The sequence below is a fragment of the Elaeis guineensis genome, chromosome 7 (genome assembly GCF_000442705.2).
Source record: "Elaeis guineensis isolate ETL-2024a chromosome 7, EG11, whole genome shotgun sequence".
In the NCBI taxonomy this organism is placed as follows: Eukaryota; Viridiplantae; Streptophyta; class Magnoliopsida; order Arecales; family Arecaceae; genus Elaeis; species Elaeis guineensis.
Genome location: NC_025999.2, coordinates 52,283,122 through 52,355,210, shown reverse-complemented (window position 1 = coordinate 52,355,210; position 72,089 = coordinate 52,283,122). Strand labels below are relative to the sequence as shown.

The following is a 72,089-nucleotide window of genomic DNA, read 5'->3' as shown; positions in this document are numbered from 1 at the left end:
CATACATCGTTGACCTTCATGGACTCCATTTCGGATTTCATGGCTTCAAGTCATTTCTCGAAATCAGGTCTCTGCATTGCATCCATATAGGTGATCGGATCCTTCATATTCTCATCAAGTTCGATGGGATCACCGTCTCAGACCAAGAAACCATAGTATCTGTCGGCTGACGTGGTACTCTACGGATCACCTTAATGGTGCAGGTACATTGGGCTCCGATCTGATCTAATCAATCGACTCAGGTTCAGCTATTGGTGTCGTCCTTCTACCTGTTGAACTTCATCAAGTTCAACCTTAGAGGCAACGGTTCCTTCACCAAGGAACTCTTTTTCTAAAAAGATTGCCTTAAGGCTGACGAACACCTTTTGTTCATCAGCATGGTAGAAAAAATATCCTTTTGTCTCTTTGGGGTACCCTATGAATGAGCATTTGTCAGACCTAGGTCCAAGTTTGTCTGTGACTAATCGTTTGACATAGGCGGGCACCCCAGACCCTAAGGTGTGAAAGTGCTGGCTTACGTCCCGTCATATCTCATATGGAGTCTTAATTACAGACTTACTTGGAACCTATTTAACAGATAACAGGCCGATTCGAGTGCATATCCCCAGAAGGATATCGGCAAGCTAGCAAAACCCATCATGGATCGGATCATGTCTAACAGAGTCTGATTCCTCCTTTCAGACACACCATTATGCTGTGGTTTCCTGGAGGAGTCCATTGGGAGAGAATCCCATTCTCTCCTAGATATGTGAGAAACTCACTAGAAAGATATTCTCCTCCTCGATCAGATCGAAGAGTTTTAATACTCTTCCAGTTTATTTTTCTACTTCACTTCGGAATCGTTTGAACATTTCAAATGAATCCGACTTATGTTTCATCAGATAGACATATCCATATCGGATAGGTCATCCGTGAAAGTTATGAAGTAGAAATATCCACCTCTAGCACTGGTGCTCATGGGCCGCATACATCAGTATGTACTAGGCCCAAGAGCTCAGTAGCTCTCTCACCTTTTCAGTAAAAGGTGACTTGGTCATTTTACAAGAAGACAGGACTCACAGGTTGGAAGTGATTCACAATCACTGACTTCGAGGATTCCTCTTGAGTCAACCTGTTTATTCTGTTCTTGTTTATATGACCTAGCCTACAGTGCCATAAGTAGATATCTGACACACTATCTAATCTAGGGTGCTTGCCAGTAGAATAGACTCTTATCAGGCTTGATCTTTTGGTCTGGCTCTGCACTGATGTCCCAGCCTGAACTTGCACCTTCTTCACTTTCTTCTTCTTGTTCTTCTTCCCTTTCTTAAAGGTCGAGAACCAGAAGATGAACCTCCCACTAAGTTCACCGACTCTTTGGAGTTGGTGATCCTTCTCAAAGTTCTGAAGCAACCCCAGTAACCCATGGTAGTTTCTTCAGGCTTTGTCATTCTATAATGAGTGAGGAATGGGAGATAAGACTTGGGCAGCGAGTTCAGTATTGCATCTTTCCAAGCTGCTCATGCAAGGAAAGCCGAGCTTGCTCAATCGTTCCATCAGCTCGATCATGTACAATACATGATCAGTGACAGAGGCACCATCCGCATTTTGGCGTTGAAGATGGCACAACTAGTCTTGTGCCTCTCCACATCATCGGGTGTGCCAAAGGCATCCTCCAACACTTGAAGCATGTCCTTTGGCTGAGCCATCTCGAATCTGCGACTGAACTCATCGCTCATGGTAGCCAGCATGATACAGCGCACCGTGGTCCGTCACTGAGCCACTTCTGGTAAGTGTCTCTGACTGTTCCACGTGCATTGACAGCTGGCTCCTCAGGTGCAGGATCCATTATCACATATAGGATCCTTCATGCTCCAGGACTATCTTCAACTTTCGGTACCAGCTACCGAAGTTGGATCCCACCAACTTATCATTGTCCAACAATGATCGGAGCGATAGGGAAGTGGCCATATTTGCACAAAGAGAACCATAACCTAATTAGTAATTGATTCATTAAACCTAAAGATTTGGACTTTAATCAAAAGGTTTCTCCCACTATTTTATTCGAATTGGTAGCCTCTACTCCAATTCGAGGAATTACCCTAATTCCTTAGTGGGTACTAGAATCCACTTAGACTGCACACAAGCCAACTTTGGTTGGCCAACCCATGTACATCTAAGGGTAGGTTCATAACCAATTGTTTCTCTAAATAATTTTAGTAATTTTAATTTTGCCCCAGAAACCTAATCAGTAGGCTTTGGCCTCCACTGTAAGGATCGTTAGGTCCAACCATTAACATGATCATACTTGGTGTATCTAACCAACGAATGATTAAGCCCAACTTTGGTTGGCTCACCTAACCACCATTAGAGAGACACTTCCAAGTCATCATATGATGAGTGATAATTCCATTAGTCAACAAGCACCAGGCCTTTGGGTCTGCAATGATTATTAGTTAATGGACTCATTATCAAACACCTTAATGGGAGGCTATGACTCAGTTATCTCCATAACTTTGTCATTTTAAGGACCTAATAATTTTAGAGGATTTAAATAATTAGAGGATGAGGTCAGATGAACCAGCTTATCATGATCCTCCCACTGGCTTCACCAAGTCAGCTTAAGGGAGACCATTAAAAGGGCTGGTCTAGGAGCACCTAAATCAGTCACACTGATTTACCTAGCTGACATGGGTCAGCTCGAATAGTCAAGTGATCCGATCAAAACATAATTTCACCAAGAGGCCAGGTAAGTTCGATCAGTGGGAGGGTCTGCCAAAGCTTGCCTTAGACACCATCAGAAATGGCCAGGTAAGCGGCTCCCAATTAAAAACCACCGTCTGGTTTACCTTAGACACCAACTGGTTTAATTAGTTTCGATTAGATCAACCTAACAGTTCGTGCTAGACCGTTAGCCAAGAATCAAGTCCATTTGGTTCTCGTTAAAGACATGGACTTGACCAACTACAACTATTGTAATTGATCTAGAGAATCTTGACCTAATCTAAGACAACAATTGATTAGATTTAGTCAATTTCTAATTAAGTCCATCTTTAATCTAACCATAGGTCTAACCCAATTAATGGACCTAATTCCACTAACCCATTAACCCAATGTGTTATGATTGTGTCTTAGGTTCTTCAATTCACAATCCTAGAACCTAATCAAACAACTTCTTAATTCTTAATTAAGTTTTGGGCTGAGGGTTGGGTTCGCTTTTCAAAAATAATTTTCATATTTGTAAATATTTTACAATATGATTCTACCAACCATATTGCATGTTTGATTCATAATCAAGATACAAGTGAAATAAACATGAAACTACTTTAGATCTAATCTAAACAGGTTCATGTAATTGAAACAATTTCAACTTTAAACAATTTTTTGCACAAAAATTATTAACAAAGAATTTTATTTTAGATTTAAATATCTTTTAAATCTAATAATATAAATTTAATCTAGATCATATCTAATAAATTTATGATTAAAGATAGATCTACACAAACTAGGACAACCTTTGCACTGTAAGGGGTAAACCTTACAGCAGGAAACCTTGCAGTTCGTGATTGATCTAAATTTAATTTCAGATTTAATAATCAGATTATAAATTAGATTAATCTAAAAATAATCTAAGCATGTATAAATAATCATGTAATAAAGAACCTAGGCTCTGATACCAATTGTAGAACCAGATCTAGGGTTTCAGGTTAGATCTTGAAACTTTTTCAAGATCATACAGCGGAAGACTAAAATAAATCAAAATTATTTTTTAAAATAAAAATCCCTAGATCTAAGATTTATTACATGATTATTACATAGTATTAAATAAAAATTAAAATATATTATAGCATGAACTACATTGATCATATCAACATGTTTCTATACTACATCTAATGTATGTATTAAACAATAGATCAGATCTATTACCTTGCAAGTTAGACATTCTAACCTTGCTGATCTAGCTTGAGGATATGTTGCAAGCCGCACATGCATCCGTCTCTAGGAGTCATCCACACGAGCCACGAATCTCGATCAGAAGTCCTGCTTCAGAAATTAGCATAGTATGCTAGTACCGCACTGATCCTTCTTCGATGGTTGATCAGGTGCCTCCTTCTTCTTGATTTGGGCTCTTCCAAAGATGAGAAGTAGGAGGAGGAGTTTTAAATCTGAGACGTCTCAGAAAACTCAAGATGGAGGGAAAAGAGATGAAACTAATAATCCTAGAAGAAGACCCTCTTCTTCTTCTCTTTACTCTCTCCTAGACACCCTATCTTGTGTCTATTATATCTCTATGACCAAAAGTCTTTCTCTCTGATTTTTGGATGCCCAAAGGTCTCTCAAATTTCTATATTCTTCAAAAATTTTATAAAGAAACTCATTTTATAGAGAGAGATATGATAGAGTCCTTGTCTAGGTCAAATACTAGTCAAGGCTTATCCAAACATGCAAGATAAGGGGCGCCCAACTCTTGGGTCTCCTCCTTATTTTTATGCATGGACACCAAAAAAGGGTGCACAATATGTGATATAAAAGCCACAAAAATTTAAAAAAAAATTGGATAAATTTGGTGCAAAAAGGAAAGAGTTTTGGATTTTAAAACTCTATCTCACAGAATTTGAAATCCAAACTTATTCCTACTTTGATTTGATCCACAACCACTTTCCATGTATGAAAGAAGAGAGGAGACCTTTTGGATGTGGGAAAGACCTGGGAGAGGGCTTTTGTCGCACAAAATAAGAGGGGATTGTCGTGGAATAAGAGAGAGGGCGGGGGGGGGGGGGGCTTATGTGGGCAAGGTAGAATCCTAGTCTTACTAGGATTCTATCTTATGACTTATTTTAATTTGATTTCTCAAACTAAATCAAATTAAAATTAGATAATCTAATTAAAATAGATTTTAACTCAATTAAAAACTTAATTTAATCAGATTAAATTAGATTTAAATCTGATTTAATTTTTTAATCAAATTAGAAATTAGGTTGACCCAAGTTCTAATTGAACTAGGACTAGTTTTTTCTTGCACTTGGCTTATCCAATAAATCAATTAGACTTGATCCAATCAAGCTCAAATTAAATATAATTAAATTATATTCAATTAGACTTAATCTCAGCCTATTGGCTTAATCAAATTAAGCCAATTAGCAATCGAATTGCTAATCGATCCTCCTACAATACTTGCACTAGGTTAAATGTCAATCGTATTGATCATTTAACCCTAGAACGATTCTTAATCGTTGATCAACCATCTGATCGGATCATGAACTCTAATGTGTATGACCTCATAGGTCCAAATCTAAGTCGTAGTATAGAAATAAATTTCTGTACCAATCGAAGTGAACATCTAGCAATGGTATCCGATGACTGGATAGGTCGAATGTGTAGAACAATATCCTTAGAACCCATGCGGATATAATTTTTCATATAATTCATCCCTTGATCAAAATGATCATAGGATACCTCAGAGTTCAATTGTCAACTTTGATCAGGTTGTCCACATTGTATTTCAAAATATCAAATCCATCTGATGGATTATCCTGGCCAGGATTTTGCTAAATTAAAATACAGTGACTCATTCTTCTCCAACTCTTGGAGTGGTCAATCCCATCTCGATCACACTCTGACTTTACAAGTACTTGACTATACCCAGAAGCCTTCTGTCACTAAATTAGAAATTCAGTTAGTCCAGTACCAAAGCACAGTGAGTTGCTTGCAAGTCACTGAGGTGATCTCAGGTCTAAGGGACACTTATACCTATATCCCATCAGAGTCATTTTTGACAGCAGAATGCTCTGGAGTTGGTCACGTTCAATGATGATGTACTCTTACATCTCACCTGTATGCTATACCAGTGTCTCCACACTCCTTGGTTAAAAGGATAACTAACCCATATGGCCTACAGCGACCTATACTCGATAGAAGTTGTCGTCCTTATTAACAGCCTATTATTTGGTCGTGAATAATTTTAAGGACTAATCGATAAATCCTCTCTTTATCGAACTTAAATAGTCCTAAAAACTTCATCATAACAACGGACTTCATTAGAAGATGAAAGCTTATAATGAAAATGCCAAAAATTATTTTATTTATTAATAAATCAATTACAATACTTGATTGCTCAAACATTAACAGGCTGACGATTAATTTTTGAGACACATTTTCCAACAGTAGGATTTATCCTTATAGTGAAAAAATTATCCTAGTTTGTGCTGATCGTTGATAAATCTGATTTTATGTATTGCATGTAATATTTATGATCTAATTTAGATGTGATCTAAGATTGTGATCAGATTTGATATAATTTAGATTAGATCTAAATTCATGCATATGTGATATGTGATTAGATTAGATAATCTGATTAGCAAGTACTTGGACTAGGTTGATTACCAGACCGTCCGATCATAGGAGCAAGAAGAATTTAAAGGCCCTCTTTTCTCATTTGATGGGGTCCTCTTATGACGTGTAAGGGTGCCATATGATTAAATCTCATGAAGAAGAATGTGAAAGAAAAAACTTACTTTTTTGTAAAATTCTAGATCTTGAAATCCTAGGTTTGTTGTATGTGATACAAAGTTGTATGAAATGTAAGACATCTAATCTATGTAATTAAAATTATTTTAATCATAAAAAAATAAAATTTAAAATCATAAAAAGTTTTAAATATGATCTAAAAGATGTTTATAATTGATTTTATTTTAGTGTTATGTAAAAATTTTTAGATCTGAAACTCTTTGAATCATGCTCACATAATTACTGAGCAGATCTAGTTTTGAACTGAGTTGACTCAGTCCTCTTATGTAGCCGGCTCAATATTGATTGAGTCGATTTAGTTTAGAATAAAAAATCTTTGCATAAAAAACTATTGTAAATTATTTACAAAACAAAAAGGTTAAAATTATTTCAAACCTAAACCTAAACCCATATCAATGCTAAAACTTAATTAGGAATTAAGTATAGAATCGATTAGATATAAAATTATGAATTAAAGATCTAATGTCATTCGCATAAAACATAGAGGCATGGGTTAGCTCAAATCAGATCCTCTTAATTGGGTTAGACCTAAGGTTAGAATCAAAGAGTTAATGGACTAATTAGAGAAATTGATTAAATCTAACTAAATATTGAATTAGATAAAATCTTGATTTCTCTAGAACCAATATAATAATTGTAGGTGGTCAAGTCCATGTCTTTGATAGACCAAATGGACCTAGATTATGGCTCAGTGGTTGAACCTGAATCATTAAGTTGGTCAAATCAAAATTAATTAATCAATTGGTGTCTAAGATAAGTTTGACATTCAACCGATGGTTTTTAATTGGGAGTGGCTTACCTGATTATTTTGATGGTATTTAAGGTAAGCTTAGCAGATCATCCCATCGATCTCACTTATCTGACCAATTTGATGGATTATATCTTGATTAGATCATTAAGTGATTCGAGTTGACCCATACCATTAAGGTTGATCAATGTGATTGATTTAGGTGCCATTTCATCTAGTATGATCCTAATCCAATTCAATGACTTAGTGAAGTCAGTGAGATGATTGTGGTTTACTGATTGATCTCTTTTTTAAACTAATTATCAAATATTTTAAATTATTAGGTCCATAAAATGAACTAGTTATGGGGATAACTAGATTATAGCCTCCCATTAAGGTGAATGGTAATGAGTCTATTATTTCTAATTGATATTGTAGGTGCCATCCGTCTGGTGTTCTCTCTGAATAATAAAATTATTATTTATCATATGATGACTCTGTTGTACTATCTGATGATGGTTGGATTGACTGAGCCATCCTCGGATCTGATCATTCATTAGTTAGAAACACAGAGTAGGTTTATGTTAATGGTTTGACCTAATCAAAACTTTCAGTGGAGGCCCATCACCTACTGAAATGAAATTTGGGGTAAAATTAATTACTAAAAATTATTTGAAGAAATAATTGATTGAGAACCTACCCATAGATGCATATGAGTTGATCGAGCCATCCTTGAGCTTGTATGCAGTCTGTGTGGATTCTAGTATCTGCTAAGGAATTAATGTAATTCCTCAGATTGGAGGTAGAGGCTATCAATTTGAATAAAATAGTGGGAGAATCTTTAGACTAAAGTTCAAGTCTTTAGGCTTAATCAATTCATAAACATAGAGGTCTTGTATTTTTCTTTCAGTTATGCCTAAATATCCTTACTCTATTTATTGTTTGACAGTGACTTATAGGACTCAACTTTGATAATTGATATCGAAAGTTGTAAATAGTTCTAGAGCATGAATAGATCCTACATATGTTATGGATCCAGCACCTGAAGTTCTTACATCCAACATAATGATGCGATCAAAGGCACCTATCAGAAGTGGTCACATGATAATATCACTATGTGATGTTTTTGAGAGTAGAAAAAAATATAAATTTAGTTTTAAATTCGATGATGCTCAATGGAAAAAAATCTTTTAAATGTTGAAGGAGTTCTTTTATACCTCTGAAGATGTGTCTATAGTGGGATAATAATTCTTTGAGAAAGAAAAGAAAAAGAAGGTGCAAAAGAGTTATGCTTGGGCTAATGAGTCTGAACTGACAAAAGAGTCTAATGTTAATCTAGTCTAGTAGAGTCTCTTGATTTGAATAGGCTAAGAAAGAGAAATCAGCAAAGAGTTGCTGAATAAAATACTTATATGATAATACCTTGTGATTTTTCTATTTGTGACACTACTACCTAGATATTGGATATTGAAGGTCTATGCAAATTGTTGCAACGATTTTAGATTAGTAGAAAGTTTGAAAACAGCAAGAGATTTTCTAAACGTTGGAGTTGGAAGTCATATTCCAATCTTGATTTTAAGAATCATCGAGCTTATTTTCAATTCTAATAATATCATTTTAGTAATTATCACTATTGTCTAATGATTTTGTGATGTCATTATGAATGATGTCAAAATCATTTGGACAACTGAGAAATCATATTTATGAATAGTCACAGTCTGTCAATGTATTGTACACAATCAAACAAACTCCTTAAAATAGATAATGTCATGAAAGCCTACTTTTGATAATTTAGGCTCGATCATTAAACAAGAATAAGATCAATAGGAGATAATTTTTGAAATCAATGATTGTGAATCATTATCAACTTGTCAATCCTATCTCCTTAGTAAGATGATCAAATTGTCTTTTGTTGGAAAAGGTGAATGAGCTAATGATGTTCTAAGTCTGATACATATTGATGTATTAGATCTACGAACATATTTATCATAAATTTAGTTTATTTAAAATATTTAAATAATTTCATAATAAGGTAGAGAAATGAATTGGAAGAGCATTGAAGTCCTTTGGTCAGACCAAAGAGGAGAATGCCCTTCCGATGAATTTTTGACATATCTAGAAGAGAACAGGATTCTTTCTTATTAAAATCGACTTTGTGAGATATAGTTCGATCCATAATGGGATTTATAAGTTTGCCAGTCTCCTTTTAGGGTTATGCTCTTAAGACTGCTTGTTATGTTCTAAACTGGATTCCGAATTAATCAATTGCAATGACTCTATATGAGATATGGACTAGGCGTAAGCTGATGCTTTTTTATCTTAGGATTTGGAAGTGTTCAGTTTATGTCAAGCATTTGCAGACCGATTAGCTTGGATCTTGATCCTATATATATTTTTTGTAGGATAACCCTAAAGAATCTAGGGGATATAACTTCTACCTTGTAAGAGAACAAAAGTTGTTTGGCATTCTTTTTAGAAAAGGAGTACCTTGGTGAAGGTACTGATGCCTTTAATATGAAACTTATGAAGTTCGACAGGTAGAAGAACCGACACAATCTAGTGAACCCATAGAATCGGATTTGATTAGATCAAATTCGAAACCCATTGTAGAGGCACCATTAAGGAGATTCGATAGAGTATCGCATCCATCAGATAGAGACTTCAGTTTCTAGATCTGAGACATGATTCTGTTGAACTCGATAATAATAACAAGGATCGATCACCTACATGGATGTCATACAGAGGTTCGACTCCGATTAATGGCTTGGAGCCATAGAGTCTGAAATGGAGTCTATGAAGATAATGGTGTATGGACACTCATTGATCCACTCGAAGAGATAAAATCCATAGGGTGTAAGTGGATCTTCAATAAGATCAGAGAGTGCAGACGAGAAGGTGGAGACCTACAAAGCTTGTCTGGTTGCCAAAGGATATCGTTAACATTATGGTATTGACCATAATGAGATATTTTTTCTTAAGAAAATGTTAAGTATTTCGAAGTTAGAATGTGCATTTTGATAAATGATCAAAATACATGACTTCATTGAGAATAAAGAAGAACCCTACAAATACAAAAAGGTTAATAGTTCTGTGAGTATATTTCTTATCTTGTATGTGAATGAAATTTTCTTAATCTGGAATAACATTCCTTACATTACAGAGAATAAAAGTTTCATTATTATTATTGTTCTCTATAAAGGACTTTGGAAAAGCATCTCTCATCCTAGGAATGAAGATTTATAGAGATAGATCTAAGAGGCTGCTTGATTTTTTCAGTCCAACATATATAGGATATTTATGAGTAGAATCTGTTCTATCATATACACCATGTATGAGATCGGATATGGTATACTCACTAAAGTAGTGAGTGGATATCTATAAGATCCAGATGAGAATCACTGGAAGATCATCCTTAAGTATTTGAGAAATACTAAGGATCGATGACTCAGTTATGGAGAATCTGATTTAAAATTTGTAGAGTATAATTTTAATTTTTAGTTAGATATATTAATAGTAAGAACATGTCGAAATACATCCTTATCCTAAATAATAGAGCAATCTACTGGAAAGGTTCCAAGCAGAGCAATATAGTCAAATTTAAATTGTGAGGTAGAATGTATTACAGCATTCGATGCTTGCAAGGAAGCTATGTGATTGTACAAGTTCACTGGCAAGCTAGGAGTGGCACCCTCCGATGATGATCCTATTGTATTATATAGCACCGGAGCCATAGCTTATGCCAAGGAGCCGAAGTCCCATTGGCTTACCAAGCATTTTGCATCGCTACCACCTTATTCAAAAAATTTGTTAAGGTGATGTCAATCTTTAGAAGATCGACGAAAAAAAAAACTTGACCAATCCATTTATTAAACCCTTGGTATCTAAGAGTTCTGAGATGATAAATTGAAGATGGATATATGATACTATACTGATTGGCTTTAATCCAAGTGGGAATTGTTGGGAATGGTGTCCTAAAGCCAATCATTTGACGATTATGCTAATTATAAATATATATGAATTGATAAATAATAAAAATTATTTGATATTTTTTTATCACAAGGTTACATCTTCTAACGAACTCCTATATTGTGATGAAATCCTTAGGACTACTTTGATTTATAAAGGAGAATTTATCACATAGTCCTTAAATTGGTTCATAACCAAATAATACGCTATTACTAGGATGATAGCGATATCAAGTATAGGTCGTTGCATGCCATATACATTGATTGTTCTTGTAACCAAATAGTATGGAGATATTGGTATGGCATGCAGGTGAGATGTAGGAGTACATCATCACAGAACATGACTAACTATGGAGCACTCTACTATCAAGGATAGCTTGCGAAGGGTATAGGTATAAGTGTCTCTCTGACTTGAGATTGTTGCCCAGCTATGCAACCCAAGAGGGGGGGGTGAATTGGGTTTCTAAAAATTTTAAGCCCAACTGATTACTTATGAAGAACAAAACAAAGACTTTAAATCAATATTAATTACCTAAAGCGGATATAATAAAGAAATAAGATAAAGCGATAAAGCACACCACAAACATAAGGATTTATAGTGGTTCGGTGCTAACCTTGCACCTACATCCACTCCCCAAGATCCTACTTGGGAATTTCAATCCACTATCCTTTGTATTCAACCCGAATACAAAACGTTGGAAACTCCGATACTAGCTATCCCAAGCTAGATCACTTGTTTCCCGGGTACAAGTAAACCCAAAATACTCCGATTTCAGGTTCGGATCAACCTTTCCTTGTTTTGGAAATCCTCCAAAAATAAGAACAAAAACTCACAAAGAGTTAGAAAATTCTGAGCACAGATTAATACAATAACAGCTCCTTTAAATGAGCGAATATAACAATAAAAGCTTTACTCAAATGAAGAACCCCTTTTTCAGATTTTCTCAAAGTGGATGAATGCTTGAATGCTTGAGAAGAGGTTGATTGTTGATTGAAGATCTCTTGAAAGCTTTGAACGATCTCTAAATCATGGTTGAAACAATAGGCGTGAAGGATTCTCTCCTTGAAAGCTCTTGCTTTTCTCTTTCACAATCTCTCTGGTATATTGTGGATCCTCTCTCTTTTTCTTTTTGGATTTTTCATTGATCTCAGGCTTTTTCTTGCAAATTTTGGATCCTCTCTCTTCTTCTTCTCTTTTGATCTGCCGATTGATCTTCTTCTTCACCCATGTTTCTCTCCAATTTGATCTGCTATTTAAACTGCAATTTCTTTCACCATTTCAAGCATTTTGTAGCATTAGAAGCAAGAGAAAATAATTTAGGTAGATAAAGAGCCGTTAGAGCAATTTTAGGAAGCATAAATGGCAATTAAAACGGGCAAAAAAATAGCCGTTGCTGATATTTTCCGTCGCAGGGGTCGACTCATGAGTCGACTCATGCATCAGGAGTCGACTCATGAGTCGACTTCTGTTGCACAGACCAGAAGGTCTGATTTCTGGATTTTTCGGCTCAAATCAGCAGAGGTCGACTCATGAGTCGACTCATGCCTTGTGGGTCGACTCATGAGTCGACTCACAGGTCGTGCCAATTCAAAAATCCAGCATGCCATGGAAATTTTTTGCGTGCCAATCAGCTCACAGTGCCATGAGTTGACTCATGAGTCGACTCATGCACTTCAAACCTTCATAACTTTAAAAATATAAGTCCAAACACAATGAAATTTTCATCAATAGTTTACAAATCATTTATTCTACCAAATGGTACTATCAAATCAAAATTTTAGTGAAATTATGATTTTGCCCTTGAAGAGCATAAGGACTTTTTCATTTTAAAATTATTTGTATCCCTTCAATCTGCTTTGTAATCATCAAAATCAATCTAGGAGCAACAATCTCCCTTTTTTTGATGATGACAAAATATTTGAACAAAAATATTTATGTTAATGCATTAATTTCAAAAGAATCCATTATAGGTGTATATGCTTGAAAAGAGTATGATTCTTTTGGCATGTAATATAAATGCAAAAATAGTTTGTCCATTTTCTTAAAGATTTGAAAAGGGTATTAGATCATTTTGAGTTTAAGATATATCAGAGCAAGAGAAGATAAATAACTTTTGCAATGTATCAGAGCAAGAAAAATAATTTTTACAATGATATCAGAAAAGATTTTATAATTTATCAGAGCAAAAAAATTTTATAATATATCAGAGAAAATTTCACACTGTATTAGAGCAAATGTCGGAGAAAATTTTACACTGTATCAAAGCAAATGTTATAATATATCAGAGAAACTTTCTCACTGTATCAGATCAAATTTTATCATATATCAGAGCAAGTTAAAAGAAATTTTAGGGTGTATCAGAGTAAATCAAATTTCTTAAGTTGTATCAAGGTAAATAAAGTTTCAAAAGATGTATCAGAGCAAGTTTGAATTTTGAAATATATCAGAGCATAAAAAAAATACTTATTTGCATTGTACTTATGATTTTGCTTTTGATGGATGGCTTTTTGTTTAAGTTCTGTCTGATACCAAATTTCGATACCAAATTTCTCAAAGTTTTATTTAATTTCTCCAATATTTATTTTTCAATATATTTTTTTTTAATCTTTCAATTTTTGTTTAATTTCTCAAGTTTGGTTTAATCTTTCAATTCTTGTTTTTGTTTAATTTCTTCAGTTTGGTTTAATCTTTCAATCTTTGTTTTTCTTTAATTTCTCCAGTTTGGTTTAATCTTTCAATCTTTGTTTTTCTTTAATTTCTCCCCCTTTTTCTCATAATTTAGGGTTTTGCTTTTTTTTTGTTTAATTTTAATTTTTGTTTTTGTTTAATTTCTCCCCCTTTTTGACATCATCAAACATAGTTAACTCTTCCTTTTTCTGAAACATTCTTTAATTTCTTCCCCTTTAGAGTTTTTCACAGATGTTTGCTCCCCCTTAATATAGCAATTATCAACAGCAAACAACAACAAGGAGAAGACAATATTTCCATAAGAAGAAAATATATAACGAAAATATGATCGATATCATTACAAAGAGGTAGAAATATAGGTAAAAGATGATTCCATTAATATCATAATTGTTTCAATACATAAAATTCAACCAGCTAAATGTCAATACATGGCCCCAAGGTATAGATCCTAGAACAAGACACTAACACCTAGGATCTAGTAAAGATCAAGATAAGTCAATGATCGGAGTCATCAGATATAGGGTGAGGAGATGATGGATCAGAAGTGCGTCCTCTACCCCGTCTGCCTCTGCCATGAGCAGGAGAGCGAGATGAACTGGGTGACTGAGAACGCTGAGATGCTAGGGACTGAACAGAAAGGGTGAGTCTAATAGAATCAAGTACGTTCAGTGCTGTGAAAACAGATTGAAGTAGAGCAGTGAACTGGGTGGTAGCATGCTCACTCGATCCTCGGATCTCTTTCCTCAGTAATTCATATCCACCTTCTAGTGCTCCTCTGAGCCTGCCAGCCTCTGCAGTGAGGTCTGTGACCTCAATAGTAGACTCCTGTGGCTGGGGATGGGCCAATGCAAGGACTTGCCCCTGCAAGTCAAGAACTCTGCCAGTCAGTCTCCAGACTGTGTCCTCAAGCTGCTGTATCCTGATGGACTGATCTGATATCATCTGAAACACAGTGGAGATATGGGGAGTAATGGTCTGATCAGAAGAGGTAGCTCCAGGTGCAAAAGAAGTACTACCCCACTGGCTAGACAGCAAAGAAGCCACACGCTGAGAAATATGCTCGATCTGATCGTCAGCCAGTCTGAACTCTGAATGAGGTGCTCTGCTCTCTGGCTGATACACTGGTGTGGGCATCCTAGTAAACTCAGAAGGGCCAGCCTCAGTATCAGGAATGAACTGGGTATCTGGTGAAGCTGCCCTGAAGTCATGTACAGGAGAAGATGGACCTTCTTCTTCTACTCTGCCTTCAGTTCTGTCTTCAGCTCTTTCCTCAGCTCTCTCCTCAGCTCTTTCTTCAGAGCCCTTGATCCAACCACCAATAGTCTTTGTAATTCCCATTCGGTGCAGGCTGTGTTGGTTGAAAGTGTCCACATGTGAGAGCTTGGTAGGTGTCTCCCCCTCACAGCTAACTCCAAACCTCCTAAATACTCTAGTAAGGGCCATACCATAAGGCAAGTGTGCCTTGGATCTGTTCAAAGTTTCTCTCATGGCCTCTATCATAAGTGCAGGGAGGTTTAGGGGGGTCTGAGTGATGATATGAAACATGACACATACATCTCTGCCAGATAGTAGATCATGCCTACCACTCCTAGGAAAGAAGAGTTTTGTTACAATCTGATGCAGGACCCTCATCTCAATGGATAATAGCTTTGCTTCCAATTTGTTTAAACTTCCTGAAAAAGTTTCTCCTAAGATAATTCTGATCCCTTCTTCTTTAATTGGGAGTTCCATATATGAGTATCCTTCACTAGGCAACTGAAGTATATCTCCCAATATCCTAGAATCCAAGCATATGTCAATTCCTTTTACAGTTGAAGTTACTGACCGTTTCCATAATGTAGGTTCTGGTAGAACTCTCTAACAAGGTCAACATAGGTGACTTCCTTAAGAGAGCAATAGAGTTCCCATCCTTGATTTTTGATCTTGGTAGCAAAAGTAAAGCCTTCTTTCTCAAAGAACCGAAAATCTATATTTTTCCCGGTTTTACTTTTCTATCAGAAAGAGGATTTACACTGGGGCTTATGGAGGATTGAGAGAGACCTTGAGCAGGTACTGAAACTGAAGTGGGAGCAGTTGAAGACTGAGCATGCCTTTTCTTTCGGACAATATCTTCAGGCTCACGGATTGATTTCCTTCTTTGGGGAAGCTTCATCTTTGGAGCCATATCCAATAAAGTAGCAGACAAGAAGACTTGAATTTAGAGGAGGAGGATCACAAGAGAGTAAAGAGGAATTTTAGTGGAGAAAAGAAGTGGATTTTGGAAGTTCGGTGAAGTGCTAGGGCACGTTCCAACCGCGCCAAGCAATGCGAGAAAGCATGAGAAATCTCTTTTCCAAGGAGGCGATTTTTGATGGAGAGAAGGAGGGAGAATTGCCTCGAGATAAATCCTTGGTTTTGGAGCAAGAAAGAGTTGGAAAGAACGGCTTTCGGAAGGAAGACGATGAGAAGATGAGTCATCTCACAAACAGGGTTCCCGTTTAAAAACAATGAGCCCGTGGGAAGTTTGTGGGATTTACAAGTTTGCCATTGAGTCGACTCATGGGGGTCGACTCATGAAGTTCAGAAATTCAGAAAAAATGCAAATAAATTCCAGAAAAATTCGAAATTTTGGGAGAAGGAATTTTGCTCAATGATAAGTTTTTAGAGTGATAAATCTGAGCTTTTGGGACCAGGATAGTTGTTGGAAATTGAGCTCTAAGAATCAATTCTTGGAAATTGAGAAATTTTAGGCAAATGGATCTAGAATTCCTAGATTTCTCCTAATTTCACAGAATCTATCCTCACTAAGGGCCTTTGTAAAGATATCGGCTAATTGATTTTAGTGCAAACATATTCAAGAATTACATTTTTGTTTTGAACATGTTCTCTTATAAAATGATGTCTTATTTCAATATGTTTGGATCTTGAGTGTTGTATTGGATTTTTAGATAGATTTATGGCACTTGTTTGTCACATCTTATTGGTGTTTCATTAAGTTTGATTCCAAAATCTTCGAGTTGTTGCTTAATCCACAAGATTTGAGCACAACAACTTCCGCTGCAATGTATTCGGCCTCAGCCGTAGATAGTGCCACCGAATTTTGTTTCTTGCTAAACCATGAGATTAGGTTAACTCCAAGAAATTGGCAAGTTCCACTTGTGCTTTTTCTATCTAATTTACATCCACAAAATCAGCATCTGAATATCCTAACAAATTAATTTGTGAGTCCTTAGAGTACCATAACCCTATAGTTTGTGTACCATTTAAGTATCTAAGGATTCTTTTAACAGCATTCAAATGAGATTCCTTAGGATTAGATTGATATCTAGCACATAAGCAAACACTAAACATGATATCAGGCCTACTTGCAGTTAGATATAATAATGAGCCAATCATACCTCTATAGTATTTTAAGTCTACGCTTTTACCTTCATCATCCTTGTCAAGCTTACTTGAGGGACTCATTGGTGTGCCAATTGGTTTGCAGTTCTCCATTCCAAATCTTTTGAGTAGTTCCTTGGTGTACTTGCTTTGGGTGATGGAGATTCTCTCTTTTGATTGTTTGATTTGGAGTCCGAGGAAGAAGGTGAGTTCTCCCATCATGCTCATCTCGAACTCTCCCTGCATAAGCTTAGCAAAGTCTTGACAAAGGGATTCATTAGTAGACCCAAAAATTATGTCATCAACGTAAATTTGTATAATTAGCATATCATTTTGGTTTCTTTTAATAAATAGGGTTGTATCTACATTGCCTCTTGAGAAACCATTATTTAGTAGAAATTTGCTTAGCCTTTCATACCATGCTCTAGGTGCTTGTTTTAGACCATATAAAGCTTTATTTAATCTAAAGACATGATTGGAAAAGCATGATTTTCAAATCCAGGGGGTTGTTCTACATATACTTCTTCAGAAATATATCCATTTAAAAATGCACTTTTAACATCCATTTGAAATAGTTTGAATTTCATAAAGCAAGCATAAGCAAGTAGAAGTCTAATGGCTTCTAATCTAGCAACAGGTGCAAAGGTTTCATCAAAATCAATTCCTTCTTCTTGATTATATCCCTTAGCAACCAGTCTTGCTTTATTTCTAATTACATTTCCATGCTCATCTAATTTGTTTCTAAAGACCCATTTTGTGCCAATTATTGAATAATCTTTAGGTCTTGTTACTAAGGTCCAAACATTATTTCTTTCAAATTGATTAAGTTCTTCTTGCATAGCATTAATCCAGTTATGATCATTTTCAGCTTCTTCAAAAGTTTTAGGTTCAAGTTGAGATACAAATGCACAATGATTAAGTACATCTCTAAGTGAAGAACGGGTTTTTACCCCATGCATAGGATCACCAATTATTAACTCCTTAGGGTGGTTGTGAACATACCTCCATTCCTTGGGTAAGTCATTTGTACCTTGAGGTTGTTCTTGAATTTCTTCACCTTTCTCATTTTGTTTGTCTTCTTGATCCTTGTCTTCTGGAGTTGCTGAGTCTTTCAGAGTGATCTCCTTTATACCTTCTATTAGTGGATCTGCATCATCAACACCCTCATTCTTCCTTGAAGGAAGATCGTTAGATTCATCAAAGACAACATGTATGGACTCCTCAACTACTAAAGTTCTTTTGTTGAACACTCTAAATGTTTTACTAGTGGAGGAGTAACCTAGAAAGATTGCTTCATCTGATTTTGCATCAAATTTATCAAGTTTTTCTTTGCCATTATTTAATACAAAACATCGGCAACCAAAAATATGAAAATATGCAATATTTGGTTTTCTTCCTTTCCAAAGTTCATAGGGGGTTTTCTTTAAAAATTGTCTAATTAAAGCACGATTTAAAATGTAACATGCTGTGTTAATAGCTTCTGCCCAAAAATATCTTGGAAGGTTGCTTTCACAAAGCATGTACGGGCCATTTCTTCTAATGTTCTGTTTTTCCTTCAACTACCCCATTCTGTTGGGGTGTCCTAGGAGCAGAGAAGTTATGGCCAATTCCATTTTCATCACAAAAATTTTCAAAGTCATGATTTTCAAATTCTGTTCCATGATCACTTCTAATATTTTGAATTGAAAACCCTTTTTCATTAGTGACTTTTCGATGAAATTTCGTGAAAATTTGAAAAGTTTCATTTTTGTGAGCTAAAAAGAAAACCCAAGTAAAACGAGAGTAATCATCTATTATTACAAATCCATATCGTTTTCCTCCTAGACTAGTGGTTCTAGTTGGTCCAAATAAATCCATATGTAAGAGCTCTAAAGGTCTAGAAGTTGAAACAGTGTTTTTGGATTTAAATGATACTCTAGTTTGTTTACCTAATTGGCATGCATCACAAATTCTATCCTTTTCAAAATTCAGTTTTGGCAAACCGAGAACTAAATCTTTTTAATTAATTTTGAGAGAGAATGCATGCTAATGTGTGCAAGTCTACGATGCCACAGCCAACTAGTCTCATTTATTTTAGCATTTAAGGAAACTAGGCATTGCATGTCTAATTTAGTTAAATCATTCAAGTCTACCATATAAACATTGCCATGCCTATGTCCTATAAATTTAATGCCATCGTTAATAGGACTCGTCACAATGCAAACAGATGATTCAAAACTTACTTTATACCCTTTATCACAGAATTGACTAATGCTAAGTAAGTTATGCTTTAAACCTTTAACTAATAAAACATTCTCAATGTATTTGGAGGAGTGATACCAATGTTACCTATCCCGATGATCTTTCCTTTGCCATTATCTCCAAAGGTGACCATCCCTCCATCCTTAGCATCAAGCGTGATGAATTGTGATTCATCACCAGTCATGTGTCTCGAGCATCCGCTGTCAAGATACCATTTCCTGTTTCTTCTTGGGATGCTAGACACACCTCATTTTCATGTGCCATTAGGCACAGATTGGCTTGTTCTGTTGAGGTTTCCTCGTCGGAGCTTGAGTCATCACTCACACTCCAGGTCGCCATCATTGCCTTCTTTTTGAACTTCTTTGGACCTTTCTTCAATTGTGGACATTCGGATCTGAAATATCCTGGCTTCTTGCACTCGTAGCATATAGGGGGTTGATCTTTCTCCTTTTCTTTGCTTTGATCCCCTTTTGTGAATTTCTTTCTCATCCCCTGTTTCCTTTTTCTTAGAAACTTCTTAAATTTCCGGGTGATGAGAGCCATCTCTTCATCCTGTTCTTCATCTTCAGATTCATCCGTTTCATAATCAGGCGAAGTTGTGGATTTGAGGGCAATGGTTCTTTTCTTTTTGATTTCATCCTCTTGATGTTGCTTCATGCTAAGTTCATGAGTCATCAAGGATCCAAGAAGCTCTTCTAGAGGTAGAGTGTTAAGTCCTTTGCTTCTTGGATGGCAGTCACCTTTGCTTCTCAAGTTCTTGGCAGTGACCTGAGAATCTTCCTTACAAGTTCACTGTTAGTATAAGATTTGCCAAGACTCTTTAAACCATTGATTATATCAGTAAAACGAGTAAACATAGCAGTTATGGACTCATCATGCTCTATTTTGAACAATTCATATTTATGTACAAGCATGTTTATTTTAGACTCTTTTACTTGATTTGTTCCCTCATGGGTTACTTCTAACCTATTCCATATTTCTTTAGCAGATGCACAAGTAGAAATGCGATTAAATTCACTAGCATCTAGTGCACAATAAAGAACATTCATGGCTTTGGCATTTAATTGTGCCAATTTCTTGTCAACCTCATCCCATTCTTTCTCGGATTTGGTTGACTCCTCACCATCTATAATCTTGGTGGGTGTGTGAGGACCATTCACTATGATACTCCACATATCATAGTCGAGTGCTTGTATGAAAATCTTCATCCGAGCTTTCCAATAGGTGTAATTAGACCCATTGAAAAGTGGAGGTCAGTTTGTAGATTGCCCCTCGGCTAGAGAAGTACCGACATGGGTTGCCATAGATCTTTGGCTCTTTGATTGTTAGATCAAAGAAGGGCTAGAGCACCGGCTCTGATACCACTTGTTGCCCAGCTATGCAACCCAAGAGGGGGGGGTGAATTGGGTTTCTAAAAATTTTAAACCCAACTGATTACTTATGAAGAACAAAACAAAGACTTTAAATCAATATTAATTACCTAAAGTGGATATAATAAAGAAATAAGATAAAGCGATAAAGCACACCACAAACACAAGGATTTATAGTGGTTCGGTGCTAACCTTGCACCTACATCCACTCCCCAAGATCCTACTTGGGAATTTCAATCCACTATCCTTTGTATTCAACCCGAATACAAAACGTCGGAAACTCTGACTCTAGCTATCCCAAGCTAGATCACTTGTTTCCCGGGTACAAGTAAACCCAAAACACTCCGATTTCAGGTTCGGATCAACCTCTCCTTGTTTTGGAAATCCTCCAAAAACAAGAACAAAAACTCACAAAGAGTTAGAAAATTCTGAGCACAGATTAATACAATAACAGCTCCTTTAAATGAGCGAATATAACAATAAAAGCTTTACTCAAATGAAGAATCCCTTTTTCAGATTTTCTCAAAGTGGATGAACGCTTGAATGCTTGAGAAGAGGTTGATTGTTGATTGAAGATCTCTTGAAAGCTTTGAACGATCTCTAGATCAAGGTTGAAACAATAGGCGTGAAGGATTCTCTCCTTGAAAGCTCTTGCTTTTCTCTTTCACAATCTCTCTGGTATATTGTGGATCCTCTCTCTTTTTCTTTTTGGATTTTTCGTTGATCTCAGGCTTTTTCTTGCAAATTTTGGATCCTCTCTTCTGTTCTTCTCTCTTTGATCTGCCGATTGATCTTTTTCTTCACTTATGTTTCTCTCCAATTTGATCTGCTATTAAAACTGCAATTTCTTTCACCATTTCAAGCATTTTGTAGCATTAGAAGCAAGAGAAAATAATTTAGGTAGATAAAGAGCCGTTAGAGAAATTTTAGAAAGCATAAATGGTAATTAAAACGAGCAAAAAAATAGCCGTTGCTGATATTTCCCATCGCAGGGGTCGACTCATGAGTCGACTCATGCATCAGGAGTCGACTCATGAGTCGACTTCTGTTGCACAGACCAGAAGGTCTGATTTTTGGATTTTTCGGCTCAAATCAGCAGAGGTCGACTCATGAGTCGACTCATGCCTTGTGGGTCGACTCATGAGTCGACTCACAGGTCGTGCCAAGTCAAAAATCCAGCGTGCCATGGAAATATTTTGCGTGCCAATCAGCTCACAGTGCCATGAGTGGACTCATGAGTCGACTCATGCACTTCAAACCTTCATAACTTCAAAAATATAAGTCCAAATATAATGAAATTTTCACCAATAGTTTACAAATCATTTGTTCTATCAAATGATATTATTAAATCAAAATTTTAGTGAAATTATGATTTTGTCCTTGAAGAGCATAAGGACTTTTTCATTTTAAAATTATTTGTATCCCTTCAATCTGCTTTGTAATCATCAAAATCAATCTAGGAGCAACATAATCAATACTATTTGCTACCTAATTATATGAGATTTAGTGGTCTAATTAGGTCTAATCTAATTTGGTTGGGTTAAGAACTTAATTGAATGAGAAATCAATTCAAATTCAAATTCCTTGCCTCCTTTCTCTGCACCCTCTATTTCTTCATGCAAAAAATTTTTTGCATGAATTTTTTCTCATGCCTAGAAGTAGTTCCATACCTACATCTGATCTTTTTTTGAATTAAAAATTGATTGGTTTAAATTTGAGTTCAAATGGGTTTGAATTTGAATGAAAATCTAGAGTTCAAATTGAGTTGGACTCCTCTCTTCACACCACCAACTTTCTCCATGCATTAAGAGTTTTTGCATGAGATTTTTTATGCCATTCTAATGCTGGTTGACCACTATTTGAGTTTCTAAGAAGAGGATAAAATTTGATTCAAAATTTAATTCAAATTTGATTTGAATTAGTGATAAAGATCAACCAACGTTTAAAATTGAACCTAAACTACCTTATTCTTATCCTCATCTTTTATGGGATGCCACTCTTAAGAAGGGATCAGTTTTGTGCAACAAAAAGAGTGATTTTTGGTGTGAGAAACATAAAAGTTGGGGCATGAAAACCTGAGAGTGGGTCTGGTTTCCATGCTTGAGAAATGGAGGAAGTGATCTTCCTCTTGGGCGTGAGGTGTAAGGTGGGTTCTAGGATTTTGACTCTAGATTTTGTGAGAAAAAAAATATAAGAGTGAGTCTTGTCCAATCTCCCACATCACCACCTCCTCGTAAATCTTCATCTTCTGATTCGAAGAAGTCCAAGAGATCCAAAGAAAGGAGCTTGGATCAGCCATCAAGAATCTTCGATGCAAGCTAGCACTCCCGAGAAAGAAGATCTGATCAAGGGCTTCGAGTGGATGATCTATAAAGGCCGGATGACCTGTACGACTACTCGACATCAACGATATCTTCGTACCATACCTACCAACAGTGAAGATCATTGACCCGCGATAAGGTGATGAGTTCTAAACTCAATCGATGTGATCTAAAGGTTAAATTAGATTCAGGACATCGATGTGATTGATGTAATTTTTATTTTATATCAGATTTTATATGTAAAAATTTTTATATCATAGATCCTTAACGGTAGTTTAGATCTGATCCCAGGCATGTGTAGAAGATTAAAGTGTTTAATCTTTATTTTTGCTATAAAATTTTAAAAATACATACTTTGAACGATCTATTTTTCTTTCAATCGGGCACATGCGCGGCTACAATTGGAACCCTAGACATCTGCAGGATTTGAAAGTATGGAGATCTGATCTTCAATTTTATTTTACTGATATTTATTTTTTCTTTTCAGATTTCAGATCAAGATCTCTTATTTGTGTCAAGATCTTAAACATAATTTTCAGAACTAATCTGGTACGTATATTAAATTAAAAAAGTTTTAATTTATTTACTTCCACTGTATAAAGTTTTATAAATTTTAAACTATATATACAAAACCACACTATTTTCTAACACCATGAAGGAGAAGACCTGGGAGTGGCTACAGATGTAGGTGGTGATACCATCCGTTTGTACCTAGGGGATAAGGTGGTGATCCGTGTGCTTGATGGGATTTTTTCGATGGTGCTGTGGTTGAAACTCAAGGAGTTATATTTTACGAAGTCTCTCACCAATACTCTTTTTCTCTAAAGGTAGTTCTACCGTGTAGGAGCATCTCAGCCACTTTCAAAAGATCCTCACCAACCTCCTCAGTGTTGGCGAGAAAATTGAGGAGAAGACCAGGGCACTGGTCTTGCTAGTGTCGCTTCTTCCTTCATATGATTTCTTAATGACTGCTCTTCTAGTGGAGAAGAGCACCATCAAAATGGATGAGATCACCATAGCAATTCTTCAAAATGAGATTCTCAGAAGGGAGAATCCAACTTCAAGCTCAAGTGACAGCTTAGCTTTGACGATTTCTGGAGAAGCAAAAGGCGGCAGACGGAGTGACAGGAGATCGTGATGAGGGCTGTCTAAGTTCAGGATGAGAGATTTAAGCAAGACCAGATATTATCGATGTGATGAGTTAAGGCATCTAGTCAGAGATTGCTCTTAACTCAGAGATCAAACGAGAGCTACTGCAATGACGGCTAGTAGCGAATCAGAAGATGATGTCCTCAAGATATCTGATGAGATATCTACTTCTTTCCAACAGTAGATTTTAGATTCTGTATGCACCTATCATATATATTGCAGAAAGGAGCAGTTTGATTTCTTGAAGAGCAATAAGGGTACTATTTATCTGCTAGATGGATCAAGCTGTACGATCAAAAATATCGAGATGGTCAGCTAGAGGATACATCATGGTATAGTGAGGAGATTGGGGAAGGTCCGATACATATCTGATTTTAGACAGAATCTTATCTCACTGAGCAGACTGGATTCGAGAGGCTACAGGATGATAGCTAGTAGAGAAATCTTGAAGATCATGCATGGCGATAGGATTATTTTGAAGGGAAAGAAGAGGACAAGAAGATATTACTACCTAACAGAGAGTCTAGTGCAAAGTAAAGCTTCAAGAGCCAAGAGGAGTCCAAAGCAAGATGGAGCTCTAGGTGGAGGTAAATCGGGCACGAGATGTGAGACTTAAAAGGATGAGAGGCAATATCATAGAGTGAGATTTCAATTGCTGTAGGAGGATATTTCGAGCAGATCTCAGGTCAGGAAGAGCACAGCATATGATAGAGATGGGATCGAGTGGCCTAGCTCGACTTCCATATTTGGCCATCCATGATCAACGGACGATTGCCCCAGGGCATGAGGGCGAAGAGATCCAGAAGCTCTCAGAGTTAGAAGGAGGCGAATGTCGAGTTGAAATGGAGATTGTTAGGATTTGACATCTCGAATCAATCTATACTAGACCACAGCAAGGTCTACAATGATAAATGGAGTCTAATGAGCTCAAGATCAGTCCAAACAGAGTCTAAATGGAGAAGATACACTCGAGAGAAGTCCGAAGCAGGAGGTATAGCCCACAAGGCGATAGAGGCTAGCGACGGGCTAATAGAGGCCATGGCGGAGCGAGCATGTGCGATGGCATGCGGGCCGACTGCGAGCACACAGCCCAGCATGCGGATGTGCGAGCACGATTGCGGCGTGTGCAGGCACGTCCTGCATGGATTTCTCATGCGATCCACATGCGGTGCATGGACCAACGGTCCATGGGAGCCATGGTGGATCGATGGGGCATTTCTTGCCCGCTTCTCGTGGTCCACCACGGACCAAAGGTGTTTTGGGGCCGTTTCTCGCAATCCATGGTACTATTGCATGGACCGGGATGTGAGATTGCATGATTGGATGGTCGTGGGATGTTGCGGTCTTGATCAGACGGTTTAGAAGATTTTTTTGAGTTATAATCGAAGTCTAATTCCAAGCTAAGCACTGTTTGATGCGTTTAAAAGCCTGTGGACAAATAGTAGCTCGTAAGATGGATCGGTAGAGGACCCTGAGCAGAAGCAGCAGCATAGAGCAAAGGCAGCAGGAAGATCCTAGAGGGTGCCAATAGAGAGCAAAAGTAGGGGTTTCTGATAGACTGTCAGGCAGCAGACAGCGGTCACTTCAGGAGTTCAAGGGTCTTCCTAGAGAGAGTTTTTATGAGAAAGAACTTCTTATGAGAGAGAGATTGGGTGTACAAAGGTAAGAATATGATTTTCTCTTGTAATTTTCTCTTTTTTATAGTGAAGCTTGCATTTTCTATAGAGACGAACTTTTGGCTATCCACATATTTGATTGTGTTTCTGTTTTATTTCTTCTTTCTTTCTACTGCGATGCATGGTATCGAAAAGATTCTGTAAAAGTGGTGTCTTGATCAGATATCTCCAATAAGTAATATCAAAATAGGTGATATCACAACATACTCTTGATATATTAAGAGGAGTGTACCTCTCAAATCTCTAAGACAGACTCCTTGATCATCTAGGGCTCTTTCTTGTGCCTCTGCTAGCTTTTTAGCTTATCCTTCTCTTCTTAACCCTTGTGCTTTTTAGTGCGTTGGCCACCTGCTGCCTCCCACTAAGCACCCATTGTTTCTTTGGCATTTATATATTTGTTTTCTCGACCCAGTAGCTCAACTAGGTCCTTGAGATGCTTTTTCTCCGATGAGAAGGAGAGGTGTGAGGGCTTCAACCCACTCTTCACCATAGTAACTGCAATTATTTAGTTCATGTCATGGATCTCTACCACCTCAGTATTAAAATGGTTGATGTAATCTATAAAGGATGTATCATGTTTCTACTTAATGGCAAATAGACTTGATGAAGACTTCTTCTGTCTTCCACTGCTAATGAAGTGGGTGATAAATTAGTGGCTGAGCTAGTCAAAGGAATGAATGGATCCTATCTGAGCCTAGTCTCAGAGCTAAGAAACTTTCTTGAGGGTAGTCAAGAAAGCTCGACATGTGACTATATCGGATGCTCCTTGCAACATTATGAGACCTTAAAATTCTCAAGATGATCCATTAGGTTTGACGTAGCATCATAGATCCCAAACTAGAGCATCTTGAGCCTCCTTGACGAAGACTCCTCCATAATTTTCCTAAAGAGGGAGACTCGATCATCATTTCTAGATTGTCCCATGCTTCAGATTTATTCCCCCTCAATCACTCAATTTTGTTGTTCCTTTCCTCAATCTTATGATTGAGGTCAGCCTCCCTCTGGGAGGGCCTTTCCAACCAATGCAACGAAGTGAAGTGGGAGCTAGTTTGATTGTCTCCTCAAGTGAGCTAATCTTTAATCAAGGTTCTTAAATGATGTTTGTTGTTTTGTTCTTGTCTGCCCTAGCAACTTGGTTAGCCAGCTGGTAGGTTGGTGTTCTGCTAGTTATGTTCTATACCATCATCATCAAGGCCTACACCTCCTATACAAGTTGAATTGCTCGATGCTGACAGCCCCAAAGGTCGATTAAGGGAGCTAACATCACAAAAGAATATGCTGGGAGACATTGGACTCTGCTTGAGGCTCATTGGTGGTGGGTTGATGGTTGTTCCTTCTTGATTCATAAATTCATATATCCTTTGCTCTCGCTCTTACCGACGACACCAATTTGTTGCTATTCAAAACCTGATAGAGTTGGGATTGGCACTAGTGAGTGATCAGCTTCGATAAGATTGGTTTGCATAGTATGGGATCTATCAGAAAGACAATCAGAGATTGCCAAAACTAATCCAATAGGGGATCTTTTGATGCTTCAATCAGGCAAAGATTTAGTAGGATAAAGTTCAAGGAAGAAAGGAAAGGCGAAAAATTCAAGCTGTGAGCTGAGCAATGTGAAAGATTCTGTACCTAGGATACCCGAGCTTGATGTACGTAGAGAGAAGGGAAAGAGTCCATTACGATCTAACCATAGAATCCTCAGATAAGATGTTACACCCTACCTTATTTACTACCTCAAGATGGCACCAGACTATAACCATCCACACTGTTCGCTCGAAAGTCCGCCCGGGCATTAATTGCATAGGCCACATGGCACTCAACCACTGATTGGACAAGCTGACACATGCGATGTTCGTGGATGTCAAATCCATGCCATATCAACTACTTTTCTAAAAGTTAGAAATCAAATATCATTCCTTTCAACATGTAATGCAGTGGGAAGTTGTTATTAGTGGTGCACCCGAGTAGAGATGGTTTCCAAACTAGAAGGCAACTTAGATCCTACCACACTCATTTAAACCGAGATGAATCAGCAAAACTCTACCAGAACCAAACGTGATAGTCAAATCCGTGCAGCCTGGAACAGACTCACAATAACATATTAACATGAACCAGAGAATCAACAACATTGTCCAAAATTACCATAAAATAACAAATTTTGCTCAATTCTGAAATCAACAACTGCAAATTGAAGAAAATCTCAATGCACCATCGTCTAAAGAATTCGATGTTTTATCAATTAATTACATCAATGCTGTCCATATATCAAATCTCGTGATGTTGACCAGTATATAAGTATGCAAAGCATAATCAATATCATTAATGAGATCAAGCTCTCACAGAGTTGCCAGTGTTTGTGGACATGCACGTGCATGAAGCTTTGACATGACAAGCTAGTCTTGGCCGTCTGGCTCTGCACTCGAGTATTACAAGCACATGTGTCCCTGTATTTGAGGACGCAAACCAAGAAGAAAGAAGCTTCTTATACAACAAGCGCAATTAAATTCTTCAAACAATTTGAAGTAGTTTCAGCAACAGATCAAAATTATCCTAAAAAAGTTATAACCATAGACCAACAGTTCTGGAGTGCACCGTGCACAACTTAGACAAGAGAGACTGGCCAGGCTGTTTGCTTTGCGCTAGGAAAAGCATTACACACATATACAGAACAATGTAGAGTGCAGGTCTAGAAAAAAACTACTTCTCAGACAGGCAGAATTTTATTCATCATACAATTTGGATCAGTTTCAGAAAAAGATCGAAAATCATTGACAAAATATAAGAGTAACAGAACACCTTGCCCTTGCAATCAACAAAAATTATGCTGAATAATCCGTAGCTAAGAAGATTTCCGAAAAATACTAATCAAAATTGTGTATGTGCAGCACTTCTGTATAATGTGTTGCAATAAAAAATAGTAACAATTAAACAATGGCTACATGCACCTGGTGCTGCATGGAACTTCATTAAGTGGTGCTTAAACAAGTTTATCTTATGGGGCAAAATAAAATAATGCTGGAAAAATCTCAGCTGATGACTTTGGAGACAACCCCAGCACCAACTGTCCTCCCTCCTTCCCGCAATGCAAATCTTTGCCCTGTCAAATATATATAAATAATTAAAAAGCAAGCACACCAAATTGAATCCCATGTCATAAAGATGAATGGTTAATGTAGGATGGATGACCTCACTACTGGGTTCCATCAAGCAATTCATGTAAGTGATTTAGTTTGAGCAAAGAAGGCTAATAAAAACCATATTGATGAAAGTAGTGTAAATATTATTTTTGTACTGGTGTAAATATGTATGTTCTAAGATGAAAGCAATTTGTCGTATACGCCTACCAGGCAACATGTTGCTAAATCATGAAAATGAGCAGGCACACTGAATAAATCAACAGTAGAAATTTGAAAAGCAACCTGTTTTAAGTAATAATACATAAGCTGAAGATCATATGGATCATTCAAGCAAGAATTGTGTCAAAATGTCGGTAATAGTGAATACTAGAATAAGACTTTCAAATTTCTTCAAGTATCTTTCAAAATTATGCATACATCACATCTATTGAGAACTATTTTATAATATGTTTAGTATTCATAATTTGATTTCATATTAGCAGTAGAACATATAGAAAAATAAATCTCGCTTATATAAATGAAGCTCTTCATCCAAAGTCAATATTGAAGCATTAAAGCTGCATCCAAAGCATTAAAGCTATGTCAGTGAGATGACAATTTGGTTTAAAAAGGAAAAAGTGCCATCTGTCAGAAGTGATTAGAAGCCCCACCAAAGACTAATCTACATCTGCCACTCCCAATATAAATTTTAGCTAACTTCCTTATGTGTTTCCCAAGAAAACTTCAGTATACGTGGTTATATAAGTTCAATCATCTTGAATAAAAAAAGAAATCAAAATTATTTACTTCTAGAGCCACATGCCTTTGGCGCACCTATCAGATTAAGTTATTCCGAAAGTAGCACTTAACTTCTAAAACTGGGTGAGATAGTATTGCCAAAAAATTACCAGCTTCAAGAGGAACTGGTGATATCAATTCAAAAACCACTGTGACATTGTCTCCAGGCATAACCATCTTCACATTTTCAGGTAATTCAACTTTCCCAGTAACATCCGCAGTCCTCATGTAGAACTGAGGTCTGTAATTTGAGAAGAAAGCAGTATGGCGTCCGCCTTCATCCTTTGTAAGCACATAAATCTCTGCCTCAAACCTCTTGTATGTCTTCAGACTACCAGGTTTACAAACCACCTGTAATCATCACAATAACTATATATAGCTCACGAGAACTAATTGACAAGTCAAATTAAGATCACAGAGTCAGAATTCAAGTTAGTAAAGACATGGATGATAAAAACAATTGAGTGATAGGAAGTCAGAGATGGCAACAATGAAGGATAAGCAGTTTTCATCGAGGTAAACATATCATCCCAAAAACAAATAAAAAATAAAAGGTCTATTGAGGATTTGAACTTTTTTAATATCATGGGTGAATAAGCAATCACCTGGTCCTTTTTTTAAGCGTAAAACAAGGGCATTAACATAAAGCAAGATGGATTGATCCGGTTAGATAAACAATAGATAATGTTTAATCAAATGGCAATCATATCCACTCTTACAGATGATAAAATTCCAAAACAAGAAAGACCTCTTCATTTTCAAGAAAAATTGCACTTGAATAAATAAATATCCAAGAACAACAAAGAAACACGTATGCATAAATTCTGTTCTCTGATTTGTAAGGTCAGCTAATTGAATTGCCTACTTGGAATGCTTTCAAAATGAAAAGATTATAAGTAGACCAAATTAGAATATCTTTTTGGTGCTAAGAATCATAATTAATATCCATATGTGCATTTTTGTTAGGGTGATACTGACCTGCCCACGCTGTACATCTCCACGCTTCAGGCCACGTAAAAGCAGACCCACATTATCTCCAGCCTACAGAATGCACTATTAAACAAGGGATATTTGGTATCTCAACCAGAGAATGCATTAGATGTTTCGAGACACTAATTATACCTGTCCATGGTCCAAGACCTTCTTGAACATCTCTACACCAGTTACTGTGGTCTTGACAGGACCACCCTGTCAGAAAAAGAACAAATGGATGAGAAAATTATCAAAATCATTTCCATTAGTACCAATGAAGATAACCAAACTTTATCAGAATTAGATTAAAAATCTAAGACTCTATTTTCTTTTCTTCATTTTTAATTATTTTTTTGGTACATATTTTTTAATTATTTTTAATTTACATAAGGCCCAATCAATTGCATGAATATGTTGACAAATATCACTGCACCCCAGTCCAGTTTGCATGATGCATAGACATTTGCTTTGTGTACATAAATGAGAGAAATCATAAAAAATAAGGATCTAAGTTAAGGTTTGCTGAACTGCCCCGAACCAAACGGTTCGTGAAATGCTGAACCATATCGGCGGCTAATCGATGCAGTTCGGACATTCGATTCAGGACGTCGGTGAAAATAGAGCAAGGGAGAAGGAAAGAGAGGAAGAGAGAGAGAGAAGAAGGAGGAAAGGAAAAGGCCAACAGTGGCCGACGGGGATCCTAGTGCTCAACGAGATGTGAGGAGAGAGAGAGGGAGAGGAGAAGAGAGAGAAGAGGAGGGAGCAGAAGGTGGTGAGGAGGTCGTCGGAGAGCCGCTGTAGTAGACAAACAGCCAAAAATTGCCCCATGACGGCCGCAAGATCGAAGCAAGGATTCACCTAGGAGCCAACACATTGCCAACTTCACTGTGTCGCATTTTTTAAAAAACATATGAAACGGGTGAACCCCTATTTCGAACCCGCGGGGTCCACGGGCCTATTTTGGATCGTCCGACGGCCATGACGACCGCCTGATAGCGCTTTGGCGGCCTCTCCGTCACCTTCCACTCCCTCCTCTTCTCTCCCTTCCCCTCTCTCTATCTGCTCTCTCTTATTGCATTTTCTCTCGTGGAGGACCGTGGACCTGAGGAGGCCTTGGCGGCCCTCGGCCATGTCTATGGCCCTCCAGTGGCCACCGCCAACATCTACGTCAGCCTCCCTTGCCTTCCCTCCCTCTCTCTCTCCCTCCTCCCTCTCTTTCTCTTTTTTTCTTCCCAGTTCATCCCTCATTTCTATATCAGTTCGGACGTGGTATGATCTAGTACAGGGATGTACCAATTCATACTACTGGCCGGCTCGCACAGATCCAATTCTGAGTCGGCAATCCTTGATCTAAGTCATATATGCTTAAATAACATCATGCAGAACCTAACTTGCGGGCGTAATGTTAAAAGAGCAGCATACTTCACTCTCACAACGTGCATGATATATGATGGAAGCAAGTGAATTTACTAAACATTTTTCTTTTGCTAGGAGGAGCCCAAATCTAGTACATCCTAGCACTCACACCAGCACATCATGTATACAGGTCAGCACATGTGCTCAGGTGCATGCATGTAGGCAGAAAAAAAACTTTTTGGATCAAGAATTTAAGGCATGGTTCTAAATTCTAAGATTAAGGATTAAGATTCAAGAGAATTTAACATAGACTTATATATGCACCCAAACAAAGTCCAATGTGCATTTTATGCAGTAGCTGAATACGGCCACGAGGAACAAGTGAAAAAAATGGTGCTCCAAAATATGAAGCTACCTTAAAAATTGCAACTTACTTGCATTAAACCCAATATCTCAACATCTTCTCCAGTTTTAATAGTCCCTTGTTCCACACGTCCAGTTACAACAGTTCCACGTCCCTGTAGTACAGAAACCATCAATTTTTTTAAAAAAAAAAAGTTATGACATTATGATAAAACAGAAGTTATCATATCTCAGTATACATTTTTAAGGTATGTTTTGAAATTTAATTTTAAAAAAAAAATGAAGATCAGAACTTTTGTTATTTTTTGGGTTCATGAAGCCACAAAACGAGCTACTGAAAAAATACACCCCAACAAACTAGATCTTGATCAAAATACCATAGCAGCAATGCCAGCATACCTGAGGTCCTAACTCTCTTAACTTATAGATAAGCCATATAATTTTTAACTATTGTTAAAAATTTGCCAATGTTTCAAGAATGATTGCGACAATCATTCTCAAAAAATAAATCATTGCCGTTAAATTTGGAATCAGGGTGAGCCAAGATCAAAGTTTCAAATTGAGATCTAAAAGTTTTTAAATGCATAGACACTGTTGGTAAAAGAAAACCCAGGTGTATCAAACATTAAAACAGGACAAGTACAGAAAACACAGAGCACGGATATCTATACATATAAGGTGGAAATAATATTCTTAAAGTAAGTGATATCGTTAAATAGACAACAGTAAAAGTCAGTAAAGGAGAAGGAACTTAGAAGTTCCCAAAAGAAAGAAGAACGATAAGTTTCCGGTAATAAAATAGCATTAAGGAAAGAACTTGACTTACATCTTAGCAAAATAACTTCACCTAGAAATGTTAGCACAATATCCTATACAAATTCTTCTGACCATATTCAATTGCATGTGAGATGAAAAACTTATCAAGATCTTTAATTCATTCAAAATATAATTGAAATGCACACAATATAAAGTCACCTCTATATATTCACCATACCATCCGTAACACTTATAAAGCACAAATATTAGAAAAGCTATCTCCTGCATGATTCTCAATAGATGACAGCAACCATCATAATTTGTCTTTCACGTACAAAATCTTATTTTGTCTCCACAATCAGATTGTAGACAACTACCGCACCCGCTCTTTCTCAATGTTCCCTTGGTCACAGAAAACAACCAGTCACTTCAATTCCTCTTCTCCTTTAGTGGTATCACAAGAAAAATTAAAGCCTTCTTTTATCTTATCCACCAATTCCATGACAAACACATCTTGCACCAGTACTTTGTGGAAGATAAAGTTATTGTTGAAATACATTTGGGAAGAAGGAAACTGATAGTCCACTCATTTCTATAGACGTACTTGTATGGCTTTGTCTATCTCAAAAATGTAACGACAGAGTGGGGGGGAGTGGAGGGGGGGGGGGAGTGCAGTTACTGTATTAGGGAATGTGTGCTTTTAGTTTTACATCACCATGATCCAGTTCAATACCATTCAACATTTCATAAGCGATCAATGCATTTTGTTTTTTTCCCATGACATTACAATGGTCCACTTATCAAACATTCCCAAAAACATCCTCTCCCATGAGTGACCAACAGTCAATCATAATCATCTAGTCTTTTCCCAACCTACTGGGGTCAGCTTTGTCCTCCACATAAATTACATTTATTCATTAAGCTCCTCTCTCTACCATCATGTATCATTGTGATCATGAATCATTAACATCAGATTATATGTTATATGCTAATAGCTAGGTACAGGCAGTTGCTTTCTTACTCAGACCAACCACTAATTTAATAAGAAAAAATGGGACCAAATCATAATCACCTGAATTGAGAAAACATCCTCAATTGGCATGAGGAAAGGTTTGTCAAGCTGCCGTACAGGTTCTGGTATGTATTCATCAACTGCATCCATTAATTTTAGAACAGCCTTCCTTCCTATTTCATCATTAGTGCCTTGTAAGGCAGACAAAGCTGAACCCCGAATTATTGGAATTTCATCACCAGGAAATTTATAGAAGCTAAGCAGCTCTGTAAAGAAAAAAAGAACAATAGAAAAAGTAAAAATAAAAAGTAAATGAAGTTAAGAATCATTTAACAATTAGCCAGAAACAAAGAGTGAAAGCATACCACGGAGCTCCATCTCAACGAGTTCTAGTAACTCTGGATCATCCACAGCATCAACCTTATTTAGAAAGCATACAAGTGATGGTACACCAACCTGAGCAGTAGAAACAAGGAGCAGATAATCTATTTTATGTTAATATCATAGATGATTTTGGAATATCCGCCAATACCTAGCTTAATGAGTGAGAAATTAGCTATCAACCTGACGAGCAAGTAGAATATGTTCCTTAGTTTGTGGCATTGGTCCATCTGGTGCTGATACAACGAGAATACCACCATCCATTTGAGCAGCTCCAGTAATCATGTTCTGAATTTTAACCAAATTAATATTTCACAAAACCATGTATCATTAATGAGGTATGTTCAGGTAATACAGAGCTCTATCACAGAAGCAAAGAAAACAAACAGAATTGAGGAAAATCATCCACACGGTCAAAAGACCAACTGCTCCAGAAAAAAATTGGAGTTCTACCTTTAAGACAAACATTTTATAATGATGATAATTGTGGGGGTTATATTACCTAGGCTTGTCAGACATTTACATGCATCAAATTCTCAGTGACACATTAGTATGAAGAGAGGTTCATATCATCAACAAATAGTAGAAAAGGACTTTTTAGAATCTTAAGAAACTTAGGATAATGCAGCAGTCATCAATGATAACCTGATAAGCCAAATATCTGAACCAAACTCGGCCAGCCTTTTAAGTGGAATTGAGAATGTATTGAATATAAACCCTGTGGGCCACTTTAAATTTTGCTTAGTTACATGTATATGATGCAAACTACATGCTCAATCAAAACAGAAGTGAAAAGACTAGTTTTTTCTAGTTATGCTTCAGGGCATGTACAAAATACAGTAGAGACCATATAGATACACTTCTCAAAATAAAGTCAAGCAAGCAACTTCATTATTAGAGTATAAATAATGAATGAAACTTTTATCTAACAAGCCTAACCTTAACAACTAAGTTGTGAGTAGGGACTATATATTATGGTGTCTCCAAATGCATCCTGTTGGATTCCCATGCTAAGGCATGGGAGGTTGTTCCAGTGCAGATAGGCCTTTCTCACTATACACTTCATATGCTTGTCATATATACTGAATTATGTTAGCAAGCATCAATATCTTACCTAGTTTTTGTTGCAGGACCAATTGGGTAGGACCAGCCTATGTGTAGGTGGATTACAAGGTGAGGAAAATCAGGGTCCGAATCACAAGCACCATGCTGATTTGCTGCAATAAAGAGGGGCTGAAAATGCATTTTTTGGTAATCATACAAATTACAAGGGTCAAAAAATCTATATGTAGTTTTCCTAAGATCTGAGAAACAGATATAGAGTTGAATAACCCATGATAGATAGTAGTTCACTTGTAAGTGACACACGCATGCCATTTGTTTAGTTTTGCAAAAAACTCCATTAAAATGAATATCTAACTTATTCTTTTATGAGATCAACAAATAATTATGCATTGGAATGGCTGAAGGAAAGAGAAAAACACAATTTATTGAATCAATAAGTTATGATCTCTAGAATAAGATCTAAGTTCTCAAAACATTTTGTTGCTTGCCAATCACATTATCTAATCTCTCCATTTATTCAACAGTAATCTAGGCACATCCAGTATCCATTTTTGCACTTGCTGAATTTTCCTTCTTCACAACTCTCTTATGATTGCTCCATCAGTCTTTTATTACTCCACACATTTTTGATATGGGTGATACACATTTATGCTTCGCATTGTTTTAGGAATTCTGGGTTGCTGACACTTCTGGACATTTGGACAGTGAAAAAAAGAAGGCATGACACTGCATGTCCCTCCAGAAACAGTATCTTGCTCATCGTAGACAAAAAATATTAGCACCGGACATGGATATTTCTTATAGCATGTGAGATTAGTGTAAGTGATGGCATTTTAATACTTGACTATTTTAAAAACTACACAAAATGATCCTCAAGTGTCAAGGGTCAGACACCTCTAACTTCTTTCTCACAGACTAACAGGAGATGAGCATATATTTTGTCTAAGCAGAGGTGCAACTAAGTCAACTTAGTTGAGCACACATCATTATTTTAACATCCATAAATGTACATAACTGGATTGTATAAGTGCCCTAGTTTCAAAATTCTGGAAGTTGAAGTGTCAATCACTATAGGCAATTTGGCACTTCCCATTTGTCAAGGTAACACCATCTAATTATGATTGAGATTGTTTAAAATGGGCCAAAATGCCCCTCATAAAAAAGCTTGAGTGCCAAGCAAGCCAATGTTTATAAAATGCCTAAAGAGCCAAGCCCAACACTTTCAATGAACCAAGAGGAATTTGATAAACAATCACTTTTAACACACCTCTTGGAATGGACCCTTATGCCATGCATAAGCACTTCCTTGCTAGCATCGAGAAACATTGCTGCAACAATATAATTTTGCTTTCTTTTCAACACCTCCAAAATTCCCATGGTTATTACCACTGTCCTCCTTACAGCACCTCCTATGCTAAGTCTCAATCCAGCATCCATAGCCATAAGGGTTTTGGGATTAGTTTTCAGCATACCATAGTTATCCATAACTTGGATCACATCAAGTATTGGTCCAAGTTGGTGAAGAATTACAATATCCATCAGGTCTATTAGTTGTACCTGGATACCTAAAGCCTTGTACTTCTACCAAACTTGTTGAGTTTGAAATGGCTCTTGCTCCTAAGTGGGCTTGCTTAAGACAGATTAGCATGAGGAAAATTAGTCAGCATAGATAAAAGATGCTAAAAGACAGCCTAAACTATATAAATATGAAATTCAATGAAATATATACCAGCACATGTCTACATAATATGTAATGTAAGGAGATGACCTTTCTTTCCTTTTTGATCAATGTAAGAATATGAAGAAATAATGCAAATGTAAGGGGATGAACAATTTGTCCTAGTAAATTAGACACACTTAACTGTACCCCTGTAGGCATTAAATATAAGAATTATTCATAAGCTTTATAAGGAAAGCTAAAAGAATGATGGATACTATACAGTATATATCATATAAAATCTACATGAAGTAAAATGCTTGGTCCAGGTCAATGTTGTATCCACAAATTTTACACCCATACATTATGAAATTTTATGATCATTGCAAATCAAGTCTCGGCCTGGTCCGTCAATTGTCACGTTCCGGTCAAAACCCAACCCAATTCATCTTGATTACATTGAGTTTGGACCAAAAATGCTGACTTAGTTACCCAAATGAGACTGAACCTGATAATCCAACTAAACAATCAGGTCGGCTTGAGTCTAGGTGTTACGATGGTAGCTTTGACCAGTCACAAATTAGACTTGATTCAGCCCTATTATGATAAGGAATGTAATAATCATAGTTGGAAACAAATAGGGCAGCTAAAGGACTTCTATTTCAGCTTGGATTTGGGATGAGACAGTTATCACGATTCCTATTCTATTGACGAGTCTTGTTTGAGAGCAAATCCTGACAAATTACAAGGATGATTTGTTCCATTGTCGGGATACTAACTCCGGCAATCTTCACCAATGAATGCATCAATCGAATCCCTTATGGCGACCGAAGACTCGACGAAGGCAACTTGTCATGATGATCAACCCTTGGAGTGGCCGTCGCTCGAGATGTTTCATGCTTTTATGATGAGCCAAACCAATCTGATGAAAGCGATATAAAGCCTAACGGAGTCCATACAAGAGACTCTTCATAAGGGAAAGTTTGCAACTGGAGAAGAAGAGAGTGCTTATCAACACACTTGATGCTCCCGTACAAGATGATGGTGCCGGATTTCCTTAGTCCTCTCGCCCTAACCTGAAATGGGATAAGTAGAATCCAACGAATTGAGAATACCATACCCCCTCCGATGTTTACCGAAGGAGGGGAGGTGAACTCCTCCATAACACCAGAATTGCTGCTGCTAGACAACAGTATAGCTGACCACCAAAAGATTGTTCTAGCAGCCCAAGAAGAAGGTTCGCCGCCCATGAGGTGTCAGATCGAGGGACAAACCAACAGCAAACTTTTGAAGGAACTGTAGACCTGATGCAACTGCTGAAACCACCAACAATCAATTACTGTCAGCTGATCTCCTGCAATCATTTTCAGCACCAAATGGGGTCCAAAACCAGTATGCTGCTAGCCTGAAAACAATCCAAGTAGCTGCTGACTTGATGTAGCATGAAGTCGGCCACAATACCAGCATGAAGCCAGACCAAAAAGGGTGGCCACAACAACCGCTCAAAGCTGAAAGTGATGCTATAGCAGCCGTCTGTCAGCTACAACAATAACCACTTGCATAATCCACCAATAATATGACTTTTTTGGTGCTGGCAATAGCTGAAATAATGCCAGATGAGGAGGACAGCAACTGAAACTACTCCTATCTGAATTCTCCGACATATTTCAGGAACCTAAGGGCCTTCCACCAGTGCGTGAGCATGATCATTGGATTCCGATCATCGCGGGAACTCCACCGACTAATGAATTCTTTTCTCTATAAGGAACTAAGCTCAAAATGTCTATGGCGTACCACCCACAAACTAATGGCCAATCAGACATCTTGAATAGAAGCTTGGAGATGTATCTCACATGCTATGCTGGTGACGAGCCAAAATCATGGGTGAAGTTTCTACCTTGGGCAGAGCAGTCCTACAATGCCCTTTACCACTCCACCATCAACATGACACCATTTGAAGTATTATAAGGCCGGCAACCACCTACCATACCTTCTTACATCAGAGGGGCCGTGGGAGATGAGATGGTGGATGTTGAGTTAACTAAAATAGATGAGCACTTGAAGACTAAATGCAACACTTAGCTGCTGCCCAAAACCACATGAATGGCAACATAAAAAGAGGGAGTTCCCTAAACCACATGAATCGGCAACATAAGAAGAGGGAGTTCCCTGTTAGTGACCATGTTCTTCTTCAACACTGAGATACCGATAAGCTTCTACCAGGAGTTCTTCTTACTCCAAGCTATCCCCTACTTTCTATGGTCCTTTCGAGGTCATAGAAAAGATCGGATCTGTGGCTTATAGATAGAAGCTTCCTACTAGAATCCGTATTCATGATATTTTTCATATTTCCAAACTGAAATCTTCTCATGGTGAACCTCCTACCACTTCTACTTTGCCTCCTAAATTAGTTGAAGATCGGCCACATATTCCAATGGAAGTGTTGGATCGTCACCGTGGCCATGTCGATGGTCATCTCCGAATTGAGATTCTTATTTGTTGAAGTGATGGCACAAGAGAAGATGCAACTTGGGAGGACCATAATGACCTCACCCTTCACTTTCCCAATATTGCATCTTGAGGACAAGATATCTCAAAGGGGGGAGTTGTTACAATGATAGCTTTGATCGGTCACAAATTAGGCTTAATTCAGCCCTATTATGATAAGAAATGTAATAACCATGGTTGGAAACAAATAGGACAGCTAAAGGACTTCTATTTAGCTTGGATTTGGGATTGGCCAGTTATCAAGATTCCTATTCCGTTTCGGAGCAAATCCTGACAGATTACAAGGATGATTTCTTTCTCTTATTTATAAAAATCTCTTATCCTTTTAGCCAAAAATAAATGTAGATGCATTTATGGATAGGTACAAAGGATCTTGCTAATATAAATAAGGGTGCCTGGTCCTTAGAAAAGTAATCTGGAGTTGTAATTTCTTATTTTCTGCATTAAATACCGGCAATAGCATAATTTTTTCTCTATCTCTTGTTCTTGAAGGCACTTCTCTCCCTCGAAGTGGAGAAGCCGTCATTAAGAGGGGAACATTCTAACAAATTTGAGTTGTTACAATGGTTGCTTTGATTGGTCACAAATTAGGCTTAATTCAGCCTTATTGTAATAAGGAATGTAATAACCATAGTTGAAAATAAATAGGATAGCTAAAGGACTTCTATTTCAGTCTGGATTTGGGATTGGCTAGTTATCAAGATTCCTATTTTGTTAAGAAATCTTATTTGGGAGCAAATCCTGACAGATTATAAGGATGATTATTTTTTTTTATTTATAAAAATCTTACCCTTTTAGCAAGAAACAAATGTAGATGCATTCATGGGTAGATTTAAAGAACCTTGCTAATATAAATATGGGTTCCTGTCCTTAGAAAAGTAATCTAGAATTGTAATTTTTTATTTTCTGCATTAGATACCAGCAATAACATAATTTTTCCTTCTGTCTCTTATTCATGGAGGCACTTCTCTCCCTCAAAGCAAAGAAGAGATGGAACCAATTTGTTAGGATGTTCCACTTCTAATGATGGCTTCCCCACTTCGAGGGAGAGAAGATCCTCTAAAAATAAGAGATAGAAAGAAAAATTATGCTATTGCTGGTATTTAATACAGAAAATAAAAAATTACAACTCTAGATTACTTTTCTAAAGATCAGGCACCCCTATTTATATTAGCAAGGTCCTTTGAACCTATCTATGAATGCATCTACATTCGTTTCTTGCTAAAAGGATAAAAATTTTTATAAATAAAAAAAAAAAATCATCCTTGTAATATGCCAGAATTTGCTCCCAAAAAAGACTCCTTAACAGAATAGGAATCTTGATAACTGATCAATCCCAAATCACAGCTAAAATAAAAGTCCTTTAGCTATCCTATTTATTTCCAACTATGGTTATTACATTCCTTATCATAATAGAGCTGAATCAAGCTTAATTTGTGACCAGTCAAAGCTACCATGGTAACACTAGCTTGAATCAACTTGGTCACAAACCAAACCAAATGAAATATCTTTCACAAAGGATATTCGATTCTATATATATATTCATATAATTTTGGAGCTTTGTTTGGTTGCTGAGAAAAGAAGAGGGAAAACTAGTTATAAAGGAATCTTCTTTCAGCTTTTCAGTAGTCAAAACAAAGTACTAGGATAGAAAATCAGAGAGAGAAAAAAGTGCCAAAATTTTCTCTAACAAGCTTAAAATTTTCTTCCCCAAAAGCAATGTTTTTGCAAGAAAATGACAAGGTAAGCGGCCCTAAATAATCATACATTAACCACTTTCTCATCAACAATTTCTGTGACTTCCTTACTCCAACCAAGCATGAGAAAATGCTGGGTTTTCTTTCCTTTTCTTTTCCTATAACAAATTATGTTTCCTTTCTTTCATTTTCTCAACAACCAAACATAGCCTTATATAACGTATAAGTGTCACATATGCATTTATATAACAAAATCGAGCTTTAGATTTTGATCAAATTGATCGCTACTAGGTTAGGGCTGCAATTCTGCAATAAATATTGCTTCCTTCTACTTCTCTCTTCTTGCAGCTCATCCTAGACCCCCACCTTTACCTTAACCACATCCTGACTCCTACTATCATTACAAAGGTTGCTGAGTGAAACAAAACGTAGGTGGAGGTGGGAGCAACTTGATCACGGATGCTAACAATGCTGGAACATAAGACAGATGGAGCTAGAGCAAGAGGTCAGTAAGAGACATTTCACATCTATCACATGTGCACTCCACTCCTTGAATTGATGTTACCGGTGGATACAATCACCACCAACAAGGGGTTGCAACAAGACCAAGTTTTCTTTGAAGAAGGTCTCCCTCTCACCACTCAACTCTCTTTCCCACCAACACACCATTCCTCATTCCCAATTGCTGACTAACATATCCCATATCCCATATCCAATTGCTGACTAATCAAAATCTGTCCCTAACACAGACTCATTGCCAGCTGCCTCTCTCCTCTTTTCTTTCTTTTCCAAACTAAAGCTCATACTGAACCACTGCTCTGCTCTCCTCTCTCTACCTTAAATTGAACCTAACCCTATCTTAAGTAAAAAAGGGGTTAGGCAGAGAAATATTGGGGTCAAGTAATTGTCAGGACCAGCTTTGGCCAAGTTATATCCAACCTAACAAGTGCTAAGCTTCAGCTAAGCCACATATCACCCTCTCCTAACCCATTTATGGACCTCGTCAAGTCTGGGTAGGGTTTGTCAATACCAGACCCAAATCCAAAATATCTCATAAGTCTCCATTTAGATGCACATTTGACCAATAAACACTCAGGTCCAAGGTTGTGTTTGGCTTGGATCTAGGCTGGATCCAGATTTCTGGGTCTAAATTGACAGGATTAATCATTTGTTTCACTTTATAATAATAGTTCTTCCTTTATCCAACTTTGTTTTTCTTCTCTCCCACATAGCTACAAGAAACCAGCAAGAAAGTAGTGCAACCTCCCATTTATAGTTACAGCAAACATACAAATGACCAAAAGATTGCTCCAGCAATTAATAAATCAGCCTGACATCCAAAATTATAATCATATAAACTTTATATTTGATAGAATCATCTGAGTTTAATATGATATTACATAATATAATACTTTGTAAATGTAAAGATATTGATGATATAACAGCCATAATTTTAAAAATGCTTGTTACTATGCTACGGTCAAGGGACGATCATGATTCTGTTGGGGCCAAATCAAAACAAAAATTATTCATTTTCAGGCTTTAGCATTCAAGATGGGGATTTCGGCCTTGGCTTTGGGTCCTTGACCTCTCATGGCCTTAGCATCCAAAGAGGTCCTTATTATAGTACCTCAGAGACTAATGTGAATATCTGAGCACAAAACATCATCACAACACTTAACAAGAAATTTTTTTTATATAAAATACATAATGCTCTACACATCAAGTCAAAATGGTCCTGTAACCTAGAAAAAAAGAAATGCCCAAATTCGAAACTTTCCAAGGTCCAATCAAATTGATGAAGAAAACATTTAAATATGCTAAGCAATAAAATACAACTATAGTCCGGACAAATAACAGTTTTTGGATTATATCATGCAATGCCCCAACATGGCATGTGTTGGGTACAAAATACCCTCTCAGCCGAAGTTTGCGCCAGGAGTGACCCTCCGGGGATTCTGCCAACTTCCGACCTTCGGCGACATCTTTCCGAACCTCTCTGGCGGCCGAGCTTCCACAGCATTCCCGAGCTCTGCCGATGGATAAACCCCCACCAGCGTCGACCAGATTCTCCACGACAGACGAACTCCTATGGGAGCCGGACTTCGTCCCCGACTCCTACTGCAGGTGAACTTCGTCCGGACTCCTACGGGAGCCGGACTTCGCCCCTGACTTCTACCGCAGGCAGACTTCGTCCGGACTCCTACGGGAGCCGGACTTCGTCCCGACTTCTACGCAGTGACTTCGTCCGGACTCCTACGGGAGCCGGACTTCGTCTCCGACTTCTACTGCAGGTGAACTTCGTCCGGACTCCTACGGGAGCCGGATTTCGTCCCCGACTCCTACCGCAGGCAAACTTCGTCCGGACTCCTACGGGAGCCGGACTTCCCCCTGACTTCTACCGCAGGCAGACTTCGTCCCCGACTTCTACTGCAGGTGAACTTCGTCCGGACTCCTACGGGAGCCGGACTTCGTCTCCGACTTCTACTGCAGGTAAACTTCGTCGGACTCCTACGGGAGCCGGACTTCGTCCCCGACTTCTACCGCAGGCAGGCTTCGTCCGGACTCCCACGGGAGCCGGACTTCGTCTCCGACTTCTACTGCAGGTGAACTTCGTCCGGACTCCTACGGGAGCCGGACTTCGTCCCCGACTTCTACCGCAGGCAGCCGGACTTCGTCTCCGACTTCTACTGCAAGTGAACTTCGTCCAGACCCCTACGGGAGCCGGACTTCGTCCCCGACTTCAATTGCAGATGGCCCTCGCCTATAGTACTAACGCTCAAGGCACGCAACGGTGGACGGCCCCCGCCAGCAACATCCGAGCTCCTTCCAGATGGATAGCCACCTCTCTCCGCCAGGCGCTTCAACTGAGCTTCGACCGACAGGCCTGGACTCCCTGGCAGGCCACAGTAACGGCCACGACTCTGCTCCACCTCCTGCGACGGATTCTGCGCGGCTCCACCACTCCCCGCAACAGGCTCCAGCGGCAGGCCGCAGTAATGGCCACGAATCTGCTCCACTCCCCGCGGCGGATGCTGCGCGGCTCCACTACTCTCTGGCGAGTCACGACAACAGACGCCGCTCCACTTTCTGCAACAGATTCCACGTGGCGAGCCATGGTGACAGCCACGACTCCACCCCATTACTCTTCATGATAAATTCCTCCTGGCCCCGTGTGGCCCACGACGAGGCGGTTACAAACAATCGCTATCAATCCGTTGCTCCCCCCGCCTATAAAAAGGGGGCCCAGATACGTTATTCTCTAAGCTCTCATTTCTTACCTAAAAACTCTGCTAAAATTTTCGTTCGAGCACTCCATCCTTGTTGAGGCAGAGAACTGACTTGAGCGTCGGAGGGTCTTGCCGGAGCAACCCCACCTCCGGTTTAGACTTCTTTTGCAGGTCCCGGCGGCGACCGCGACTCCCTCGACTCCAGCTTCTCTGACGCAGGCGAATTTTTGCACCAACAGGATTGGCGCTAGAGGAAGGGTTGTGTCTTCGCAGTACCCTTGTTCTTAAAGGAGCGCTCAACGGGACCGCCTTCGGTCATCTTTTTCGGCATCCTCTCCTCCTTCCTCCACTAGGTCTTCGCCCGATGCCTCCCCGCAAAGCATCCACGCGACGATCCACGGCTCCGGCCAGATCCCAGGCTCCGGCCTCACCTCCAGTTTCCCAGCCTTCTTCTCCTCCTCCGACAACGGCCGTCGGCGTGGGCGGTCAGACAATCGGCCTCCGACGGATTTCGCCAACACCATCTCGGAAGAATCCCGGCGGGGAGCGGCCGGCGTATTGGCCGGACCTCCCAAGCGGCAAAAGATTGAGGAATCCATAACTTTCACTGAAGAAGATGCTCGAGGAGTTCAATTTCTCATAATGACGCGGTTGTAGTTTCTTTGAATATAGCTAATTACGATGTCCGCCGCATTTTTGTCGACAATGGAAGTTCGACCGACATTTTGTTCTACGACGCCTTCTCAAGAATGTCCATCCTTGACGGTCATTTGGGGCCGATTGGCTCCCCTCTGGTAGGGTTTACCGGCGATGCTGTCCAGTGGAGGGAGTAATAACTTTGACTGTAGCTGCGGGACGATACCCAAGACAATCCAGGGCTCTGTGAATTTCCTGGTGGTGAAGCGCCGTCAGCCTACAACGCAATCCTCGGCCGACCTGGCCTCAACGCTCTCCGGGCCGTCGTATCAACCTACCATTTGAAATTGAAATTCCCTACCACCCAGGGGGTCGGAGAAGTCAGGGGAGACCAAGCCCTGGCCAGACACTGCTACAACATAGCCCTGCAAAGAAGTGACCAATCCGACCTCTGTCCAGTTGATGGGCTGGATGCCCGCGATGACCTCGCTGAGGAGAGGGGCAGCCCAATCGAAGATCTGGTTCTGATCCCTTTGAACGACGGGAATGCGAAGCATGTGGTGAAGATCGGCTCCAACCTGGGGGAAGAGGTGCAGACGCACCTCATCCATTTTCTACGAAAGAATGCGGACGTTTTCACTTGGGTTCCAGCAGACATGCCGGGGATTGACACGGAAGTCATGGAGCACCGCCTGGCCGTCGATCCCAAGCATCGACCGACGAAAGAGAAAATCCGAGGTCATGCACCAGAGAGGCAGAAAACGATAGCCGAGGAAGTGGACAAACTCCTGAAAGCCGGATTCATTAGAGAAGTCAATTATCCTGACTGGATTTCCAACGTTGTCCTAGTCAAAAAGGCAAACGGCAAGTGGAGCATGTATATAGACTTCAAAAAGCTGAATAAAGCCTGCCCAAAGGACAGCTACCCTCTGCCCAGAATTAATCAACTGGTGGATGCGACCTCGGGCCATGAGCTTCTCACCTTTATGGACGCATTCTCCGGCTATAATCAAATCAAGATGGCGCCGGAAGACGAAGAAAAGACTGCTTTCATTACTAACCGTGGCCTTTACTGTTACAGGGTCATGCCTTTTGGCCTCAAAAATGCAGGTGCGACTTATCAGCGGCTGGTGAACAAAATCTTCAAGGAGCAGATCGGCCGCAACATGGAGGTCTACGTGGACGACATACTCGTGAAAAGCAAATCTTCCATAAACCACATCGCCGACCTCGAGGAGACCTTCGGCGCCCTCCAAAAATATAAGATGAAGCTGAACCCGACTAAATGTGCTTTCGGAGTAACCTCAGAAAAGTTCCTGGACTTTATGGTATCGGGGTGCGGAATTGAAGCCAATCCGGAGAAAATTCGCGCCATCCAGGAGATGGCCGCCCCGAAGTCGATAAAGGAGGTTCAGCGCCTTACAGGGAGGGTAGCAGCCCTGAACCGCTTCGTCGCGAGGTCGGCCGAACGGTGCCTACCCTTCTTCCAAACCCTCAAGTGGCCGAAGAACTTCTGCTGGACCCCTGAGTGCCAACAGGCATTTAAAGAGCTGAAGAGCTACCTCGGCTCGCCTCCGTTGCTGGCGAAGCCCGAACCTGGAGAGGAGCTGTTTTTGTACCTGGCGGTCTCCCCTATGGCTCTCGCAGCAGTCCTTGTTAAGGAAGAGGCAAAAATTCAACGACCGATCTACTACGTCAGTCGCGCGTTGAGAGACGCCGAAACCAGGTATACTAAATTAGAGAAACTAACTTACGCCCTGTTGATTGCAGCCCGGAGGCTTCGACCCTACTTCCAAGGGCACACCGTAACATTACTCACCGACCAGCCGATCAAAGCTATTCTACACCGGGCAGATGCCTCCGGAAGGATGGCGAAATGGGCGATCGAGCTCACCGAATTCGACATCAACTATCGACCCAGACCAGCGGTAAAAGCCCAGATATTGGCAGATTTTATAGTAGAGTGCACAATCTCGAAGGAAGCCGAACAGGAACAGGATGAAATGGACGACCTTGAGCCCCGACCGAACTCCCCTGAAGAAGAAGCCGACCTCCCTGGTTGCTTTTGGGCCCTCTACGTGGACGGATCTTCCAACATGTCGGACGCAGGCGCGGGCCTGATCTTGATCAGTCCAGAGGGAATCATCGCGGAGTACGCTCTGCGCTTCGAGTTCTCCGCAACAAACAATGGAGCTGAATATGAAGCTCTGATCGCAGGGTTAAGGATCGCCAAAGAATTGGGAGTAGATCGGCTCCAAGTCCACAGCGATTCCCAATTGGTAGTGGGACAAGTCAACGGAAACTACGAAGCGGGGAAGACAGCATGGCTAAGTATCTTGAAAAGGTAAAGGAGCTCGTCCCCGCCTTTAGTAGCTTCCACATCAGGCAGATTCCAAGAATGGAAAATACCCGAGCCGATCTTCTCTCCAAGCTAGCTACGCTGGCTCCAGCTGAATTGCCCAAGGGTGTTCTTTTTGAAGTTCTGAAGTGTCCAAGTACGGAGGAATCGCGGCCCGTGATGAAAATTGATCATGAGCCCAGTTGGATCGACCCGCTGGTGGCATATCTCAGGGACGGGGTTCTCCCTCATGATGCGAAAGAAGCCCGGAAGCTCAGAAATCAAGCCTCCCGGTACATCCTCTATGAGGGCAGGCTGTACAAGAGATCATACTCTTTGCCCCTCTTAAAATATCTCCGACCTTCGGAAGCCGACTACGCCTTGTGGGAGGTGCATGAAGGAATCTGCGGAAGCCATCTGGGGGCTAGATCCTTATCCCACAAGTTGCTCCGCCAAGGATATTACTGGCCGACTATGCATCGTGACTCGATTGAGTACGTCAAAAAGTGCGACCGATGTCAGAGATATGCCAACATCCAGAGACAGCCCGCCACCGAGCTTACCCCCTTGAGTGCCCCATGGCCGTTTGCGCAATGGGGGATGGATATCCTTGGACCCTTTCCCGTGGCGTCGGGGCAAAGGAAGTTCCTCCTGGTAGCGATTGACTACTTCACCAAGTGGGTCGAAGCCGAACCACTGGCGAAAATCACAGAAGCTAAAGTGCAAGACTTCGTCTAGAAGTCGATCGTTTGCAGGTTCGGCCTGTCAAGAACCCTAATCACTGATAATGGGCGGCAATTCGCGGGAGCGAGATTCGCCGAGTTCTGTGAAGACCTAAATATCTCCCACAACTTCACATCAGTAGCCCACCCTCAGGCGAACGGCGAAGCTGAAGTGACCAACAGAACTCTGCTGCAAGGATCAAGACAAGGCTCGAAAAGGCGAAGGGAACTTGGGCAGATGAACTTTATCATGTGCTGTGGGCGTACCGAACTACCCAAAGACTGCCCACGGGGAGACCCCCTTCGCTCTAGCCTTCGGATCGGAGGCTGTTATCCCAATTGAGCTTAAACTCCCGTCGGCACGAGTCGTGGCATTCAACGAACATCGCAATTCGCAAGGTCTTAAAGCCAACCTCGACTTACTGGAAGAAAAGCGGGAGGTAGCTCAAGTTCGGATGGCAGCCTACAGACAGAAAGTCGTCCGCTATTACAATTCCAGAGTCAAGAATAAAATCTTTAGAGTCAGAGATCTAGTGCTTCGACGAGCCGCTGTCTCGCAACCTCAGGATCGAGGGAAGCTCGCCCCAAATTGGGAAGGCCCGTACGAAGTCAAAGAAGTAGTCCGCCCAGAACTTATTACCTCAAGGAGCTCGGAGGAGCGGACCTCCCGCGACCATGGAGCTCGAAAAACTTACAAATGTATTACCGATAACTTTATTTTAAATAAAAGTTTCATATCTACATGTCTCCTCTCTTGACACAAGCTTATATCGACAGGACAGTCAAAACAAACCGTGTCGGGAGCAGGAGGAGAACTTCGTCTTGACAAAACCGAAGGCCCGGTTCTCCTTAGACCGGATGGGGGAGAGGCCCTGCAACGCCCACATGTGCCCCCACAGCCATGTTAGGGACAGGAGGAGAACCTCGCCCTAACTTGAGCAAAGTCGAAGGCCCAGTTCTCCTTAGACCGGATGGGGGGAGAGGCCAAGCAGCGCCCATATGCGCCCCCACAGCCATGTTAGGGACAGGAGGAGAACCTCGCCCTAACATGAGCAAAGTCGAAGGCCCGATTACCCTTAGATCGGATTGGGGGAGAGGCCCTACAACGCCCATATGTGCCCCCACAGCCCTGTTAGGGACAGGAGGAGAACCTCGCCCTAACTTGAGCAAGGTCGAAGGCCCGATTCTCCTTAGACCGGATGGGGGGAGAGGCCAAGCAGCGCCCATATGCGCCCCCACAGCCATGTTAGGGACAGGAGGAGAACCTCGCCCTAACATGAGCAAAGTCGAAAGCCCGGTTACCCTTAGACCGGATGGGGGGAGAGGCCCTGCAACACCCATATGTGCCCCCACAGCCCTGTTAGGGACAGGAGGAGAACCTCACCCTAATTGAGCAAGATCGAAGGCCCGGTTACACTCAAACTGGATGGGGGGAGAGGCCCCGCAGCGTCCGTACGCGCCCCCATAACCCTGTTAGCGACAAGAGGAGGACCTCGTCCTAACCTGAGCTAAAATCGATTATAGGGGAAGGATCCCGCCCTGACGTCAGTCAAGATCTGGTCATTTAAGACCAGATAGGAAGAAGGAAACTTTCCCAGCGACCCCCTCGCGCTCCCGCGACCCCACCAAGAGCAGAGGGAAAACCCTCACTCGAAAAAGAAAAAGAAAAAGGGGAGGGGAGTTAAAAAGGAAAGCGACGGACTGCATCAGCGACGAATGGAAAACAAACAGCATCAAAGATGCAGGGAACCTCGTCCCAGCAAGGATTGGGGTTCTTATCAAAAACCCGGCCTTCAAAAAAGCCCTCAATGCAAGCCCGAGACAAGACGACCTCCTCAGGGTGACGAGAAGCTCGGACCTCCGAGCTTGAACTTTGAAAGAGGGCGTCAAACCTGAGCGGCCTCGGGCAAATCTGCGGCCATGGACGAAAGGACGGGTCAATGCGACGGCAATCGGATACCTCCAAACGACATCGATTTCAAGCAAGGCAAAAGCCGAAAGAAGCTCGGCAAGCGACAATTCAACACATGGGTAAAAGAGGTAGCGGAAAATTTCCTTCTCATGTTATTTATTAAATATGCATTACAGAGCCATTAAGGCTGAAGAAGAGGGATGACTGGAAAGGCGAGCCGACGCGGCAATGACCAGTGACCTCCGGACGACGTCAAAAAAAAAAAAAAAGGAGAAGAAAAAGAAAAAGAAGGGAATGCAACAATAACAATGGCAAATGAAAGAAGTTCGGCAGGCAGCAATTCGACGCAAAGTGCGGACGAAGTAACAAAATCTCCTACTCATTCTTAATTAACAAAGGTGTACGTTACAAGGCCCTGGGGGCCGAAAAAAAAAACATTACTACAAGACTCAAAAGGAACACGTTGGAGACCACTTCAAGCTCCCAACTTCTCCTTCCGGTTCCGTCCGTCTCGACAGCATTTTCCAGTCCGTGTGATAAATCCCTCAGCTCTTACCCCCCGCCTTGTTCCGCTCCATCATCGAAACCCCAGCCCTAGGGGGAAAAGGGTGGGATAGAATTCAAAGGGCAGCGACGGCAACGGCAGCGGCGATGACGACCTGCATCAAGAACCAGAGGTACCTTGGAGGCCGCGATGGCGCCGGAGGCGTGCACCACCACCGTGTGCTCCACGACCACCACCGTCCTAGGTACTTCGGCAAGGTCGGCATGCGCTACTTCCACCGTCCCCGCAACAAGTTCTACTGCCCCACCATCGGCGCCGGCCGCTTCTGGTCCCTCGGCCCCGACGACGTCAAGAATCCCGCCACAGCTTGTGACGACAACTCTGCCCCCTTGACCGGTGTCGCCCCGATCAACTACTCCGAAATTTTCGGTGGAATGCACTCACCGGTTGTCCCCGTTATTAAATCCTTGTTGTTGAAGGAATTCTCCCTCGAGCCCCCTTTGAGGCGATGGGAACCCTCAGTGACAGTTCGACAGCCGAGAATTCGCAGGCCGCTGTTTTCCCCCTCATACTCCTCTTGGTCCGTGACATCCTCTTGAGGTTGGCCTCCGGGCAGAGGCCCCGGCGGAAGAACCCCTTGAAGGGGCTCGGAAGATTGAAGACGGCGGGGAGCCGGTGAGGATGGCAGAGACTGGTACGAAGAGTGCTTGGAGTCAAAAAGGGCGCCGATAGGGGTGGCTAAACTCTCAGGCAGAAGAAGGATGCCAACTCGCAGGCGAAGTGATGCCCCTGGAGGGAAGGAAGGGGCTTAAATAAGCGACGGGGCCTGGCGCAGTTATGGTGGCAGATATCCCTAGGTCAACCAGTGCCCGCCACGTGTCCCACTCACCGCGGCGTAGGGCTGACTGGTGGCGGGACCATTATGGTGTGGCGCTTGGGACTACGCTCCGGTGGGAATTCCGAAAGGACCCTTCGGATCGTCCTGGTTGGAAAAAGGCTCCGGCACGCGCGCATTAAATGCCAAAATATCTGAGGCGATCGTGCACGAGATTCAAGGGGACAACTTCGGCTGTAAAATTTTTTGTACTTCATTCGAAACTCGAACTCGGAAGTAGGGAAACTGGTGTTGGGTACAAAATACCCCCTCAGCCGAAGTTTGCGCCAGGAGTGACCCTCCGGTGATTCTGCCAACTTCCGACCTTCGGCGACATCTTTCCGAACCTCTCTGGTGGCCGAGCTTCCACAGCATTCCCGAGCTCTGCCGATGGATAAACCCCCACCAGCGTCGACCAGATTCTCCACGACAGACAGACTCCTACGGGAGCCGGACTTCGTCCCCGACTTCTACTGCAGGTGAACTTCGTCCGGACTCCTACGGGAGCCGGACTTCGTCCCGACTCCTACCACAGGCAAACTTCGTCCGGACTTCTACGGGAGCCGGACTTCGCCCCTGACTTCTACCGCAGGTAGACTTCGTCCGGACTTCGTCCTCACTTCTACTGCAGGTGAACTTCGTTCGGACTCCTACGGGAGCCGGACTTCGTCTCCGACTTCTACTGCAGGTGAACTTCGTCCGGACTCCTATGGGAGCCGGACTTCATCCCCGACTCCTACCGCAGGCAAACTTCGTCGGACTTCTACGGAAGCCGGATTTCGCCCCTGACTTCTACCGCAGGCAGACTTCGTCCGACTCCTACGGGAGCCGGACTTCGTCCCCGACTTCTACTGCAGGTGAACTTCGTCCGGACTCCTACAGGAGCCGGACTTCGTCCCCGACTTCTACTGCAGGTGAACTTCGTCCGGACTCCTACGGGAGCCGGACTTCGTCCCCGACTTCTACCGCAGGCAGGCTTCGTCCGGATTCCCACGGGAGCCGAACTTCGTCTCCGACTTCTACTGCAGGTGAACTTCGTCCGGACTCCTACGGGAGCCGGACTTCGTCCCCGACTTCTACCGCAGGCAGGCTTCGTCCGGACTCCCACGGGAGCCGGACTTCGTCTCCGACTTCTTCTGCAGGTGAACTTCGTCCGGACCCCTACGGGAGCCGGACTTCGTCCCCGACTTCAATTGCAGATGGCCCTCGCCTATAGTACTAACGCTCAAGGCACCCAACGGTGGACGGCCCGCCAGCAACATCCGAGCTCCTTCCAGATGGATAGCCACTTCTCTCCGTCAGACGCTTCAACCGAGCTTCGGCCGACAGGCCTGGACTCCCTGGCAGGCCACAGTAACGGCCACGACTCTGCTCCACCTCCTGCGACGGATTCTGCCGGCTCCACCACTCCCCGCAACAGGCTCCACCGGCAGGCCGCAGTAATGGCCACGAATCCGCTCCACTCCCCGCGGCGGATGCTGCGCGGCTCCACTACTCCCTGGCGAGTCGCAACAACGGACGCCGCTCTACTTTCTGCAACAGATTCCACGTGGCGAGCCATGGTGACAGCCACGACTCCACCCCATTACTCTTCATGATAAATTCCTCCTAGCCCCGTGCGGCCCACGACGAGGCGGTTACAAACAATCGCTATCAATCCGTTGCTCTCCCCGCCTATAAAAAGGGGGCCCAGATACGTTATTCTCTAAGCTCTCATTTCTTACCTAAAAACTCTGCTAAAATTTTCGTTCGAGCACTCCATCCTTGTTGAGGCAGAGAACTGACTTGAGCGTCGGAGAGTCTTGCCGGAGCAACCCCACCTCCGGTTTAGACTTCTTTTGCAGGTCCCGGCGGCGACCGCAACTCCCTCGACTCCAGCTTCTCCGACGCAGGCGGATTTTTGCACCAACAGCATGTAATAACAGTTTTTGGATTCTTTTATATTTTTCTCCATTTTCTCTATCTTTTATTTGTCTTGACTTTTTTGACTGAAACACTAACACATGGAAAAAAAATTCCTAAAAAGTCAAAACTCACAGGCCCAACCAAAACCAAAATAGAGATTTCAAGCCTTGCCTACAACCTCATCTTATCAATCCTGACAAATAAATTTCTAATCATCAGGAAACAAAGTACACACCCACATCCTATTCAAGTGGAAACAATTGTTTCTGGTCAAGTAAGATTTTGTCATGATATAATGCATACTGACATCAGCTGCACAGGTCCAGATGGCCTGTTTCATCTTGATTTCTATAATATCACAAAGCATAAACAATCTCCACCCCAATTAACTCTTCTAAGTCAGCATACATAACATAAACAAAAAGCTTGGATTCCTTATATCATTCATTGGTTTTAAAAAGAAATTCTAACACGTTGTTCTTGGATTAACTAAAAATGTTCTGCCAAGCTTATAATTCCTCCTGCACAGAAAAAGTTATCTTCATTTCTTTTACAAGTTCAATTATCACTTTAATGCCTTCATTAAGGAACAGATGTTCTCATCTTTGAATTACAAATGCTAGACTATTAAATGAATGAATCATAATTACATAATCAGGAATAAATCAAGGAAAAGAGAAGCATACAGAAACAACCATAACCACAACCAACGAATTTTATCTTGTCCATTTAACATATAAAAAATAATTAATATTTTCCATTCAATCTTCCACACTAAGATTTTATCTTTTTATATGTTCCATCTACGTCACAATTTCATAACCTCCAATCATACCTCTCAACCAAAATTCAGATGTCCTCATAGGTATTTCCCCTAGCCATCTTAGTCATTTCTTATCATTTATACACTCATGGATCTAATTTACTACTCATTCATAGTTGCGTAGTTTTGCCATAAATCACTTCAATATTCTCAATCTTTGTTATGGTTTTCTTTGAATTTTTTGTATATTTTGTGACTCATAATTTTTCTGAAAGTTGGTCAGCCCCATGACCTTATGTATATGCCAATGCATACATTATACAAATAATGAAACTAAGCATGTTTAAATATTATGAGAATTTACCTTAACATAATCTGCATGTCCAGGGCAATCTACATGAGCATAATGCCGTTTAGCTGTCTCGTACTCCACATGAGCCTGTGAAACCATGTTAAAGAATTTCTATAGCACGACAACAAAAGTTGAAGTATCTCTGCCAAGGTGCAATGTATAACCTACTGCAAGAAAAAAGTAGAAAAAGATTAATAGGAAATAAAATAACCTAACTGTTGCAATGGTAATCCCTCTAGCTTTCTCCTCCGGGGCCTTGTCGATTTCATCAAAAGCAACTGCCTTAGCTTTTCCGTCTTCAGCAAGAACCTGACAGCAACACAATGCAGTTCGTTTACACAAAACCATGTCGGCCAATACTCAAAAGATATAAAGATCATAGATTTAAAACAACAACTAAGATCAGAGCAAAAGAATTATCAACCCATCATGACAGTTCAACCTTAGTAATCGCCGCCGTGAGTGTGGTTTTCCCATGATCAACATGCCCAATGGTACCAACATTTACATGAGGCTTCCTGAGGAAACAAACAACTCATGATAAGAAAACAGAGTCACATTTTCAACTGCCGACACTTAGTTACGTATAACCATGCACTATTGAAAACCATTTGCCACTGAAGTACGGATGAATCGCCACAACAAATGGGAGGACTATGATAACTCAATAGCTCTCGAACTTGAGTGAGCATAAAACATTAAATCAAAACCACCCAACTTTTTCAGTAGGAAAAACAACAACAACGAGATGGACCCATCATAAAACACGAGAACTACAATCTCAAAGAACAGGTAAAAGAAGTCGAAACTTTCATCCAGATCAGATATGTGCACTCTGCAAAACCCCAGCATCAAAAGATTCATCGCGTTCAGACTTACGTGCGAGTGAAGGTGGCCATCGACCTCCAACAGAATCCCGCCTCGACGAAGCTCCTCCCATTGGAACCCAGCAGCGAATGCGTCCCCGGAGCCGAGAAAGTGCTCAAGATCGCTCCCCGGCAGCTCGAGTAATGCAGAGGGGAAGAGAAGGAGGAGAAGGAGAAGCGGAGAAGGCGCCTCGAGCTCGAGTTTCTGAGGATGGCCGTGGCTGCCATGGCGGAGGAGGTGGCGGCGGGAGCGGCCGGGACGCAGAAGGCCGCGAGAACGGGATCAGATATAACGCCGCGAGGATTGGGCTTCCAAGAAGGCTTTGGGTAGAGATGGCAACGGGTAAAGTTTGGATCATCCAAATCCGGACTTAACATCTTATACCTAAATCTTACCGATCGGATAAAAAAAAAAATATTCATCTCTATATTTAATAAATTCAAAAATATTTAAAAATAATTTATTTTTTTATATCTAATTTATATCCTATTTCATATCTAAAAAAAATAAACAATCAAAATAATTTTATGCATATTATCAATCAAAATAAAATTATCAATTCAACATAGAACATAATTTATAAATTCTTATTTATAAAAATCAAACATAAAAATAAAATATAATACAACGTAAAATATATAAATAATTAAAATAATTTTATGCATATTATCAACCAAAACAAAATTATAAACATATATATTCAGATATGGATTCGGATATTACCCATATCCATAGGTTTGGATCGGATTCGAATTCGGATTTAGATAGAAAACAGCACTATCCATATCCTACCCATATCTATACTATAGTTTCCGGATTTTACCCAAATCCGAACTCAAACCCGTTCAAACCCTATTTTTCGAGTTTGATCGGATTTGGATAGAGTGCATACCCATTAGGTCAGATCGATTTTGCCATCCCTAACTTTGGACAAAATAACTAGATTTTGTGCTAACGACGATCGGATATGTCATGCTATATAGGCCTCGATCTTTATACAGGTAAAAATTATTGGTTTAACCAAATCCACCACGCCGTCTATAGATCATAACCAACAAGGTAAAAATAAAAAGAAAAGATAATACTTTGTGCACCGCATGCGGTGCAATAGTAGTGCACCATTCAATAATATTAGAATAAATAGCACATTTAAATGAGATGGATATTTAATACTGATCAATTTTTTTTCTAATTTTCAATGATTTCTTCTATACAATAAAGAATGAATAGTATTATTACTTTCTAATGCTTCGTATGATTTTTCATGAATATATATGACATTTTGAACAACATATATGATTTTCTGTATATTTATGACATCCTAAATAATATATATAGTTTTCTGATACCTTGTATGACTTTCTATAAATATATATGATATTCTGAATAATATATATGATATTCTGAATAATATATATGATATTCTGAATAATATTATGACTTTCTAATATCTTATATGATATTTTTTGAATATATATGATATTCCGAATAATATATATGACATCTTGTAAATATATATGACATCCTGAATAATATATATGACTTTCTAATATCTTATATGACTTCTTGTGAGTATATATGACATCCCGAACAATATATATGACTTTCTGTAAATATATATAATATTCTGAATAACATATATTACTTCTTAATACCTTATATGACTTTCTATAAATATATGACATTCTGAATAATATATATAATTTTCTGTGAATATATATGATATTCTGGACAATATATATGACTTCCTAATATCTTATATGATATCAGAAAGTCATATATACTATTCAGAACATCATATATATTCACAAGAAATAATATATATTATTTGAGATATCATATATATTCACAGAAAATCATATAAGGTGTAGGAAGTCTTAAATTTGTTTAAAACGTTATATATATTTACATGAAGTCATATATATTATTCAGAATGTCATATATATTTATAATAGTCGTATAAGATATTAGGAAGCTATATATATTATTCAGTATGTCATATATATTCACAGAATATCATATCTATTATTCAGAATGTCATATATATATTCATAGAAAGTTATGCAAGGCATCAAGAAGTCATATATTATTCAGGATGTTATAAATATATAAAAAGTTATATATATGGTTCAGGATGTTATATATATCCACGGGATGTCATACAAAGCATTAGGAAGTAACAATACTATTTCTTCTTTATTAAATAGAGGAAAGAGTATTTTTGTCACTGAAAATTAGGAGAAAAAAATATGGATGGCATTAAATATATATCCCATCGTTAAGTATGTTACGTGCTTTAAGATAATTGGATGGTGTGCTCCACATCAAATTTATTACATCGCATGTGGTGCACAAAGACTTTTTCTAGAAAGAAAAGGAAAAAGTTCCATAGCATGAAAATGGGCTCCATTTTCTCCATTCAGCCCATTCTCTCCGTCTCCCTCTCTCCTTTATCCCTAATGAGAAAAAGAGCTCCTCTTTGAACAAAAATCACATGAGATAGGCACTAGAGAAAAAAATATGAGTAGACATCTGATATTGTCATGTTTTCTTTGGTACCAATCTTAAAAAAGAAGCCTAAAAATCAAAGATTTTCTTGTCTAAAACAGTCGTCAGTCTATTATTTAAAAAAAATGGCATCCTTTTTTCCTCATTTTTAGAACATATTTTTTACTCATATATATTATATGGCTAGATTATACATATCAAGCAAATTAATTATCTCATAAGTCAATATATACCTCTGGATAAATTGGTACATGGTATTTAGAATATGGTGTTCAATAATACACAGTATGTAAATTAGACAAAGCTAGAAAATTGTATACAGTGTACTGTTATTGATGAACAATATATTTTACAAACTATGTATCAATTTACCTAGAGATTTATATTGGCTTGTTAAATGACTAATTTGCTTGATGTATATTATCTGGCTATATAGTATGTATTGGTAAAAAGCATATTTTGACACTATATATCAGTTTATCTAGATGCATACATTGGACCATTACTGAATGTATATCAAAAGGGCTTGCGATATGTATTAAGAAATTGATGAGTGTGTAATACCCGACCATGTAATATATATCGATGAATTTGATATTCTGAAAATTATATATAATTTGAAAATGTATATTAGGTTATTAGATGACTAGTTTACTATGTATGTATTATCTGGTCAAATACTATATACTGGTAAATATCATATTCTAACTACTATATATCAATTTACTTAAAGATATGTTTTAACTTACTAGGTGATTAATTTATTTAAAATATATCACCTGATCATGTAGTGTCTATCGATAAAAGGTATATTCTGAAAATGATGAAGAAAAAGAGTGCTACACTTTTTTTTTTAATCACAGAATCGATAACTCCATTAATAAGTTTCAGATTACTTCTTTAAGATGAGTTTTTTCTTAAGATCATTGATCAAAATCTAATTTCGATAAATTTTTGCACACGAGTCAACTGGTTGGGCTTTTTTTTGAAAAAAAAAACATTTTCTATTGGGTGGAATGTGGTTGAAGTGATAATGAGTTAAAAGAGGTGGAGAGAGTGGTGAGATGTATCAATTATCTTGTCATAAGCCTTTGCTTATTATTAGACTTCTATTTCGAGCTCCCCATTATTATTTCTTTATCTTTTATACAATTTTTTTGGAGATTTCTATTGGTATTGTTGGAACAACTAAACGTGCTCCCCTCGGTTCAACTCCCTTGATTCACAATCGATCATTCTGACTCTGTATCGACAGCTGACGATGGATAATTATAGCCAGATTGCAGAATGAGCTCCAGTTCAACTACAATTTCTGTGAATCTCGACACCCGACGTCCTGTCGGTGCCATGGACATAAATAACTGACTGTCAATCGGTAAGTCGACTAACTGTCGGCTTACCCTAATCGACTTCTCAAGTGATCGTAATGATTCGATCGATCACATGGTTAATGATCAATCAAAATATTAGAGCTACCGACTGACAGCCAATCAATATATCAAAGATACCGACATACAGTCTATGCACTAAGATTACCGACACACAGTCGATATATCATAAATGATCAGCACAGAAAGTGTGTAACGGCAACATATCATGATTATCAGTGGGCATAACCACTCACCCCCATGATCACATAAGGTCAGAATAAGTGAGACTCCATGTGCCTAACCGTTATAGATGGTTACTAACAATTCATCTATAAAAGAAAGGTAAAGGAATGGGGACGGTAAAACACTTCTGGACTGATACTTTGCCACACTCTATATTCAACTTCCTGTTCAACCATTTTTCATTGACTTAAGTATTAGAGGATCCCCGTTGAACACAACTTCGATCAGTGTGGACTTTTTTTTGTAAGTGCTCTTCATCGGCATCAGGTGCTCTAGGGGATTGGCTGCAACAAATTGGTGTGCTAGGAAGGAAAAGCTTCCAATTGTTATGGCGAAAACAAAAGATTAGAATAACTCCACTAGCTCCACCAGGCAGTCTTTCCATCGAGAAGATCTTCTGCCACCACCACCAATGGTAGAGCCCAATTCTTCGTATCTGGTTGTTACTACAGAGGTCCAACAACTCACTGCAATAATGCAGCAAATGAAAGTACTGATGGAGGTAGTGCATAGCCTCCAACAACAATAAATACAGCAGCAATCGATGGTGGAGGAGCCATCGGCATGTACAGTGCCATCTAGGCATAGTCACCGTGTCCTTCGATGAACTCCTTCTCCATCTTCAGAATGATGATTGACTCGATATTCCCATCATATTGAGCCACCTCCTTCTCTGCACTCTCATCGTGCCACTCGTCACCATCGGCGGTCTCCTTCTCCTTATCACCACCATAGTAATAGGAAGGGGAAGAGGCCATGCACGCCCTTCAGTCCTTCATCCAGTTCTTCGAAGGATTCTACTCCTGCCTTCTCCCAGCAATGACAGCTCGATGACTATGAGTGCAAGTTCAAAAAAATCGATCACCAACTCAACCAACTTCAATTGATGGCTGAGGGTCCTCCAACGACCTTGGCATCCATATTTCTCCAACTTTCTCGATGCACCTTGGACGAGTCGATTCTGACTCGGTTCAAGATGTCGCAGATGGAGCCTAACAATGGTTCCACTGATCCGATTAATCATCTAGAGAGCTACAAGACTCTCATGATGATCCAGGAGGCAACCGATGCCCTCTTATATCTCGACTTTCTAGCCACTATTTGAAAGACTACTTGAGCTTGGTATTCTGGGCTCTAATTGGGAAGCATACACTCTTTTGAGCAGCTAGAACAATTGTTCGTGGCCTACTTCAGCACCAACAGAAGGATGCTATGAACATCCGATAGTCTCTTCTCCATCAAGCAAAATAAAGGAGAGACTTTGAGAAGCTTCATGGTGTATTTCAACACCGCCACACTTGAGATCTGAGACCTCAATGAAGATATGGACATCTTGGCTATGAAGAGAGGTTTGAGGGAACCCAGGTTTACTTATTCGCTGGATAAGACTCTCTTTTGGACCTACGCAGAACTTCTTGAGCGTGCGTATAAGTATATTCATGCGAATGAAGGCACTATTGACGACGTCAAATAGAAGAAACAGATCAGAAGAAAAAGAAGCAAAAGAATGGAGCTCCGACTGAATTGAGTCGATCATTGACTAATAAAAGAGCTTCACCTCACCGATGGAGTCCAAGGTCAAACAATTATGGTAACAGGTATGACTCCTATACTTTTCTTTCTGCTCCTCGTATGCAGATCTTGATAGAGAATGAGAAAGAAGAATACCTCCATCACCCCCACTGATGAAGGCACCATCGAGGAGCTATGATAAGAGAAAGTACTGTCGATTCCATCATGACTACGGTTATGACACCGAACAATGCATTCAACTCAAAGATGAAATAGAATCCTGATTTGATAGGGTTATCTCGTAAAGTTTCGATGAGACCGTCCGACTTAACTTGCTCCTGACTGACAACCTCAGCTGCAACTTGAGGAAGCAAACAACAATCGACCAATGGTAAGGGTTATCAATATGATTTTCAGGCAATCCAGAGATTGGGAGGCAACTTTCGAAGAAGAGTTGGCTTGAAAACAATCACAAAATAATGTAATCTTTTTTCGAATGATGATGTTGGAAGAATACAAACTCTCCATAATAATTTGTCATCGTCTCAACGATGATAGCAAATTATGATGTAAAAAAAAATTTAGTAAATAATAAAAGTTCGACTGATGTCTTGTTCTACTCGACTTTCTCTCAAATACAACTACCGATTGACCATCTCAGAAGAGTCTCAATGCCCTTAGTCAGATTCACTAGAGATACAGTTAGTGTGGAAGGAGAAATTAGCCTTCCTCTGACTGCAGAAATTGACCCTCAACAAAGCACTATTCTTTTGACATTTATGATTATCCAAGTCCCTTCAGTTTATAACACCATACTCGGATAATCAGAGCTTAATGCATTGAGAGCAGTAGTGTCAACTTATCATTTACTTATCCGATTTTCAACAAGAAGTGGAGTTGGAGAAATATGTGGGGATCAACAACTGATCTGACGTTGTTTCATGATTTCTACGAAAGGCAAGAAGCCTGAAGACCCTCTGAGGCTCCTAGCTAAAGTTATCTCGCCCTGCTTCAAAACTACAGGATGTGCGCTATGGCTTTTTCACCTCCATTTACCCAAATAGGAACTGGCCAATCCATGGATATACCATGAAGTTACAAAAGTTGTACTTGTAAACCAACCTCCTAAAGTGAAATAAGTATAAGAAAAGAGCAATAGGCCCGATAAATTAGACCAGAGGGATAATGAAAAAAGAGATGAACCAGCTGAACAGTTGGTTTTGATCCCACTGAGAAAAGATGACCCTACCAAGACTATTCAAATTGAGTCACAACTACCTGATCTGAAGAGGAAGCAACTAGTAGACTTGCTAAGAGCAAACATCGATGTCTTCGCTTGGTTGGCAACCGACATGCCAGGGATTCCCTAGAAGTGATTACTCACTGATTAAACATCGATCCAAAAGTTAAATCAATGAGATAGAAAAAAATATCCTTTACCCCAAAAAGGTAGAAGGTCATCGAAGAAGAAGTCGATAAGCTTCTTGCAGTCAATTTCATCAGAGAAGCCAACTATCCCAATTAGCTCACCAATGTCATAATGGTGATGAAAAATAATAAAAAATAGAGGATCTGCATCGACTATACCAATCTGAATGAAGCATATTTGAAAGACAACTTACCTCTGTCAAAAATTGTTCAACTAGTCAATGCGACATCAAGGCACCGACTGCTCAGCTTTATGGACATCTTCGCAGGCTATAATCAGATTCGAATGGTGTTTGAAAATAAGGAGCACACTGTTGAGATGCGTAGGGGTTTTATGCATGTATTTCAAAAAATTTATAGTGAAAGAACATTAGATTAAACTATTAAATCTACAAATGCATGCATAAGATCTAATCTTAAAACTCCTACAAATAAATCTATGACATAAATTTATATGCATAAAAATCTGAATCTAAATTGACAAGAATGTGAATCAAAAATCAGCATTTAGTAATAATCTAATCTACTACTATCAGGATTTGAACCCAATATCTGAGCATAGATAGTCAAACTCTATGATTGAGAACATGGATCTGAAAGTCCTCTCTAGTTTCTTGCAGCTGCGTAAGTGTCTGATCTCTACGGATGGTCCACACCAAGCTCTTGGATCGATCAGCCCTCCACAGGAGTGCTAGCTCGCACAGTCGGCTTCTGATGGTAGATCTAATTTGATTTTTTTCTTCGATCATCTCGGACCTTTTTGATATCGAAGATGGATCAGAGGAGGATACTAGATGATAGAGAAAAAATAGATGAAGACACTCTTCTCTTTGGTTTTTTCTCATCCAAAAATCTTAGAACAATTTTAGGTCTCTCACCAGAGAGGAGATAGATCTTAACCTTTGTTCATGCCAAAGAAGATAGAAGCCCACCCAAATCTCACACCCCAAAAAAGATATTTGGCCCTCTTTTCCTTTGATATCTCATGGTGAAAATCTCAAAGTGATTGGTGCACAAAAATCAAGCATTTTTATAGTTGCTGGCATCATCAGATTAGATAGGATAAGAGCCAGAGTTTGTTGCAATTCAAACCATTTTGAATTTAAATTTAACTCCAACTTTTTCTCACCCTTATTAACCTAAAGAGGACCTACTAGAGAATTTTGGGCATGGAAAATAATCAGAACACTTCTTTTTTGTCACACATAATAGGCACCTTCATAGGGAGCCAATGTGTGGAAGGATAGGGATAGGATTTTAGGTTTAAATTCAAACCTTTTGAGTTTAATTTTAAACCAACCTTATCCTATCACTAATGGGTGACAAAAGAAGAGTTTTGGCATGGATTATTTAGCACACAAACCAATTTGTGTGATGAAAGAAGGGGTAGAGAGAAGGGAAGGTGCAAGGGAGAGAGTTCCACTCATCGGGACTCTAGGGTTTAACCAATTGGATTTCTTTCAAACCCAATCCAATTAGATCCAAACAAAGCATGATGAACCTAATCTAATTAGGCTCAATAACCTCAATTAAATCTAATTAAATTAGTAAATTAATTAAACCATAGATCTGATCAAATCAGGATTCATTCTTCCTTACCGATTAGGTCATCTCAAACCTAATTAGACCTGATCTGATTGAATCTAATTAAATCAGACTTGATCCAGACTTTAATGCTCAATTAAATTGAGCTAATTAGTTATCTAATCACCAACTAATCTTCTATTAATGATAGAGTCCCAGTCCAATGGGACTCTTCACTAGAGTCCTAGTCCAGTGGGACTCTTCAGTAGAGTCTCATCCAGTGAGACTCTTCACCAGAGTCTCAGTCCAGTGGGACTCTTCAGATTAGCCATCTAATTAGAGAAAAATTCTAATATGTGTGATCCCATAAATTCAAACTTAAGTCGATAGCATAAGAACAGATTTCTGTACCAATCGAAGTAACTATCTAGCAATGGTACCCGACGTCCGGATAAACTGAATGCATGTAAAGCAACACTCAAGAACCTACTTGGATACAGTTACCATATAATTCATCCCTTTGACCCTTGATGCTAGGATGACTTAGAGTTTAAACTGTCAACTCTTAACAGTATATCTATTATGTATCTCAACCTAATAAATCTTGTGACTCCTCACAAGAATTGCCCTGGTCAAGGTCTTACCAAATTGAAACACAAAGCATTCTTTCCAATCCTTGGAGTAGTCAATTTCATCTTAACTCACGCACTAACTTCACAAGTACTTGACTGTGCCCAAAAATCTTTCGATGTTGAATTAAAAATTCAGATAATCTGGCACCAAAGCACAGTGAGTTGCTTGCAAGTCACCATAATGATCTCAGGTTGGAGGAACACTTATATCCATATTCTTTCAAATAACTCTTGACAGTAGAGTGCTCCGAAGTTGGTCATGTTCAATGAAATGTACTTTACATTTCACCTGCATGCCATACCAGCATCTCCATGCTCTTTGGTTAAGAGGACAACCAACCTATATGGTACACAATGACCTACACTTGATATGTCTATCATCCTAGTAATAGCATATCATTTGGTCGCAAACTTATTTAAGGACTAAATGATAAATCTTCTTTATTGATTTAAAATAGTCCTAAAGACTTTCATCATAACACAGAAGTTCGATACAGAAGATATACAAGCTTATGAAGAAAATTATCAAATAAATATTTTATTAATAATTAATTCATATACAATTACATCAAATAGCACAACCATCAATAAGCTGACGATTGTTTTGGGACATATTTTCCAACAACTCCCATTGTACTAAACCAATTGGTACAATATGTATACTCATCTTCATTTTGTGATCTTTGAACTCCTTTACTGCAAGGGTTTAGTGAATGGATCAATCAGTTCTCTTTTCTATCGATCTTTTGAAGGTCAATGTCACCTCGATCTATTATTTCTCGGACAAGGTGGTAGCAACACAGAATATGCTTCATCTGCTGATGTGCCTTCCGCTCCTTTGCATAAGCTATGGCTCCAGTATTGTCGCAATAAAACAAAATGGACCATCGATGGAGGATGCTACTCTAAGCTCGATGATGAACTTTCTTAACCACATAGCTTCTTTTGCAGCATCAGATATCGTGATATACTCTGCTTCACATACTGAGTCTGCCACAGTATGCTGCTTAAAATTTTTTCAGCAGACAGTCCTACCATTTAGGGTAAAGATGTATCCCGATACGCTTTTACTATCCTCACAATCTGACTAAAAACTGAAATCAGTATATGTCATGAGTTTCAAGTCAGATTCTTCATAAACGAGCCATTGATCCTTAGTATTTTTCAAATTCAAGGATGATTTTCGTAACCTTTCAATGGCTCTCATCTAGATTTGATTGGTATCTACTCACTACTTCTAGTGAGTATGCTACATCCGATCTCGTACATGTCATGGCGTACATTATAGAATCCACTATCGAGGCATATAGGATTCTACTCATATGCTCTCTCTCTTAAGGGGTTGTCGGATAATCTTTCTTCAAAAAAAAAATTTCATGACCTATCGGAAGATAGCCTATCTTGAAATTCTTCCTATTGAACTATTTCAGCATAGTATCTATGTATGTAGATTGGGAGAGTCCGAGCAGCCTCTTAGATCTATCCCTATAGATCTTCATCCCTAGGATATAGGCTACTTCTCTTATATCCTTCATGAAAAATTTGACGACAGCCACATTTTTATTTTCTGTAATGCAGGGATATCATTTCTGATTAAAGAATATTATCCATATATAAAATAAAAAATATAATTACGGAATCATTAGCCCACTTATATACAGAGTTCCTCTCTGTTCTTAACGAAGCAATACGTTCTGATCACCTTATCAAAATGTATGTTCCAACTCTTAGATATTTGCTTCAATCCATAAATGGATCTTTGAAGCTTGCACACCTTAGACTCATTTGTGGATATGAACCCTTATGGTTATATCATATACACCTCTTCGTTAGCTCTCCATTTAAGAAAGTTGTCTTCACATCCATTTGCCAGACTTCATACTCTAGATATGCCACTATCGCAAGCATGATCTGAATGGACTTGAGCATTGCCACAGAAGAGAATGTCCCATCATAGTCAACACCATAATGCTGACGATACCCCTTGGCAACCAGATGAGCTTTATATGTCTCCACCTTCCCGTCTACACTCCTTTTTCATTTGAAAACCCACTTACACCCTATGAGTTTTACCTCTTCAGGTGGATCAATCAATGTCCATACATTGTTAATCTTCATGGACTCCATTTTGGATTTCATGACTTCTAACTATTTCTCAGAGTTAGACCTCTGCATTGCAACAATATAGGTGATTGAATTCTTATTGTTCTCATCGAGCTCAATAAGATCCCCATCTCGAATCAAGAAACCTAAGTATCTGTTTGACGATGCGATACTCTACCAGATCGCCTTAAGGATGTTTGTATATTGGGCTTCGAATTTGATCTTATCAAATCCAGTTCAATTCAATCATTGGTGTCAGTTCTTTACCTGTCGAACTTCGTCAAGCTCGACTTTAGAGGCACTTATTCTTCATTAAGAATTTTTTTTTTAAAAAGTATGTCTTACTGCTGACAAATATCTTTTGTTCAACAAAAGATAAAAGTAATATCCCCTCATTTTCTTAAGGTCTCCTACAAAATTTCACTTATCGGACCTAGGTCTGAGCTTGTCGGTTTGTAATCATTTGATATAAGTCGGACACCTCCAGACCTTAAGGTAAGTGAGGTTCGACCTATGCCCTGACCATATCTCATATGGTATTTTACTAACTTATTTGCTCAGAATATTATTGAGCATAAAACAGACTATCTCAAATGTATATCTCTAAAAGGAGATGGGCAGACTTGCAAACCCCATCATGGACTGAACCATGTCCCACAAGATTCGATTCCTCCTTTCTAAAACATCATTATGCTATGGTATCCTTGGAGAGGTCTATTGTGAGAGAATCTCATTCTCTCTAAGATATATTAGAAATACACTGAAAAGGTAGTCATCCCCTCGGTCAGATCGAAGGGTTTTAATACCTTTTCTAGTTTGTTTCTCTATTTCATTATGGAATCATTTGAATATTTCAAACGATTTGAATTTGTGTTTCATCAAGTAGACTTACCCATACCTAGATAGATCATTTGTGAATGTAATGAAATAGCTATACCCTCCTCTGGCACTAATATTCATAGGTCCATATACATCATTATGTATTAAACCTAAAACTTCACTAGCTCGTTCATTTTTTTCAGTAAAAGATGACTTAGTCATCTTTTCAAGAAGACAAACTCACAGGTCGGTAATAATTCACAATCATTTATATTGTTGATACCCTCTTGTGCTAACCTGTTTATCCTGCTCTTGTTAATATGACCAAGCCTGTAATGCGAAAGGTAGGCATCTGTGACATTATCTAACTTTGGATGTTTATTTAAAGTATACATTACACTCACAGATTGTGATAAAATATAGATGCCATTTCTTAATTATCCTCGTATTATTATAACATCATTCATAATGATATTATAATAATCATTCTTTATTGATAAACTAGAACCATCTTGGCCAAAAGGCCAACAGAGATTATATTCATCAAAAAAGATGGACAATAGTGATAATCATTTAAAATGATATTATTAGACTTGAAAATAAGCTCGATGACTTCTAAAGCTTGGATTGAAACTTGACTTCTATCACTCATATTTAGGAATCTCTCATTGTTCTCAAATTTTCTACTAACTTGAAGTCGTTGCAATGAATTGTATATGTGAACTGAACTTTCGGTGTCCAATACTCAGATAGTAGTGTCACATATAGAGAAATTAGTAGGTGTTATCATATAAGTACCTTGACAACAACTAATTGCTCATTTTTCTTGAGCCTATTTGGGTCATAGTCTGCTTGACTCGATTCAACCCTAAACTTTTTAGCTAGATTGAGCTCAAGACCAATGTTCAACTTCTGATACTGACTATGAAAGTTGGATCCAATAAATTCATCACTGTCAAATAGTGAATTGAGCGATAAATTGTTGGTCATTTTTAAAAGAAAAAAAAATACATACCTAATTAGTATATGAATTAATTAAGCCTAAAGACATGGACTTTAGTTTAAAATTTTTTTCACTATTCTATATGAATTGGTAGCTTCTAATTCCAATTCGAAGAATTATCTTAATTTCTTAAAGGATACTAGAATCCACACAAACTGCATACAGGCCCAAGTATGGCTCGGCCAACCCATATGCATATATGGATTGGTTCTTAATCAATTATTTCTTCAAATAATTTTTAATAATTAATTTTACCTCAGTTTTATTTCAATAGGCGATGGGCCTCCATTGAAAATCCTAGTTAGGTCCAACCATTAACATGAACCTATTCAGTGATTCTAACTAATGAATAATCAGGTCTGAGTATGGCTCGGCCAATCCAACCATTCATCAGATAGTATAACAGAGTCATCATATTATGAATAATAATTCCATCATTCAGAGAAACACCAGATGGATTGTGCCTGTAATGTCAATCAGAAATAATGGATCCATTATCATTCATCTTAATAGAAGCTATGATCTAATTATCACCATAACTAGCTCATTTTATGGATCTAATAATTTAAAAGATTTAGTTAATATAATTCAACAGAATTAAATACACAGACTAGCTAATCTCAATCCTTTCACTGATTTCATCAAGTCATGTTGAGGATAAAGACAAGTCGAACTAGGGGCACCTAAATCAGTTAAACTGATTTTCTAGTAAGCATGGGTCAACCCTAATCATTAAGTGATCTGATCAAAACTTAATTCATCATGTTGGCCAGATAAGTAAGATCGATGGGAGGGATATATTGAAGAAATATGCGGTAGTGCAGTACATATGATTTTAAAAGTTTTGTACAGCAAAAATAAATGATTAAACAATTTAATTCTAATCACATACATAAGATCTAATCTTAAACTATCACATCATGATATTTGATATAAAAAATCTATACTTTAGATCTGAAATAAAAAATACACATCAATCTCATCGATGCTGAAAATCTAGATCTAACTATTAGATCTACCATAGGGATCAAAATAAATTAGAGATCATTACCAAACAAATTTTGATCTTGATCTCCTTTGGTCCAGCAATTGGAGAAGGTATTCTTCAGATCACTTGTAACCACACAGAGTCATATGGCCTCTATAAAAAAATCCATGTAAAGACTGGTGCAAATCGGGGGCTCGGAGATGCTAGTCTGCAAGCAACTTCGATAGCTGATCTCTTCCTTCTTGTTCAAGCACTTTGGATACTTCAAAGCAAGAGAGGATCTAAAGGAAGAAGAGAGGAGGAGGAGAAGAGGCTCTAAAAATAAAAAAATAGTAAGAAAATTGATCATAGGATGTCTAAGAGAGAGGACCCCTTTTTATAGACTAGGAATTAGGGTTTTTCCAAAGAAGAGCACCAATAGTCCACACCAAAACATCTTTTGGCATCCCAAAAAATTTTAAAAAAATCATTAAAATATCAGAAGGATTCTAAAGTCTCACATACTAAAGAATTTTCCAAAAAAAATAAGAAAAAAAATAATATGATGCCAACAATATTCTATATATGAAAAATCCCTTTTCTAGTTTACATCTTATCTCTAATTCGGATTGCATTTAAATTAGGCAGGAGATAAGATTATGACTCATCAAATATTGCCAACCACTCTTATTAGACCCTCTATCATGATGCCAAAATCACAATCCAAATCCAATTAGACATGGAGAAATTGGCATGGGTTCAGGAGTGGCGCAAAAGATAAGGATAGAGTCCAAGTTGACAAGGACTCTTCATTTTCAATTCTGATTCTAATCCAAATAAAATTTAGATTGAACCCACTGATAGAAATGAACCCAATCCAATTAGAAATTTAGATATCTCATCAAATTTCTAACCCAATTAGGAATTAGTCGAGTCAAAATTTTGATTGAATCAGGATCAAATTTTTTTTGTAATCGGACTCGATCATATCAAATCCAATCAGAGTCGAATCGAATCTAATTCAATTATACTTGATCCAAAGCTCTTTGCTCAATCAAATTGAACCAATTAGTAATCTAATCACTAATAAATTCTATATTAATAGTAGAGTCTCAGTCCCAGTGGGATTTTCCCACAGAGTCTTAGTCCGAGTAGGACTCTTCACTAGAGTAACAATCCAATTGGACTCTTCTGCCATCAGATCTGATCAAATCTTCTAACACGTGTGACCCCATAGGTTTGAATCTAAATCAATAGCATAGAAACAACTTTCTATACCAATCGATGTAACCATCTAGCAATGGTGACCCAATGATCGGATAAGTCAAAGTATTGCAAAGCAACCTTCTAGAATCTACTGGCATATGGTTACCGTATAATTCATCTCTTTGACCCAAATGCTCAAGGTGACCTAGAGTTTAACTATCAACTCTAATTTAGTTGATCATATTATATTTCAACCTTTCAAATTCATCTTATGGATTATCTTGATCAAGGTTTTACTGAATTGAAATATACTGATGCATATCTTCTACTAATTCAGAGGGATCAATTCCATCTTGACTCACATACCAACTTGACAAATACTTGACTGCACCCAGTATCCTTTCATCACTAAGTTAGAAACTTAGATGGTTCAATACTAAAGTATAGTGAGTTTCTTACAAGTCACCATGGTGATCTCAGATCGAAGGGACACTTATACCCATACCCTTCACGAGCTACTCTTGACAGGAAAGTGCTCAACATATAGTCACGTTCGATATAAATGTCATCCTACATTTCATCAGTATGCCATAACATTATCTCCATACTCCTTGATTAACAGGATAACCAACTCATATGGTGCACAATGACTACACTTGATATCATTATCATCCTAGTAATAGCATAAATGATCGCAAATATTTTTAAAGACTTAACGATAAATCCTCCTTTGTCAATTAATTATAGTCCTAAAGATTTCATTACAACATAGGAGTTCAAAAATGGTCAATTTATAATAAAAATATCAAATAATTTTTATTAATAAAAATTTAGATATAATTTACAAAATGAGCACAATCGTCTAACGATTAGCTTTGGGACATATTTTTCAACAACTCCCACTTGAACTAAAGCTAATTGGTATAGTATCGAATACCCATTTTCGACTTGTGGTTATCGATCTTTTTGATTCTGAGAGCTTTA

General features: G+C 39.1%; 1 protein-coding gene across 2 annotated transcripts; it reads right to left on the bottom strand.

Moving 5' to 3' along the window:
• Positions 1-28,313: 28,313 nt before the first annotated feature.
• Positions 28,314-56,127, bottom strand: LOC105035404 (elongation factor Tu, mitochondrial). 2 transcript variants are annotated; one of them, XR_830335.4, is made up of 13 exons: positions 55,803-56,127; positions 55,366-55,441; positions 55,140-55,232; positions 54,936-55,010; positions 34,943-35,047; positions 34,744-34,834; positions 34,439-34,644; positions 32,682-32,765; positions 31,042-31,107; positions 30,898-30,960; positions 30,030-30,270; positions 28,951-29,102; positions 28,314-28,449 (listed from the first exon to the last, which is right to left on the bottom strand). XR_830335.4 is itself a non-coding variant. In XM_010910950.4 (12 exons), the coding sequence occupies exons 1-12, from the start codon at positions 56,015-56,017 to the stop codon at positions 29,032-29,034; spliced, it is 1,386 nt and encodes a 461-aa protein (XP_010909252.2). In that variant the 5' UTR covers positions 56,018-56,127; the 3' UTR covers positions 28,837-29,031. The 2 variants fall into 2 exon arrangements, 1 of the variants encoding a protein (XP_010909252.2); XM_010910950.4 differs by lacking the exon at positions 28,314-28,449 and having other exon boundaries at positions 28,837-29,102.
• Between the last annotated feature and the right edge of the window lie 15,962 nt (positions 56,128-72,089).

What these genes read in the sequence shown, in the direction of transcription:
- LOC105035404 (XM_010910950.4), bottom strand. Translation starts at nt 56,017, where the DNA reads ATGGCAGCCACGGCCATCCTCAGAAACTCGAGCTCGAGGCGCCTTCTC. An exon ending in GACATGCAGATTATGTTAAG is followed by an intron (nt 35,048 to 54,935) that starts GTAAATTCTCAT and finishes GTTAAAATTCAG; the next exon opens with AACATGATTACTGGAGCTGC. An exon ending in AGGTCTTGGACCATGGACAG is followed by an intron (nt 30,961 to 31,041) that starts GTATAATTAGTG and finishes TGCATTCTGTAG; the next exon opens with GCTGGAGATAATGTGGGTCT.